We start from the raw sequence: 62,788 nt of genomic DNA, 5'->3' as shown, positions 1-62,788 counted from the left end.
AGTACTTTTTTCTCTATGAACATTTTTATCAACTGATCCACAAAATGATCAATTCAACATAGACTTTGCTTTCTGTCCTCCTTTTAAACTTTCTTCCACCTATCTTGCTTTCAGGTTTGACTATGAATGTTTCCTATTTCGTCCTTTTTTGTAAAGTAAACTCTTGTCTGCATCACATTCCACTTCCCCTTGAACACAGATGTCAGTAGTCAGATGACATTGCTTACCTACTCATGCCAAATATATCTGGGTAATATAATGCTAGTCCATTCAGAGTTAAAAAAACAACTACCTCGTCTGGATCCCAAAAATGCTATTTACCCATTGCACCAGTTAACTGGGGAATGATACAGGACTCCTTAAAACATATCTCTACCATATGAGGTTAAAAATCCAGGTCCTGCATCTATTTTGTTAAATGGTTCAAATTAAAGTATGAAGACCCCAGCTATCAGAAGGCCGAAATAGCTCAGTTGGGAGAGTGTTAGACTGAAGATCTAAAGGTCCCTGGTTCAATCCCGGGTTTCGGCACAGTTGAGAGGTTTCTTGCTTCTAACAAAATAGGTCTTGGAATCAGCTGTAGTACTTTTTCTCTATTCATCAAATTTTTTCCAACTGATCTACAACACAATCAATTTAACATAGACTTTGCTTTATATCCTCCTTCTAAACTTGCTTCCACCTCTCTTACCTTCAGGTTTGACAATGAATATTTCCCATTTCATGCTTTTTTGTACAGTAAACTCTTGTCTGCATTACCTTCCACTTCCCCTTGAACACAGATGTCAGTAGTCAGATGACATTGCTTACCTACTCATGCCAAATATATCTGGGTAATATAGTGCTAGTCCATTCAGAGTTAAAAAAACAACTACCTAACCTGGATCCCAAAAATGCTATTTACCCATTGCACCAGTTAATTGCGGAATGATACAGGACTCCTTAAAACATATCTCACCATATGAGGTTAAAAATCCAGGTCCTGCATCTATTTTGTTAAATGGTTTAAATTAAAGTGTGAAGACCACAGCTATAAGCATGCCGAAATAGCTAAGTTGGGAGAACGTTAGACTGAAGATCTAAAGGTCCCTGGTTCAATCCCGAGTTTCGGCACAGTTGAGAGGTTCCTTGCTTCTAACAAAATAGGTCTTGGAATCAGCTGTAGTACTTTTTCTCTATTCATCAAATTTTTTCCAACTGATCTACAACACAATCAATTTAACATAGACTTTGCTTTATGTCCTCCTTCTAAACTTGCTTCCACCTCTCTTACCTTCAGGTTTGACAATGAATATTTCCCATTTCATGCTTTTTTGTAAAGTAAACTCTTGTCTGCATTACCTTCCACTTCCCCTTGAACACAGATGTCAGTAGTCAGATGACATTGCTTACCTACTCATGCCAAATATATCTGGGTAATATAGTGCTAGTCCATTCAGAGTTAAAAAAACAACTACCTAACCTGGATCCCAAAAATGCTATTTGCCCATTGCACCAGTTAATTGCGGAATGATACAGGACTCCTTAAAACATATCTCTACCATATGAGGTTAAAAATCCAGGTCCTGCATCTATTTTGTTAAATGGTTTAAATTAAAGTATGAAGACCACAGCTATAAGCAGGCCGAAAAAGTTAAGTTGGGAGAGCGTTAGACTGAAGATCTAAAGGTCCCTGTTTCAATCCCGGGTTTCGGCACAGTTGAGAGGTTCCTTGCTTCTAACAAAATAGGTCTTGGAATCAGCTGTAGTACTTTTTTGTCTATCAACATTTTTATCAACTGATCTACAAAATGATCAATTCAACATAGACTTTGCTTTCTGTCCTCCTTTTAAACTTTCTTCCACCTATCTTGCCTTCAGGTTTGACTATGAATGTTTCCCATTTCGTCCTTTTTTGTAAAGTAAACTCTTGTCTGCATCACATTCCACTTCCCCTTGAACACAGATGTCAGTAGTCAGATGACATTGCTTACCTACTTATGCCAAATATATCTGGGTAATATGGTGCTAGTCCATTCAGAGTTAAAAAAACAACTACCTAACCTGGATCCCAAAAATGCTATTTACCCATTGCACCAGTTAACTGCGGAATGATACAGCACTCCTTAAAACATATCTCTACCATATGAGGTTAAAAATCCATGTCCTGCATCAATTTTGTTAAATGGTTCAAATTAAAGTATGAAGACCCCAGCTATCAGAAGGCCGTAATAGCTCAGTTGGGAGAGCGTTAGACTGAAGATCTAAAGGTCCCTGGTTCAATCCTGGGTTTGGGCACAGTTGAGAGGTTCCTTGCTTCTAACAAAATAGTTCTTGGAATCAGCTGTAGTACTTTTTCTCTATTCATCAAATTTTTTCCAACTGATCTACAACACAATCAATTTAACATAGACTTTGCTTTATGTCCTCCTTCTAAACTTGCTTCCACCTCTCTTACCTTCAGGTTTGACAATGAATATTTCCCATTTCATGCTTTTTTGTAAAGTAAACTCTTGTCTGCATTACCTTCCACTTCCCCTTGAACACAGATGTCAGTAGTCAGATGACATTGCTTACCTACTCATGCCAAATATATCTGGGTAATATAGTGCTAGTCCAGTCAGAGTTAAAAAAACAACTACCTAACCTGGATCCCCAAAATGCTATTTACCCATTGCACCAGTTAATTGCGGAATGATACAGGACTCCTTAAAACATATCTCTACCATATGAGGTTAAAAATCCAGGTCCTGCATCTATTTTGTTAAATGGTTTAAATTAAAGTATGAAGACCACAGCTATAAGCAGGCCGAAATAGCTCAGTTGGGAGAGCGTTAGACTGAAGATCTAAAGGTCCCTGTTTCAATCCCGGGTTTCGGCAGAGTTGAGAGGTTCCTTGCTTCTAACAAAATAGGTCTTGGAATCAGCTGTAGTACTTTTTTCTCTATCAACATTTTTATCAACTGATCTACAAAATGATCAATTCAAGATAGACTTTGCTTTCTGTCCTCCTTTTAAACTTTCTTCCACCTATCTTGCCTTCAGGTTTGACTATGAATGTTTCCCATTTCGTCCTTTTTTGTAAAGTAAACTCTTGTCTGCATCACATTCCACTTCCGCTTGAACACAGATGTCAGTAGTCAGATGACATTGCTTACCTACTCATGCCAAATATATCTGGGTCATATAGTTCTAGTCCATTCAGAGTTAAAAAAACAACTACCTAACCTGGATCCCAAAAATGCTATTTACCCATTGCACCAGTTAACTGGGGAATGATACAGGACTCCTTAAAACATATCTCTACCATATGAGGTTAAAAATCCAGGTCCTGCATCTATTTTGTTAAATGGTTCAAATTAAAGTATGAAGACCCCAGATATCAGAAGGCAGAAATAGCTCAGTTGGGAGAGCCTTAGACTGAAGATCTAAAGGTCCCTGGTTCAATCCCGGGTTTCAGCACAGTTGAGAGGTTCCTTGCTTCTAACAAAATAGGTCTTGGAATCAGCTGTAGTACTTTTTCTCTATTCATCAAATTGTTTCCAACTGATCTACAACATAATCAATTTAACATAGACTTTGCTTTATGTCCTCCTTCTAAACTTGCTTCCACCTCTCTTACCTTCAGGTTTGACAATGAATATTTCCCATTTCATGCTTTTTTGTAAAGTAAACTCTTGTCTGCATTACCTTCCACTTCCCCTTGAACACAGATGTCAGTAGTCAGATGACATTGCTTACCTACTCATGCCAAATATATCTGGGTAATATAGTGCTAGCCCATTCAGAGTTAAAAAAACAACTACCTAACCTGGATCCCAAAAATGCTATTTACCCATTGCACCAGTTAATTGCGGAATGATACAGGACTCGTTAAAACATATCTCTACCATATGAGGTTAAAAATCCAGGTCCTGCATCTATTTTGTTAAATGGTTTAAATTAAAGTATGAAGACCACAGCTATAAGCAGGCCGAAATAGCTCAGTTGGGAGAGCGTTAGACTGAAGATCTAAAGGTCCCTGTTTCAATCCCGGGTTTCGGCACAGTAGAGAGGTTCCTTGCTTCTAACAAAATAGGTCTTGGAATCAGCTGTAGTACTTTTTTCTCTATCAACATTTTTATCGAACTGATCTACAAAATGATCAATTCAACATTGACTTTGCTTTCTGTCCTCCTTTTAAACTTTCTTCCACCTATCTTGCCTTCAGGTTTGACTATGAATGTTTCCCATTTCGTCCTTTTTTGTAAAGTAAACTCTTGTCTGCATCACATTCCACTTCCCCTTGAACACAGATGTCAGTAGTCAGATGAGATTGCTTACCTACTCATGCCAAATATATCTGGGTAATATAGTGCTAGTCCATTCAGAGTTAAAAAAACAACTACCTAACCTGGATCCCAAAAATGCTATTTACCCATTGCACCAGTTAACTGGGGAATGATACAGGACTCCTTAAAACATATCACTACCATATGAGGTTAAAAATCCAGGTCATGCATCTATTTTGTTAAATGGTTCAAATTAAAGTATGAAGACCACAGATATCAGCAGGCTGAAAAAGCTCAGTTGGGAGAGTGTTAGACTGAAGATCTAAAGGTCCCTGGTTCAATCCCGGGTTTCGGCACTGTTGAGAGGTTCTTTGCTTCTAACAAAATAGGTCTTAGAATCAGCTGTTGTCCTTTTTCTGTATTCATCAATTTTTTTCTAACTGATCTACAACAGAATGAATTTAACATAGACTTTGCTTTCTGTCCTCCTTCTAGACTTGCTTCCAACTCTCTTGCCTTCAGGTTTGACTATGAATGTTTCCCATGTCATGCTTTTTTGTAAAGTAAACTCTGGTCTGCATTACCTTCCACTTCCCCTTGAACACAGATGTCAGTGGTCAGATGACATTGCTTACCTACTCAGGCAAAATACGTCTGGGTAATATAGTGCTAGTCCATACGGAGGTAAAAATAAAATGACCTAACCTGGATCCCAAAAATAGTATTTACCCATTTCCCCAGTTAACTGCTGAATGATACAGGACTCCTTAAAACATATCTCTAACCTATAAGGTCAAATATCCAGGTCATGCATCTATTTTGTTAAATGGTTCAAATCAAAGTATGTAGACTACAGCTAGCAGGAGGCAGAAATAGCTCAGTTGGGAGACCGTTAGACTGAAGATCTAAAGGTCCCTGGTTTAATCCCGGGTTTCGGCACTGTTGAGAGGTTCCTTGCTTCTCACAAAATAAGTCTTGGAATCAGCTGTAGTACTTTTTTCTCTATCAACATTTTTATCAACTGATCCACAAAATGATCAATTCAACATAGACTTTGCTTTCTGTCCTCCTTTTAAACTTTCTTCCACCTATCTTGCCTTCAGGTTTGACTATGAATGTTTCCCATTTCGTCCTTTTTTGTAAAGTAAACTCTTGTCTGCATCACATTCCACTTCCCCTTGAACACAGATGTCAGTAGTCAGATGACATTGCTTACCTACTCATGCCAAATATATCTGGGTGTATGCTAGTCCATTCAGAGTTAAAAAAACAACTACCTAACCTGGATCCCAAAAATGCTATTTACCCATTGCACCAGTTAACTGGGGAATGATACAGGACTCCTTAAAACATATCTCTACCATATGAGGTTAAAAATCCAGGTCCTGCATCTATTTTGTTAAATGGTTCAAATTGAAGTATGAAGACCCCAGCTATCAGAAGGCCGAAATAACTCAGTTGGGAGAGCGTTAGACTGAAGATCTAAAGGTTCTTGGTTCAATCCCGGGTTTCGGCACAGTTGAGAGGTTCCTTGCTTCTAGCAAAATAGGTCTTGGAATCAGCTATAGTACTTTTTCTCTATTCATCAAATTTTTTCCAACTGATTTACAAGACAATCAATTTAACATAGACTTTGCTTTATGTCCTCCTTCTAAACTTGCTTCCACCTCTCTTACCTTCAGGTTTGACAATGAATATTTCCCATTTCATGCTTTTTTGTAAAGTAAACTCTTGTCTGCATTACCTTCCACTTCCCCTTGAACACAGATGTCAGTAGTCAGATGATATTGCTTACCTACTCATGCCAAATATATCTGGGTAATGTAGTGCTAGTCCATTCACAGTTAAAAAAACAACTACCTAACCTGGATCCAAAAAATGCTATTTACCCATTGCACCAGTTAATTGCGGAATGATACAGGACTCCTTAAAACATATCTCTATCATATGAGGTTAAAAATCCAGGTCCTGCATCTATTTTGTTAAATGGTTTAAATTAAAGTATGAAGACCACAGCTATAAGCAGGCTGAAATAGCTCAGTTGGGAGAGCGTCAGACTGAAGATCTAAAGGTCCCTGGTGCAATCCTGGGTTTCGGCACAGTTGAGAGGTTCCTTGCTTCTAACAAAATAGGTCTTGGAATCAGCTGTAGTACTTTTTCTCTATTCATCAAATTTTTTCCAACTGATCTACAACACAATCAATTTAACATAGACTTTGCTTTATGCCCTCCTTCTAAACTTGCTTCCACCTCTCTTACCTTCAGGTTTGACAATGAATATTTCCCATTTCATGCTTTATTGTAAAGTAAACTCTTGTCTGCATTACCTTCCACTTCCCCTTGAACACAGATGTCAGTAGTCAGATGACATTGCTTACCTACTCATGCCAAATATATCTGGGTAATATAGTGCTAGTCCATTCACAGTTAAAAAAACAACTACCTAACCTGGATCCAAAAAATGCTATTTACCCATTGCACCAGTTAATTGCGGAATGATACAGGACTCCTTAAAACATATCTCTACCATATGAGGTTAAAAATCCAGGTCCTGCATCTATTTTGTTAAATGGTTTAAATTAAAGTATGAAGACCACAGATATCAGCAGGCCGAAAAAGCTCAGTTGGGAGAGTGTTAGACTGAAGATCTAAAGGTCCCTGGTTCAATCCTGGGTTTCGGCACTGTTGAGAGGTTCTTTGCTTCTAACAAAATAGGTCTTAGAATCAGCTGTTGTCCTTTTTCTGTATTCATCAATTTTTTTCTAACTGATCTACAACACAATGAATTTAACATAGACTTTGCTTTCTGTCCTCCTTCTAGACTTGCTTCCAACTCTCTTGCCTTCAGGTTTGACTATGAATGTTTCCCATGTCATGCTTTTTTGTAAAGTAAACTCTGGTCTGCATTACCTTCCACTTCCCCTTGAACACAGATGTCAGTGGTCAGATGACATTGCTTACCTACTCAGGCAAAATACGTCTGGGTAATATAGTGCTAGTCCATACGGAGGTAAAAATAAAATGACCTAACCTGGATCCCAAAAATAGTATTTACCCATTGCCCCAGTTAACTGCTGAATGATACAGGACTCCTTAAAACATATCTCTAACCTATAAGGTCAAATATCCAGGTCATGCATCTATTTTGTTAAATGGTTCAAATCAAAGTATGTAGACTACAGCTAGCAGGAGGCAGAAATAGCTCAGTTGGGAGACCGTTAGACTGAAGATCTAAAGGTCCCTGGTTTAATCCCGGGTTTCGGCACTGTTGAGAGGTTCCTTGCTTCTCACAAAATAAGTCTTGGAATCAGCTGTAGTACTTTTTTCTCTATCAACATTTTTATCAACTGATCCACAAAATGATCAATTCAACATAGACTTTGCTTTCTGTCCTCCTTTTAAACTTTCTTCCACCTATCTTGCCTTCAGGTTTGACTATGAATGTTTCCCATTTCGTCCTTTTTTGTAAAGTAAACTCTTGTCTGCATCACATTCCACTTCCCCTTGAACACAGATGTCAGTAGTCAGATGACATTGCTTACCTACTCATGCCAAATATATCTGGGTGTATGCTAGTCCATTCAGAGTTAAAAAAACAACTACCTAACCTGGATCCCAAAAATGCTATTTACCCATTGCACCAGTTAACTGGGGAATGATACAGGACTCCTTAAAACATATCTCTACCATATGAGGTTAAAAATCCAGGTCCTGCATCTGTTTTGTTAAATGGTTCAAATTGAAGTATGAAGACCCCAGCTATCAGAAGGCCGAAATAACTCAGTTGGGAGAGCGTTAGACTGAAGATCTAAAGGTCCTTGGTTCAATCCCGGGTTTCGGCACAGTTGAGAGGTTCCTTGCTTCTAACAAAATAGGTCTTGGAATCAGCTATAGTACTTTTTCTCTATTCATCAAATTTTTTCCAACTGATTTACAAGACAATCAATTTAACATAGACTTTGCTTTATGTCCTCCTTCTAAACTTGCTTCCACCTCTCTTACCTTCAGGTTTGACAATGAATATTTCCCATTTCATGCTTTTTTGTAAAGTAAACTCTTGTCTGCATTACCTTCCACTTCCCCTTGAACACAGATGTCAGTAGTCAGATGATATTGCTTACCTACTCATGCCAAATATATCTGGGTAATATAGTGCTAGTCCATTCACAGTTAAAAAAACAACTACCTAACCTGGATCCAAAAAATGCTATTTACCCATTGCACCAGTTAATTGCGGAATGATACAGGACTCCTTAAAACATATCTCTACCATATGAGGTTAAAAATCCAGGTCCTGCATCTATTTTGTTAAATGGTTTAAATTAAAGTATGAAGACCACAGCTATAAGCAGGCTGAAATAGCTCAGTTGGGAGAGCGTCAGACTGAAGATCTAAAGGTCCCTGGTTCAATCCTGGGTTTCGGCACAGTTGAGAGGTTCCTTGCTTCTAACAAAATAGGTCTTGGAATCAGCTGTAGTACTTTTTCTCTATTCATCAAATTTTTTCCAACTGATCTACAACACAATCAATTTAACATAGACTTTGCTTTATGTCCTCCTTCTAAACTTGCTTCCACCTCTCTTACCTTCAGGTTTGACAATGAATATTTCCCAATTAATGCTTTATTGTAAAGTAAACTCTTGTCTGCATTACCTTCCACTTCCCCTTGAACACAGATGTCAGTAGTCAGATGACATTGCTTACCTACTCATGCCAAATATATCTGGGTTATATAGTGCTAGTCCATTCACAGTTAAAAAAACAACTACCTAACCTGGATCCAAAAAATGCTATTTACCCATTGCACCAGTTAATTGCGGAATGATACAGGACTCCTTAAAACATATCTCTACCATATGAGGTTAAAAATCCAGGTCCTGCATCTATTTTGTTAAATGGTTTAAATTAAAGTATGAAGACCACAGCTATAAGCAGGCCGCAATAGCTCAGTTGGGAGAGCGTTAGACTGAAGATCTAAAGGTCCCTGGTTCAATCCCGGGTTTCGGCACAGTTGAGAGGTTCCTTGCTTCTAACAAAATAGGTCTTGGAATCAGCTGTAGTACTTTTTTCTCTATCAACATTTTTATCAACTGATCTACAAAATGATCAATTCAACATAGACTTTGCTTTCTGTCCTCCTTTTAAACTTTCTTCCACCTATCTTGCCTTCAGGTTTGACAATGAATGTTTCCCATTTCGTCCTTTTTTGTAAAGTAAACTCTTGTCTGCATCACATTCCACTTCCCCTTGAACACAGATGTCAGTAGTCAGATGACATTGCTTACCTACTCATGCCAAATATATCTAGGTAATATAGTGCTAGTCCATTCAGAGTTAAAAAAACAACTACCTAACCTGGATCCCAAAAATGCTATTTACCCATTGCACCAGTTAACTGGGGAATGATACAGGACTCCTTAAAACATATCTCTACCATATGAGGTTAAAAATCCAGGTCCTGCATCTATTTTGTTAAATGGTTTAAATTAAAGTATGAAGACCACAGCTATAAGCAGGCCGCAATAGCTCAGTTGGGAGAGCGTTAGACTGAAGATCTAAAGGTCCCTGGTTCAATCCCGGGTTTCCGCACAGTTGAGAGGTTCCTTGCTTCTAACAAAATAGGTCTTGGAATCAGCTGTAGGACTTTTTTCTCTATTAACATTTTTATGGACTGATCTACAAAATGATCAATTCAACATAGACTTTGCTTTCTGTCCTCCTTTTAAACTTTCTTCCACCTATCTTGCCTTCAGGTTTGACAATGAATGTTTCCCATTTCGTCCTTTTTTGTAAAGTAAACTCTTGTCTGCATCACATTCCACTTCCCCTTGAACACAGATGTCAGTAGTCAGATGACATTGCTTACCTACTCATGCCAAATATATCTAGGTAATATAGTGCTAGTCCATTCAGAGTTAAAAAAACAACTACCTAACCTGGATCCCAAAAATACTATTTACCCATTGCACCAGTTAACTGGGGAATGATACAGGACTCCTTAAAACATATCTCTACCATATGAGGTTAAAAATCCAGGTCCTGCATCTATTTTGTTAAATGGTTCAAATTAAAGTATGAAGACCCCAGCTATCAGAAGGCCGAAATAGCTCAGTTGGGAGAGCGTTAGACTGAATATCTAAAGGTCCCTGGTTCAATCCCGGGTTTCGGCACAGTTGAGAGGTTCCTTGCTTCTAACAAAATAGGTCTTGGAATCAGCTGTAGTACTTTTTCTCTATTCATCAAATTTTTTCCAACTGATCTACAACACAATCAATTTAACATAGACTTTGCTTTATGTCCTCCTTCTAAACTTGCTTCCACCTCTCTTACCTTCAGGTTTGACAATTAATATTTCCCATTTCATGCTTTTTTGTAAAGTAAACTCTTGTCTGCATTACCTTCCACTTCCCCTTGAACACAGATGTCAGTAGTCAGATGACATTGCTTACCTACTCATGCCAAATATATCTGGGTAATATAGTGCTAGTCCATTCAGAGTTAAAAAAACAACTACCTAACCTGGATCCCAAGAATGCTATTTGCCCATTGCACCAGTTAATTGCGGAATGATACAGGACTCCTTAAAACATATCTCTACCATATGAGGTTAAAAATCCAGGTCCTGCATCTATTTTGTTAAATGGTTTAAATTAAAGTATGAAGACCACAGCTATAAGCAGGCTGCAATAGCTCAGTTGGGAGAGCGTTAGACTGAAGATCTAAAGGTCCCTGGTTCAATCCCGGGTTTCGGCACAGTTGAGAGGTTCCTTGCTTCTAACAAAATAGGTCTTGGAATCAGCTGTAGTACTTTTTTCTCTATCAACATTTTTATCAACTGATCTACAAAATGATCAATTCAACATAGACTTTGCTTTCTGTCCTCCTTTTAAACTTTATTCCACCTATCTTGCCTTCAGGTTTGACAATGAATGTTTCCCATTTCGTCCTTTTTTGTAAAGTAAACTCTTGTCTGCATTACCTTCCAATTCCCCTTGAACACAGATGTCAGTAGTCAGATGACATTGCTTACCTACTCATGCCAAATATATCTGGGTAATATAGTGCTAGTCCATTCAGAGTTAAAAAAACAACTACCTAACCTGGATCTCAAAAATGCTATTTACCCATTGCACCAGTTAATTGCGGAATGATACAGGACTCCTTAAAACATATCTCTACCATATGAGGTTAAAAATCCAGGTCCTGCATCTATTTTGTTAAATGGTTCAAATTAAAGTATGAAGACCACAGATATCAGCAGGCTGAAATAGCTCATTTGGGAGAGTGTTAGACTGAAGATCTAAAGGTCCCTGGTTCAATCCTGGGTTTCAGCACTGTTGAGAGTTTCTTTGCTTCTAACAAAATAGGGCTTGGAATCAGCTGTAGTCCTTTTTCTGTATTCATCAATTTTTTTCCAACTGATCTACAACACAATCAATTTAACATAGACTTTGCTTTCTGTCCTTCTTCTAGACTTGCTTCCACCTCTCTTGCCTTCAGGTTTTACTATGAATGTTTCCCATGTCATGCTTTTTTGTAAAGTAATCTCTTGTCTGCATTACCTTCCACTTCCCCTTGAACACAGATGTCAGTAGTCAGATGACATTGCTTACCTACTCATGCCAAATATATCTGGGTAATATAGTGCTAGTACATTCAGAGTTAAAAAAACAACTACCTAACCTGGATCCCAAAAATGCTATTTACCCATTGCACCAGTTAATTGCGGAATGATACAGGATTCCTTAAAACATATCTCACCATATGAGGTTAAAAATCCAGGTCCTGCATCTATTTTGTTAAATGGTTTAAATTAAAGTATGAAGACCACAGCTATAAGCAGGCTGAAATAGCTAAGTTGGGAGAGCGTTAGACTGAAGATCTAAAGGTCCCTGGTTCAATCCCGGTTGTCGGCACAGTTGAGAGGTTCCTTGCTTCTAACAAAATAGGTCTTGGAATCAGCTGTAGTACTTTTTTCTCTATCAACATTTTTATCAACTGATCTACAAAATGATCAATTCAACATAGACTTTGCTTTCTGTCCTCCTTTTAAACTTTCTTCCACCTATCTTGCCTTCAGGTTTGACTATGAATGTTTTCCATTTCGTCCTTTTTTGTAAAGTAAACTCTTGTCTGCATCACATTCCACTTCCCCTTGAACACAGATGTCAGTAGTCAGATGACATTGCTTACCTACTCATGCCAAATATATCTGGGTAATATAGTGCTAGTCCATTCAGAGTTAAAAAAACAACTACCTAACCTGGATCCCAAAAATGCTATTTACCCATTGCACCAGTTAACTGGGGAATGATACAGGACTCCTTAAAACATATCTCTACCATATGAGGTTAAAAATCCAGGTCCTGCATCTATTTTGTTAAATGGTTCAAATTAAAGTATGAAGACCCCAGCTGTCAGAAGGCCGAAATAGCTCAGTTGGGAGAGCGTTAGACTGAAGATCTAAAGGTCCCTGGTTCAATCCTGGGTTTCGCCACAGTTGAGAGGTTCCTTGCTTCTAACAAAATAGGTCTTGGAATCAGCTGTAGTTCTTTTTCTCTATTCATCAAATTTTTTCCAACTGATCTACAACACAATCAATTTAACATAGACTTTGCTTTATGTCCTCCTTCTAAACTTGCTTCCACCTCTCTTACCTTCAGGTTTGACAATGAATATTTCCCATTTCATGCTTTTTTGTAAAGTAAACTCTTGTCTGCATTACCTTCCACTTCCCCTTGAACACAGATGTCAGTAGTCAGATGACATTGCTTACCTACTCATGCCAAATATATCTGGGTAATATAGTGCTAGTACATTCAGAGTTAAAAAAACAACTACCTAACCTGGATCCCAAAAATGCTATTTACCCATTGCACCAGTTAATTGCGGAATGATACAGGACTCCTTAAAACATATCTCTACCATATGAGGTTAAAAATCCAGGTCCTGCATCTATTTTGTTAAATGGTTTAAATTAAAGTATGAAGATAACAGCTATAAGCAGGCCGAAATAGCTCAGTTGGGAGTGCGTTAGACTGAAGATCTAAAGGTCCCTGGTTCAATCCTGGGTTTCGGCACAGTTGGGAGGTTCCTTGCTTCTAACAAAATAGGTCTTGGAATCAGCTGTAGTACTTTTTTCTCTATTAACATTTTTATCAACTGATCTACAAAATGATCAATTCAACATAGACTTTGCTTTCTGTCCTCCTTTTAAACTTTCTTCCACCTATCTTGCCTTCAGGTTTGACAATGAATGTTTCCCATTTCGTCCTTTTTTGTAAAGTAAACTCTTGTCTGCATCACATTCCACTTCCCCTTGAACAAAGATGTCAGTAGTCAGATGACCTTGCTTACCTACTCATGCCAAATATATCTAGGTAATATAGTGCTAGTCCATTCAGAGTTAAAAAAACAACTACCTAACCTGGATCCCAAAAATGCTATTTACCGATTGCACCAGTTAACTGGGGAATGATACAGGACTCCTCCAAACATATCTATACCATATGAGGTTAAAAATCCAGGTCCTGCATCTATTTTGTTAAATGGTTCAAATTAAAGTATGAAGACCCCAGCTATCAGAAGGCCGAAATAGCTCAGTTGGGAAGGCCGAAATAGCTCAGTTGGGAGAGCGTTAGACTGAAGATCTAAAGGTCCCTGGTTCAATCCCGGGTTTCGTCACAGTTGAGAGGTTCCGTGCTTCTAACAAAATAGGTTTTGGAATCAGCTGTAGTACTTTTTCTCTATTCATCAAATTTTTTCCAACTGATCTACAACACAATCAATTTAACATAGACTTTGCTTTATATCCTCCTTCTAAACTTGCTTCCACCTCTCTTACCTTCAGGTTTGACAATGAATATTTCCCATTTCATGCTTTTTTGTAAAGTAAACTCTTGTCTGCATTACCTTCCACTTCCCCTTGAACACAGATGTCAGTAGTCAGATGACATTGCTTACCTACTCATGCCAAATATATCTGGGTAATATAGTGCTAGTCCATTCAGAGTTAAAAAAAACAACTACCTAACCTGGATCCCAAAAATGCTATTTACCCATTGCACCAGTTAATTGCGGAATGATACAGGACTCCTTAAAACATATCTCTACCATATGAGGTTAAAAATCCAGGTCCTCCATCTATTTTGTTAAATGGTTTAAATTAAAGTATGAAGACCACAGCTATAAGCAGGCTGAAAAAGCTAAGTTGGGAGAGCGTTAGACTGAAGATCTAAAGGTCCCTGGTTCAATCCCGGGTTTTGGCACAGTTGAGAGGTTCCTTGCTTCTAACAAAATAGGTCTTGGAATCAGCTGTAGTACTTTTTTCTCTATTAACATTTTTATCAACTGATCTACAAAATGATCAATTCAACATAGACTTTGCTTTCTGTCCTCCTTTTAAACTTTCTTCCACCTATCTTGCCTTCAGGTTTGACTATGAATGTTTCCCATTTCGTCCTTTTTTGTAAAGTAAACTCTTGTCTGCATCACATTCCACTTCCCCTTGAACACAGATGTCAGTAGTCAGATGACATTGCTTACCTACTCATGCCAAATATATCTGGGTAATATAGTGCTAGTCCATTCAGAGTTAAAAAAACAACTACCTAACCTGGATCCCAAAAATGCTATTTACCCATTGCACCAGTTAACTGGGGAATGATACGGGACTCCTTAAAACATATCTCTACCATATGAGGTTACAAATCCAGGTCCTGCATCTATTTTGTTAAATGGTTCAAATTAAAGTATGAAGACCCCAGCAATAAGAAGACCGAAATAGCTCAGTTGGGAGAACGTTAGACTGAAGATCTAAAGGTCCCTGGTTCAATCCCGGGTTTCGGCACAGTCGAGAGGTTCCTTGCTTCTAACAAAATAGGTCTTGGAATCAGCTGTAGTACTTTTTCTCTATTCATCAAATTTTTTCCAACTGATCTACAACACAATCAATTTAACATAGACTTTGCTTTATGTCCTCCTTCTAAACTTGCTTCCACCTCTCTTACCTTCAGGTTTGACAATGAATATTTCCCATTTCATGCTTTTTTGTAAAGTAAACTCTTGTCTGCATTACCTTCCACTTCCCCTTGAACACAGATGTCAGTAGTCAGCTGACATTGCTTACCTACTCATGCATAATATATCTGGATAATATAGTGCTAGCCCATTCAGAGTTAAAAAAACAACTACCTAACCTGGATCCCAAAAATGCTGTTTACCCATTGCACCAGTTAACTGGGGAATGATACAGGACTCCTTAAAACATATCTCTACCATATGAGGTTAAAAATCCAGGTCCTGCATCTATTTTGTTAAATGGTTCAAATTAAAGTTTGAAGACACACAGACATCAGCAGGCCGAAATAGCTCATTTGGGAGAGTGTTAGACTGAAGATCTAAAGGTCCCTGGTTCAATCCAGGGTTTCGGCACTGTAGAGAGGTTCTTTGCTTCTAACAAAATAGGTCTTGGAATCAGCTGTATTCCTTTTTCTGTATTCATCAAATTTTTTCCAACTGATCTACAACACAATCAATTTAACATAGACTTTGCTTTCTGTCCTCCTTCTAGACTTGCTTCCACCTCTCTTGCCTTCAGGTTTTACTATGAATGTTTCCCATGTCATGCTTTTTTGTAAAGTAAACTCTTGTCTGCATTACCTTCCACTTCCCCTTGAACACAGATGTCAGTAGTCAGATGACATTGCTTACCTACTCATGCCAAATATATCTGGGTAATATAGTGCTAGTACATTCAGAGTTAAAAAAACAACTACCTAACCTGGATCCCAAAAATGCTATTTGCCCATTGCACCAGTTAATTGCGGAATGATACAGGACTCCTTAAAACATATCTCTACCATATGAGGTTAAAAATCCAGGTCCTGCATCTATTTTGTTAAATGGTTTAAATTAAAGTATGAAGACCACAGCTATAAGCAGGCCGCAATATCTCAGTTGGGAGGTTACAAATCCAGGTCCTGCATCTATTTTGTTAAATGGTTCAAATTAAAGTATGAAGACCCCAGCTATCAGAAGGCCGAAATAGCTCAGTTGGGAGAACGTTAGACTGAAGATCTAAAGGTCCCTGGTTCAATCCCGGGTTTCGGCACAGTCGAGAGGTTCCTTGCTTCTAACAAAATAGGTCTTGGAATCAGCTGTAGTACTTTTTCTCTATTCATCAAATTTTTTCCAACTGATCTACAACACAATCAATTTAACATAGACTTTGCTTTATGTCCTCCTTCTAAACTTGCTTCCACCTCTCTTACCTTCAGGTTTGACAATGAATATTTCCCATTTCATGCTTTTTTGTAAAGTAAACTCTTGTCTGCATTACCTTCCACTTCCCCTTGAACACAGATGTCAGTAGTCAGCTGACATTGCTTACCTACTCATGCATAATATATCTGGATAATATAGTGCTAGCCCATATAAGGAGTCCCGTATCATTCCCCAGTTAACTGGTGCAATGGGTAAATAGCATTTTTGGGATCCAGGTTAGGTAGTTGTTTTTTTAACTCTGAATGGACTAGCACTATATTACCCAGATATATTTGGCATGAGTAGGTAAGCAATGTCATCTGACTACTGACATCTGTGTTCAAGGGGAAGTGGAATGTGATGCAGACAAGAGTTTACTTTACAAAAAAGGACGAAATGGGAAACATTCATAGTCAAACCTGAAGGCAAGATAGATGGAAGAAAGTTTAAAAGGAGGACAGAAAGCAAAGTCTATGTTGAATTGATCATTTTGTAGATCAGTTGATAAAAATGTTAATAGAGAAAAAAGTACTACAGCTGATTCCAAGACCTATTTTGTTAGAAGCAAGGAACCTCTCAACTGTGCCGAAACCCGGGATTGAACCAGGGACCTTTAGATCTTCAGTCTAACGCTCTCCCAACTTAGCTTTTTCAGCCTGCTTATAGCTGTGGTCTTCATACTTTAATTTAAACCATTTAACAAAATAGATGCAGGACCTGGATTTTTAACCTCATATGGTAGAGATATGTTTTAAGGAGTCCTGTATCAGTCTTATTTGATGCTTTTAAAATTGGAGGACGATGAACTTATATTTAGGACAAGTTGTTTTTTAAAAGTCATTTTTAATGTACGTAGAAGTATGGAAAACCCTTGAATTATTAATGATTATTGTTCCTCTCTTGCACTTTTGAAATGCGTGACTTAGTAAATGCCCTAATAATGTATTTTATAGTGTCTATTGTACCTTTGTAGTTGTAATTGTAAATGTCAAATTGTTTTTTAAAGTGTGCTTTTATGGATTTTTGAAATCCGAATAAAGATTTTTGAAATTGAAAAAATTGAAAATTGAGTAGGTAAGCAATGTCATCTGACTACTGACATCTGTGTTCAAGGGGAAGTGGATGGTAATGCAGACAAGAGTTTACTTGCCATTTTTTTTTCCCCTTTTCCCCCCCCCCTCTTTTTTTTACACCTTTAAACTGTTTTAACTCCTGAGAACATTCAATAACACAACACAATCTCAAACCTTTGAAATTTATGCTTTGCCCTTAGCCGCACATATTAGCACTGTTATACCACCCTAGAACTAGTCTGATTTAGAAGTGCTAATTGAGCATAAGCTCAATCTATACTGAGTTTAAGAAGTCCCGAGCTTTGATTTCTGAGGGAAAATAGAAAGTCTTTCCCTGATGAATAACTTTAAGTTGAGCTGGGTTAATGAGATACACCTGTATTTTTTTGTCCTGAAATGGCTTGATTAACTGTCTTAATCTCCATCGCCGTTCCACCATAGTGTGGCAAAAATCCGGCCTTACAAAGAAAGAGCCACGCTCAAAAGCCCTCTTAGAATCTGGTCTGGCTTTTTCTGCAATAGATTGGCGCAGAAAGAAGTTTCCTATATATATCAGGATTGCTCTGGGCTTATCATCTGCTCTAGCATTCTGCCTCATCCTGAATGGTATGCGATGTGCTCTCTGGATTTCAGTAGTCCAGTTCCACCCTGCGACATCTGGGAATGCTTTCTCGAATATTTTAACAATAAAAGCCTTAGCGTCCTGTCCTTCACAACCTTCCGGAATCCCTAAAACTCGAAGGTTGTTTCTTCTTAGTCTGTTTTCCAAATCCTCCAGCTTCCACTGGACGTCCTGTGCCTGTGTATCTAGGGATTCCACTTTTCTTGTTGCGGTTGCCACCTCAGCTTCAGTAGAGACGATTCTCTCTTCCAGATTTAAAACCCTATCTCCCATGTTCTCGCAAGCTTTTGAAAGCTTCCTGACCACCCCTTTCATTTTCCTCATGGTAGCCTGGGCCTTGAGGCTGTCGGATCTGGTCTCCTCACGATGTGCTGTGATACCCTGATGGATCGATTCCATCATTAACATCATTGAGTTCATTGAGGGTTGTGTGATGTCCTGTGATGTTGATAAGGGCACCTGATCCTGCAAGGGATCTGCCGCCTGGTTTAGGTTACCCTGTAGCAGAATCGTAGGGGAATGGTCCCATGTTAAGTCATCTTGACCTTTTTGAGAGTGCAATGTTTTAACTGTCTGTGGTGGCTCCCCTTCTGGGTCGCTTTCTGATTCTAAATTGCTACCATCGATGTCCGAGCTATTGAGCTCCTCTTCCTCATCATCAGCTGACCAGTCGGCCTCCTCAGTCACTGAGAAGAAACACTCGCTGGGGGTTTTCTCTTTCTCTTTTTCTTTCTCTTTCCCTCCATCCGTTAGGCCATTCCGGGTGACAGATTCGGCTCTCTGATCTTGATCTTGACCTGAGGTTTGGCCTAGAGTATAACCCTCCATGGGGCTAGCCGCTGCATTCTCTGCTAGTACACCACCTGTATCACCTGTGCCCTGAGAGTGATGTTGGCCTAGGTCTGAATCCGCCTGACAGACACTCACAATAATGTCGGCAGTTTGAGAGGGAATTTCATGATTAGGCACAGGCTCGATTAGACAGTCCGTTTCCTCTACTGAGGATGCTATTGCCATCTCCGTGACTGCGATAGAATTGTTGACGGGCTCTTTGCCTGCCAACTCACAGGTCCCAGATCTTTCGCCTCCAGGAGCCCTACTATCAGCATCAAAGTCCACTGTGGCCACGACAGCTGCATCTTGCCCTGATTCTTGCTCCAACCCGATGTTCCCATCAGTAAGTAGTGGTAATGGTGTTAACCCTGCCACAGACACCATCTCCGTATTTTTATTTTTCAATTTTTTCTTCTCTTTCTCTCTCTCCTTACGATTCATGAGCTCCACTACGCTCACTGATGCTGTAGCGGCAGCTGTGGCAGCAGCTTGTCTTGTCCTAGCTGCTGGGGGCCTCATATCCTTAGGAGTAAGCAGTACTGATACCAGTTGATTCTCTGTAGCCCTAGAGAATATCCCTGCTTTGCTTATTTCAGAGTCTATAGTTCCCTCTGCGGCAACAACTATTGGGCAACTAGCAGCCTCTGTATCCCTTGATTCCTTTGGAGTTGGTCTGATTTCGGCGTTTCGCCTGCTAGATACCGGCTTACCTCCTGGATTCAGCCTTGTGGTCATACACGTTGAAGGCTGCCACTCCGCTTGTTTCGTTCGTGCCTGCTGGTATCTCCGCTGCCTACCTCTGCACCTCACGGGCTCCGCGTTACACTTCCCGCCACCGCCGCTGTTGCTGTAGCTGGAGCCGCTCACCTGGTCAGTGTGGACCCGCCCCCTGCGTCCGTGAGCTCTGCGGGCTCTGCCGGCGTCCCTGCCGGCGTCCCTGCCGGCGAGCCTGATCCTGAAGAGAAGTGCCGCGGCAGCTCTCAGCACCTCGCAAGACAGCGCTTTCCGGTAAGAAGAAAAGAGCGGCATCGGGTTTCTAAATGTTTGCTCAAGAAAATCCTGATCGCTTTTCCTCTCCTCGCATTTTATCCGTACATGTTTTTTAGTTAGCGCTCAGTGGTATTCGCTTTTTCAAAGTAACCGCCACGTAAAGGAAAAGAGAATCCCTCTCTCAACCCAGAGCAGAGTGGAGCGCCTAATTTGTCGGGGTGTTTTCCTAGGATTCGTCCCGGCGGAGCCATCACTGCTTACACGCTGCAACTCAGCCGTGGGTCACGGCCGCCATCTTGCTCCCAACCGGATATAAAGCAAAGTCTATGTTAAATTGATTGTGTTGTAGATCAGTTGGAAAAAATGTGATGAATAGAGAAAAAGTACTACAGCTGATTCCAAAACCTATTTTGTTAGAAGCAAGGAACCTCTCAACTGTGACGAAACCCGGGATTGAACCAGGGACCTTTAGATCTTCAGTCTAACGCTCTCCCAACTGAGCTATTTTGGCCTTCCCAACTGAGCTATTTCGGCCTTCTGATAGCTGGGGTCTTCATACTTTAATTTGAACCATTTAACAAAATAGATGCAGGACCTGGATTTTTAACCTCATATGGTAGAGATATGTTTGGAGGAGTCCTGTATCATTCCCCAGTTAACTGGTGCAATCGGTAAATAGCATTTTTGGGATCCAGGTTAGGTAGTTGTTTTTTTAACTCTGAATGGACTAGCACTATATTACCTAGATATATTTGGCATGAGTAGGTAAGCAATGTCATCTGACTACTGACATCTGTGTTCAAGGGGAAGTGGAATGTGATGCAGACAAGAGTTTACTTTACAAAAAAGGACGAAATGGGAAACATTCATTGTCAAACCTGAAGGCAAGATAGGTGGAAGAAAGTTTAAAAGGAGGACAGAAAGCAAAGTCTATGTTGAATTGATCATTTTGTAGATCAGTTGATAAAATGTTAATAGAGAAAAAAGTACTACAGCTGATTCCAAGACCTATTTTGTTAGAAGCAAGGAACCTCTCAACTGTGCCGAAACCCAGGATTGAACCAGGGACCTTTAGATCTTCAGTCTAACACTCTCCCAACTGAGATATTGCGGCCTGCTTATAGCTGTGGTCTTCATACTTTAATTTAAACCATTTAACAAAATAGATGCAGGACCTGGATTTCTAACCTCATATCTCTACCATATGAGGTTAAAAATCCAGGTCAGGTAGTTGTTTTTTTAACTCTGAATGTACTAGCACTATATTACCCAGATATATTTGGCATGAGTAGGTAAGCAATGTCATCTGACTACTGACATCTGTGTTCAAGGGGAAGTGGAAGGTAATGCAGACAAGAGTTTACTTTACAAAAAAGCATGACATGGGAAACATTCATAGTAAAACCTGAAGGCAAGAGAGGTGGAAGCAAGTCTAGAAGGAGGACAGAAAGCAAAGTCTATGTTAAATTGATTGTGTTGTAGATCAGTTGGAAAAAATTTGATGAATACAGAAAAAGGACTACAGCTGATTCCAAGACCTATTTTGTTAGAAGCAAAGAACCTCTCAACAGTGCCGAAACCCTGGATTGAACCAGGGACCTTTAGATCTTCAGTCTAACACTCTCCCAAATGAGCTATTTCGGCCTGCTGATGTCTGTGTGTCTTCATACTTTAATTTGAACCATTTAACAAAATAGATGCAGGACCTGGATTTTTAACCTCATATGGTAGAGATATGTTTTAAGGAGTCCTGTATCATTCCCCAGTTAACTGGTGCAATGAGTAAACAGCATTTTTGGGATCCAGGTTAGGTAGTGAAGTTCTAAAGGTCCCTGGTTCAATCCTGGGTTTCGGCACAGTTGAGAGGTTCCTTGCTTCTAACAAAATAGGTCTTGGAATCAGCTGTAGTTCTTTTTCTCTATTCATCAAATTTTTTCCAACTGATCTACAACACAATCAATTTAACATAGACTTTGCTTTATGTCCTCCTTCTAAACTTGCTTCCACCTCTCTTACCTTCAGGTTTGACAATGAATATTTCCCATTTCATGCTTTTTTGTAAAGTAAACTCTTGTCTGCATTACCTTCCACTTCCCCTTGAACACAGATGTCAGTAGTCAGATGACATTGCTTACCTACTCATGCCAAATATATCTGGGTAATATAGTGCTAGTACATTCAGAGTTAAAAAAACAACTACCTAACCTGGATCCCAAAAATGCTATTTACCCATTGCACCAGTTAATTGCGGAATGATACAGGACTCCTTAAAACATATCTCTACCATATGAGGTTAAAAATCCAGGTCCTGCATCTATTTTGTTAAATGGTTTAAATTAAAGTATGAAGACCACAGCTATAAGCAGGCCGCAATATCTCAGTTGGGAGAGTGTTAGACTGAAGATCTAAAGGTCCCTGGTTCAATCCAGGGTTTCGGCACAGTTGAGAGGTTCCTTGCTTCTAACAAAATAGGTCTTGGAATCAGCTGTAGTACTTTTTTCTCTATTAACATTTTTATCAACTGATCTACAAAATGATCAATTCAACATAGACTTTGCTTTCTGTCCTCCTTTTAAACTTTCTTCCACCTATCTTGCCTTCAGGTTTGACAATGAATGTTTCCCATTTTGTCCTTTTTTGTAAAGTAAACTCTTGTCTGCATCACATTCCACTTCCCCTTGAACACAGATGTCAGTAGTCAGATGACATTGCTTACCTACTCATGCCAAATATATCTAGGTAATATAGTGCTAGTCCATTCAGAGTTAAAAAAACAACTACCTAACCTGGATCCCAAAAATGCTATTTACCGATTGCACCAGTTAACTGGGGAATGATACAGGACTCCTCCAAACATATCTCTACCATATGAGGTTAAAAATCCAGGTCCTGCATCTATTTTGTTAAATGGTTCAAATTAAAGTATGAAGACCCCAACTATCAGAAGGCCGAAATAGCTCAGTTGGGAAGGCCAAAATAGCTCAGTTGGGAGAGCGTTAGACTGAAAATCTAAAGGTCCCTGGTTCAAACCCGGGTTTCGTCACAGTTGAGAGGTTCCTTGCTTCTAACAAAATAGGTTTTGGAATCAGCTGTAGTACTTTTTCTCTATTCATCAAATTTTTTCCAACTGATCTACAACACAATCAATTTAACATAGACTTTGCTTTATGTCCTCCTTCTAAACTTGCTTCCACCTCTCTTACCTTCAGGTTTGACAATGAATATTTCCCATTTCATGCTTTTTTGTAAAGTAAACTCTTGTCTGCATTACCTTCCACTTCCCCTTGAACACAGATGTCAGTAGTCAGCTGACATTGCTTACCTACTCATGCATAATATATCTGGATAATATAGTGCTAGCCCATTCAGAGTTAAAAAAACAACTACCTAACCTGGATCCCAAAAATGCTGTTTACCCATTGCACCAGTTAACTGGGGAATGATACAGGACTCCTTAAAACATATCTCTACCATATGAGGTTAAAAATCCAGGTCCTGCATCTATTTTGTTAAATGGTTCAAATTAAAGTATGAAGACCACAGATATCAGCAGGCCGAAATAGCTCATTTGGGAGAGTGTTAGACTGAAGATCTAAAGGTCCCTGGTTCAATCCAGGGTTTCGGCACTGTTGAGAGGTTCTTTGCTTCTAACAAAATAGGTCTTGGAATCAGCTGTAGTCCTTTTTCTGTATTCATCAAATTTTTTCCAACTGATCTACAACACAATCAATTTAACATAGACTTTGCTTTCTGTCCTCCTTCTAGACTTGCTTCCACCTCTCTTGCCTTCAGGTTTTACTATGAATGTTTCCCATGTCATGCTTTTTTGTAAAGTAAACTCTTGTCTGCATTACCTTCCACTTCCCCTTGAACACAGATGTCAGTAGTCAGATGACATTGCTTACCTACTCATGCCAAATATATCTGGGTAATATAGTGCTAGTACATTCAGAGTTAAAAAAACAACTACCTAGAAGCTCTGATTTGCTTAATACCTAAACCAGATAAAGATCACACCCTTTGTAAGAACTACCGCCCCATATCACTAGTAAACACTGATTATAAAATTTTCGCCAAAATTATAGCTCTCCGACTAGATCCCTTATTACCTGAACTTATAGGTCCTGAACAATCCGGTTTCGTCAAGGGTCGCCTATCATCAGACAATTCTCGTGTCTTCTTTAATATCCTGAGTAAAGCTCCATCCCTTTCCTCCCCCCTTGCTGCTATCTCCCTTGACGCTGAAAAAGCATTCGACAGAATAGGTTGGGACTTTATGTTCCAAGCTCTCCATTGGTTTGGCTTCCCCCCTAAATTCATTTCTCTAATTTCTCTACTATACTCTAGCCCCCATGCTTCAATCTTTGCAAATGGTATGATTTCCGATTACTTTCCTCTCCAAAGAGGGGTTCGTCAAGGATGCCCACTGTCTCCTTTATTATTTATTATAGCCCTAGAACCCTTTCTAACTAAGATCAGACTTGATGACACGATTACTGGTTTCCATTATGGTACTCGGAAACAAGCTAAACTTTCTGTATATGCTGATGACATTTTATTTTATTGCTCAAATCCTCAAACAACTCTACCTTCCTTCCTTAGTCAAGTTTCTTCTTTCTCTACCGTCTCAGGTTACCGTCTTAACATTGATAAATGTGAAATTTTGCCTTTAAATCCCCTTTGCCAAAAACATCTCTTTGACTCTTCTGGTTTTTCCTGGCAACCCACAAAGATTAAATACTTAGGTATCTGGTTTGCCCCCCGTATTCCAGACACTCTTAAATTTAATTTCGAATCTCTTTCTCACAAAATCAATACATCAATAACACGTTGGAATCCTCTATTCCTTTCTTGGTGGGGCCGACTAGATTCCATCAAAATGATGTTAGCACCCCTAATCCTCTATTCTGTTTCCATGATTCCCATTCGTATTCCAGATCAGTACTTCAAATCGATAGACTCCCTTCTATTAAAATTTTTATGGAAAGGCAAAAAATCTCGGATTTCGCTCTCCTCCCTGAAAAAAGACAAATCCCTTGGTGGTGTCAAATTCCCCCATTTTAAGTCATATCATAACGCATTTTCATTAAAACAATCCATGAAATGGCTCTCTTCAGATCTCCCTCTCATCCCTCCACTATGGCTCACATTGGAATCTTCTCTTCTGCATCCTTACGATTTTCGAGAAGTTCTATCCTTTACCTCTAGGGTGTCATCCATATGTTCCCCCATCATCTCTCACTCTTGCTCTCTTCTTCGTCCATATTTATTATCCACTTACCCATCTGCCTCCTCCACCCATGCTCAACCTATCTGGCATAATAAATGCCTCAAAATTCGCAACCGTTCCTTATATTGGAAATCCTGGCATTCCCTTGGTTTAAAATGGATCTCGCAACTTCTCTCGGACAATCAGCCTCTCTCTTTCCAAGATCTACAAACCCAATTCTCGCTACCTGCCTCTTCCCGTAAACAATATTTATCGATTCTTCCATCCCTTACTCAATATCTTTCTTCACTCCCAACCTCTAACTCTATCCCTACCACTTATCTATCGATTTCTAATGCTATTGATCAATCTCTTTCTGCATCTTTTATTTATAAATCTCTACAATCCTCTGTTGATCGTTCAAAATCTAAAGTTGAGTTGGCTTGGGAAGAAGATCTCTCTCACACATGGTCCACCATTTTATGGAACAAAATCTGGTCCAAGATCCATAGCACATCCAGAGCTGCAAATACCACACAAACCTTATTCTTTATTTATAATCGTTTACTATTCACTCCGTTGCTCCTGTCTTCCTTTTCCCCAGACATTCCAGCTACTTGTTGGTCTTGCACATCCATTTCAGCTGATTTGAAACACATGCTATTTGAATGTCCCCCTATATTACGTTTCTGGCACTTAGTTTGGTCCCAGTTACAAAAATTTTTCAAATTTACGGTTTCATTCTCCATTTCACACATTTTCTTAGGTTCCCTATCTCCCACCTTTGTTGAGTCCAGCTCCAACCATAAATTACTTGACTTATGCATAGCCATTGCCTTCCACCATATTACATCGCATTGGAAGCAAGCTAAGGATGTTTCTTTTACTGCATGGTGGAATGCAGTGTGCTTTAATCACCGACTTGACACTAACTTTGTCTCTCCTATCTCCTTAGCAATCAAACGTGATCTCTTATGGCTTCCCCTCACTGATTATCTATCCTCAGTTGCTAAACCTCCTCCTCCACTTCCAATTCGTACGGTTGAAGTTTGTAAACCTCCATAAATGCATTACCTTAAGTTATTCAATTTTCATATTGTTATTTACAGCAAATGTTTTATCATATTTTTAATCTATTTTCATATTTTAAGATGTCTCCTCACCCTCCTATGTTCCTCATTCTCATTGCTTATTTATTCATATTTTATACTTCAGTTTTCTAAATGTAATTCGATAATATGTAAGATTACTCTCATTTTCTCATAACTTTTGATTGTTTCTTCATTTTCTGTCTTTGTTTCTTTATATTTCAATAAACTTCAAACTTAAAAAAAAAAAAACAACTACCTAACCTGGATCCCAAAAATGCTATTTGCCCATTGCACCAGTTAATTGCGGAATGATACAGGACTCCTTAAAACATATCTCTACCATATGAGGTTAAAAATCCAGGTCCTGCATCTATTTTGTTAAATGGTTTAAATTAAAGTATGAAGACCACAGCTATAAGCAGGCCGCAATAGCTCAGTTGGGAGAGCGTTAGACTGAAGATCTAAAGGTCCCTGGTTCAATCCTGGGTTTCGGCACAGTTGAGAGGTTCCTTGCTTCTAACAAAATAGGTCTTGGAATCAGCTGTAGTACTTTTTTCTCTATCAACATTTTTATCAACTGATCTACAAAATGATCAATTCAACATAGACTTTGCTTTCTGTCCTCCTTTTAAACTTTCTTCCACCTATCTTGCCTTCAGGTTTGACAATGAATGTTTCCCATTTCGTCCTTTTTTGTAAAGTAAACTCTTGTCTGCATCACATTCCACTTCCCCTTGAACACAGATGTCAGTAGTCAGATGACATTGCTTACCTACTCATGCCAAATATATCTAGGTAATATAGTGCTAGTCCATTCAGAGTTAAAAAAACAACTACCTAACCTGGATCCCAAAAATGTTATTTACCCATTGCACCAGTTAACTGGGGAATGATACAGGACTCCTTAAAACATATCTCTACCATATGAGGTTAAAAATCCAGGTCCTGCATCTATTTTGTTAAATGGTTTAAATTAAAGTATGAAGACCCCAGCTATCAGAAGGCCGAAATAGCTCAGTTGGGAGAGCGTTAGACTGAAGATCTAAAGGTCCCTGGTTCAATCCCGGGTTTCGGCACAGTTGAGAGGTTCCTTGCTTCTAACAAAATAGGTCTTGGAATCAGCTGTAGTACTTTTTCTCTATTCATCAAATTTTTTCCAACTGATCTTCAACACAATCAATTTAACATAGACTTTGCTTTATGTCCTCCTTCTAAACTTGCTTCCACCTCTCTTACCTTCAGGTTTAACAATGAATATTTCCCATTTCATGCTTTTTTGTAAAGTAAACTCTTGTCTGCATTACCTTCCACTTCCCCTTGAACACAGATGTCAGTAGTCAGATGACATTGCTTACCTACTCATGCCAAATATATCTGGGTAATATAGTGCTAGTCCATTCAGAGTTAAAAAAACAACTACCTAACCTGGATCCCAAAAATGCTATTTACCCATTGCACCAGTTAACTGAGGAATGATACAGGACTCCTTAAAACATATCTCTACCATATGAGGTTAAAAATCCAGGTCCTGTATCTATTTTGTTAAATGGTTTAAATTAAAGTATGAAGACCACAGCTATAAGCAGGCCGCAATAGCTCAGTTGGGAGAGCGTTAGACTGAAGATCTAAAGGTCCCGGGTTTCGGCACAGTTGAGAGGTTCCTTGCTTCTAACAAAATAGGTCTTGGAATCAGCTGTAGTACTTTTTCTCTATTCATCAAATTTTTTCCAACTGATCTACAACACAATCAATTTAACATAGACTTTGCTTTATGTCCTCCTTCTAAACTTGCTTCCACCTCTCTTACCTTCAGGTTTGACAATGAATATTTCCCATTTCATGCTTTTTTGTAAAGTAAACTCTTGTCTGCATTACCTTCCACTTCCCCTTGAACACAGATGTCAGTAGTCAGATGACATTGCTTACCTACTCATGCCAAATATATCTGGGTAATATAGTGCTAGTCCATTCAGAGTTAAAAAAACAACTACCTAACCTGGATCCCAAAAATGCTATTTGCCCATTGCACCAGTTAATTGCGGAATGATACAGGACTCCTTAAAACATATCTCTACCATATGAGGTTAAAAATCCAGGTCCTGCATCTATTTTGTTAAATGGTTCAAATTAAAGTATGAAGACCACAGCTGTAAGCAGGCCGCAATATCTCAGTTGGGAGAGTGTTAGACTGAAGATCTAAAGGTCCCTGGTTCAATCCTGGGTTTCGGCACAGTTGAGAGGTTCCTTGCTTCTAAAAAAATAGGTCTTGGAATCAGCTGTAGTTCTTTTTTCTCTATTAACATTTTTATCAACTGATCTACAAAATGATCAATTCAACATACACTTTGCTTTCTGTCCTCCTTTTAAACTTTCTTCCACCTATCTTGCCTTCAGGTTTGACAATGAATGTTTCCCATTTCGTCCTTTTTTGTAAAGTAAACTCTTGTCTGCATCACATTCCACTTCCCCTTGAACACAGATGTCAGTAGTCAGATGACATTGCTTACCTACTCATGCCAAATATATCTAGGTAATATAGTGCTAGTCCATTCAGAGTTAAAAAAACAACTACCTAACCTGGATCCCAAAAATGCTATTTACCGATTGCACCAGTTAACTGGGGAATGATACAGGACTCCTCCAAACATATCTCTACCATATGAGGTTAAAAATCCAGGTCCTGCATCTATTTTGTTAAATGGTTCAAATTAAAGTATGAAGACCCCAGCTATCAGAAGGCCGAAATAGCTCAGTTGGGAGAGCGTTAGACTGAAGATCTAAAGGTCCCTGGTTCAATCCCGGTTTTCGGCACAGTTGAGAGGTTCCTTGCTTCTAACAAAATAGGTTTTGGAATCAGCTGTAGTACTTTTTCTCTATTCATCAATTTTTTTCCAACTGATCTACAACACAATCAATTTAACATAGACTTTGCTTTATATCCTCCTTCTAAACTTGCTTCCACCTCTCTTACCTTCAGGTTTGACAATGAATATTTCCCATTTCATGCTTTTTTGTAAAGTAAACTCTTGTCTGCATTACCTTCCACTTCCCCTTGAACACAGATGTCAGTAGTCAGATGACATTGCTTACCTACTCATGCATAATATATCTGGGTAATATAGTGCTAGCCCATTCAGAGTTAAAAAAACAACTACCTAACCTGGATCCCAAAAACGCTGTTTACCCATTGCACCAGTTAACTGGGGAATGATACAGGACTCCTTAAAACATATCTCTACCATATGAGGTTAAAAATCCAGGTCCTGCATCTATTTTGTTAAATGGTTCAAATTAAAGTATGAAGACCTCAGATATCAGCAGGCCGAAATTGCTCATTTGGGAGAGTGTTAGACTGAAGATCTAAAGGTCCCTGGTTCAATCCCGGGTTTCGGCACTGTTGAGAGGTTCTTTGCTTCTAACAAAATAGGTCTTGGAATCAGCTGTAGTACTTTTTCTGTATTCATCAAATTTTTTCCAACTGATCTACAACAAAATCAATTTAACATAGACTTTGCTTTCTGTCCTCCTTCTAGACTTGCTTCCACCTCTCTTGCCTTCAGGTTTTACTATGAATGTTTACCATGTCATGCTTTTTTGTAAAGTAAACTCTTGTCTGCATTACCTTCCACTTCCCCTTGAACACAGATGTCAGTAGTCAGATGACATTGCTTACCTACTCATGCCAAATATATCTGGGTAATATAGTGCTAGTACATTCAGAGTTAAAAAAACAACTACCTAACCTGGATCCCAAAAATGCTATTTACCCATTGCACCAGTTAATTGCGGAATGATACAGGACTCCTTAAAACATATCTCACCATATGAGGTTAAAAATCCAGGTCCTGCATCTATTTTGTTAAATGGTTTAAATTAAAGTATGAAGACCACAGCTATAAGCAGGCCGAAATAGCTAAGTTGGGAGAGCGTTAGACTGAAGGTCTAAAGGTCCCTGGTTCAATCCCCGTTGTCGGCACAGTTGAGAGGTTCCTTGCTTCTAACAAAATAGGTCTTGGAATCAGCTGTAGTACTTTTTTCTCTATCAACATTTTTATCAACTGATCTACAAAATGATCAATTCAACATAGACTTTGCTTTCTGTCCTCCTTTTAAACTTTCTTCCACCTATCTTGCCTTCAGGTTTGACTATGAATGTTTTCCATTTCGTCCTTTTTTGTAAAGTAAACTCTTGTCTGCATCACATTCCACTTCCCCTTGAACACAGATGTCAGTAGTCAGATGACATTGCTTACCTACTCATGCCAAATATATCTGGGTAATATAGTGCTAGTCCATTCAGAGTTAAAAAAACAACTACCTAACCTGGATCCCAAAAATGCTATTTACCCATTGCACCAGTTAACTGGGGAATGATACAGGACTGCTTAATACATGTCTCTACCATATGAGGTTAAAAATCCAGGTCCTGCATCTATTTTGTTAAATGGTTCAAATTAAAGTATGAAGACCCCAGCTATCAGAAGGCCGAAATAGCTCAGTTGGGAGAGCGTTAGACTGAAGATCTAAAGGTCCCTGGTTCAATCCTGGGTTTCGGCACAGTCGAGAGGTTCCTTGCCTCTAACAAAATAGGTCTTGGAATCAGCTGTAGTACTTTTTCTCTATTCATCAAATTTTTTCCAACTGATCTACAACACAATCAATTTAACATAGACTTTGCTTTATGTCCTCCTTCTAAACTTGCTTCCACCTCTCTTACCTTCAGGTTTGACAATGAATGTTTCCCATTTCATGCTTTTTTGTAAAGGAAAACTCTTGTCTGCATTACCTTCCACTTCCCCTTGAACACAGATGTCAGTAGTCAGCTGACATTGCTTACCTACTCATGCCAAATATATCTGGGTAATATAGTGCTAGTCCATTCAGAGTTAAAAAAACAACTACCTAACCTGGATCCCAAAAATGCTATTTACCCATTGCACCAGTTAATTGCGGAATGATACAGGACTCCTTAAAACATATATCTACCATATGAGGTTAAAAATCCAGGTCCTGTATCTATTTTGTTAAATGGTTTAAATTAAAGTATGAAGACCACAGCTATAAGCAGGCCGAAATAGCTCAGTTGGGAGAGCGTTAGACTGAAGATCTAAAGGTCCCTGTTTCAATCCCGGGTTTCGGCACAGTTGAGATGTTCCTTGCTTCTAACAAAATAGGTCTTGGAATCAGCTGTAGTACTTTTTTCTCTATCAACATTTTTATCAACTGATCTACAAAATGATCAATTCAACATAGACTTTGCTTTATGTCCTCCTTCTAAACTTGCTTCCACCTCTCTTACCATCAGGTTTGACAATGAATATTTCCCATTTCATGCTTTTTTGTAAAGTAAACTCTTGTCTGCATTACCTTCCACTTCCCCTTGAACACAGATGTCAGTAGTCAGATGACATTGCTTACCTACTCATGCCAAATATATCTAGGTAATATAGTGCTAGTCCATTCAGAGTTAAAAAAACAACTACCTAACCTGGATCCCAAAAATGCTATTTACCAATTGCACCAGTTAACTGGGGAATGATACAGGACTCCTTAAAACATATCTCTACCATATGAGGTTAAAAATCCAGTTCCTGCATCTATTTTGTTAAATGGTTCAAATTAAAGTATGAAGACCCCAGATATCAGAAGGCCGAAATAGCTCAGTTGGGAGAGCGTTAGACTGAAGATCTAAAGGTCCCTGGTTCAATCCCGGGTTTCGGCACAGTTGAGAGGTTCCTTGCTTCTAACAAAATAGTTCTTGGAATCAGCTGTAGTACTTTTTCTCTATTCATCAATTTTTTTCCAACTGATCTACAACACAATCAATTTAACATAGACTTTGCTTTATGTCCTCCTTCTAAACTTGCTTCCACCTCTCTTACCTTCAGGTTTGACAATGAATATTTCCCATTTCATGCTTTTTTGTAAAGTAAACTCTTGTCTGCATTACCTTCCACTTCCCCTTGAACACAGATGTCAGTAGTCAGATGACATTGCTTACCTACTCATGCCAAATATATCTGGGTAATATAGTGCTAGTCCATTCAGAGTTAAAAAAACAACTACCTAACCTGGATCCCAAAAATGCTATTTACCCATTGCACCAGTTAACTGGGGAATGATACAGGACTCCTTAAAACATATCTCTACCATATGAGGTTAAAAATCCAGGTCCTGCATCTATTTTGTTAAATGGTTCAAATTAAAGTATGAAGACCCCAGCTATCAGAAGGCCGAAATATCTCAGTTGGGAGAGCGTCAGACTGAAGATCTAAAGGTCCCTGGTTCAATCCCGGGTTTCGTCACAGTTGAGAGGTTCCTTGCTTCTAACAAAATAGGTCTTGGAATCAGCTGTAGTACTTTTTCTCTATTCATCAAATTTTTTCCAACTGATCTACAACACAATCAATTTAACATAGACTTTGCTTTATGTCCTCCTTCTAAACTTGCTTCCACCTCTCTTACCTTCAGGTTTGACAATGAATATTTCCCATTTCATGCTTTTTTGTAAAGTAAACTCTTGTCTGCATTACCTTCCACTTCCCCTTGAACACAGATGTCAGTAGTCAGATGACATTGCTTACCTACTCATGCCAAATATATCTGGGTAATATAGTGCTAGTCCATTCAGAGTTAAAAAAACAACTACCTAACCTGGATCCCAAAAATGCTATTTACCCATTGCACCAGTTAATTGCGGAATGATACAGGACTCCTTAAAACATATCTCTACCATATGAGGTTAAAAATCCAGGTCCTGCATCTATTTTGTTAAATGGTTTAAATTAAAGTATGAAGACCACAGCTATAAGCAGGCCGCAATAGCTCAGTTGGGAGAGCGTTAGACTGAAGATCTAAAGGTCCCTGGTTCAATCCCGGGTTTCAGCACAGTTGAGAGGTTCCTTGCTTCTAACAAAATAGGTCTTGGAATCAGCTGTAGTACTTTTTTCTCTATCAACATTTTATCAACTGATCTACAAAATGATCAATTCAACATAGAATTTGCTTTCTGTCCTCCTTTTAAACTTTCTTCCACCTATCTTGCCTTCAGGTTTGACAATGAATGTTTCCCATTTCGTCCTTTTTTGTGAAGTAAACTCTTGTCTGCATCACATTCCACTTCCCCTTGAACACAGATGTCAGTAGTCAGATGACATTGCTTACCTACTCATGCCAAATATATCTAGGTAATATAGTGCTAGTCCATTCAGAGTTAAAAAAACAACTACCTAACCTGGATCCCAAAAATGCTATTTACCCATTGCACCAGTTAACTGGGGAATGATACAGGACTCCTTAAAACATATCTCTACCATATGAGGTTAAAAATCCAGGTCCTGCATCTATTTTGTTAAATGGTTCAAATTAAAGTATGAAGACCCCAGCTATCAGAAGGCTGAAATAGCTCAGTTGGGAGAGCGTTAGACTGAAGATCTAAAGGTCCCTGGTTCAATCCCGGGTTTCGGCACAGTTGAGAGGTTCCTTGCTTCTAACAAAATAGGTCTTGGAATCAGCTGTAGTACTTTTTCTCTATTCATCAATTTTTTTCCAACTGATCTACAACAAAATCAATTTAACATAGACTTTGCTTTATGTCCTCCTTCTAAACTTGTTTCCACCTCTCTTACCTTCAGGTTTGACAATGAATATTTCCCATTTCATGCTTTTTTGTAAAGTAAACTCTTGTCTGCATTACCTTCCACTTCCCCTTGAACACAGATGTCAGTAGTCAGATGACATTGCTTACCTACTCATGCCAAATATATCTGGGTAATATAGTGCTAGTCCATTCAGAGTTAAAAAAACAACTACCTAACCTGGATCCAAAAAATGCTATTTACCCATTGTACCATTAATTGCGGAATGATACAGGACTCCTTAAAACATATCTCTACCATATGAGGTTAAAAATCCAGGTCCTGCATCTATTTTGTTAAATGGTTTAAATTAAAGTATGAAGACCACAGCTATAAGCAGGCCGAAATAGCTCAGTTGGGAGAGCTTTAGACTGAAGATCTAAAGGTCCCTGGTTCAATCCCGGGTGTCGGCACAGTTGAGAGGTTCCTTGCTTCTAACAAAATAGGTCTTGGAATCAGCTGTAGTACTTTTTCTCTATTCATCAAATTTTTTCCAACTGATCTACAACACAATCAATTTAACATAGACTTTGCTTTATGTCCTCCTTCTAAACTTGCTTCCACCTCTCTTACCTTCAGGTTTGACAATTAATATTTCCCATTTCATGCTTTTTTGTAAAGTAAACTCTTGTCTGCATTACCTTCCACTTCCCCTTGAACACAGATGTCAGTAGTCAGATGACATTGCTTACCTACTCATGCCAAATATATCTGGGTAATATAGTGCTAGTCCATTCAGAGTTAAAAAAACAACTACCTAACCTGGATCCCAAGAATGCTATTTGCCCATTGCACCAGTTAATTCCGGAATGATACAGGACTCCTTAAAACATATCTCTACCATATGAGGTTAAAAATCCAGGTCCTGCATCTATTTTGTTAAATGGTTTAAATTAAAGTATGAAGACCACAGCTATAAGCAGGCTGCAATAGCTCAGTTGGGAGAGCGTTAGACTGAAGATCTAAAGGTCCCTGTTTCAATCCCGGGTTTCGGCACAGTTGAGAGGTTCCTTGCTTCTAACAAAATAGGTCTTGGAATCAGCTGTAGTACTTTTTTCTCTATCACCATTTTTATCAACTGATCTACAAAATGATCAATTCAACATAGACTTTGCTTTCTGTCCTCCTTTTAAACTTTCTTCCACCTATCTTGCCTTCAGGTTTGACAATGAATGTTTCCCATTTCGTCCTTTTTTGTAAAGTAAACTCTTGTCTGCATCACATTCCACTTCCCCTTGAACACAGATGTCAGTAGTCAGATGACATTGCTTACCTACTCATGCCAAATATATCTAGGTAATATAGTGCTAGTCCATTCAGAGTTAAAAAAACAACTACCTAACCTGGATCCCAAAAATGCTATTTGCCCATTGCACCAGTTAAATGCGGAATGATACAGGACTCCTTAAAACATATCTCTACCATATGAGGTTAAAAATCCAGGTCCTGCATCTATTTTGTTAAATGGTTTAAATTAAAGTATGAAGACCACAGCTATAAGCAGGCTGCAATAGCTCAGTTGGGAGAGCGTTAGACTGAAGATCTAAAGGTCCCTGGTTCAATCCCGGGTTTCGGCACAGTCGAGAGGTTCCTTGCTTCTAACAAAATAGGTCTTGGAATCAGCTGTAGTACTTTTTCTCTATTCATCAAATTTTTTCCAACTGATTTACAACACAATCAATGTAACATAGACTTTGCTTTATGTCCTCCTTCTAAACTTGCTTCCACCTCTCTTACCTTCAGGTTTGACAATGAATATTTCCCATTTCATGCTTTTTTGTAAAGTAAACTCTTGTCTGCATTACCTTCCACTTCCCCTTGAACACAGATGTCAGTAGTCAGCTGACATTGCTTACCTACTCATGCCAAATATATCTGGGTAATATAGTGCTAGTCCATTCAGAGTTAAAAAAACAACTACCTAACCTGGATCCCAAAAATGCTATTTACCCATTGCACCAGTTAATTGCGGAATGATACAGGACTCCTTAAAAACATATATCTACCATATGAGGTTAAAAATCCAGGTCCTGCATCTATTTTGTTAAATGGTTTAAATTAAAGTATGAAGACCACAGCTATAAGCAGGCCGAAATAGCTCAGTTGGGAGAGCGTTAGACTGAAGATCTAAAGGTCCCTGGTTCAATCCCGGGTTTCGGAACAGGTGAGAGGTTCCTTGCTTCTAACAAAATAGGTCTTGGAATCAGCTGTAGTACTTTTTTCTCTATTAACATTTTTATCAACTGATCTACAAAAATGATCAATTCAACATAGACTTTGCTTTCTGTCCTCCTTTTAAACTTTCTTCCACCTATCTTGCCTTCAGGTTTGACAATGAATGTTTCCCATTTCGTCCTTTTTTGTAAAGTAAACTCTTGTCTGCATCACATTCCACTTCCCCTTGAACACAGATGTCAGTAGTCAGATGACATTGCTTACCTACTCATGCCAAATATATCTAGGTAATATGGTGCTAGTCCATTCTGAGTTAAAAAAACAACTACCTAACCTGGATCCCAAAAATGCTATTTACCGATTGCACCAGTTAACTGGGGAATGATACAGGACTCCTCCAAACATATCTCTGCCATATGAGGTTAAAAATCCAGGTCCTGCATCTATTTTGTTAAATGGTTCAAATTAAAGTATGAAGACCCCAGCTATCAGAAGGCCGAAATAGCTCAGTTGGGAGAGCGTTAGACTGAAGATCTAAAGGTCCCTGGTTCAATCCCGGGTTTCGGCACAGTTGAGAGGTTCCTTGCTTCTAACAAAATAGGTTTTGGAATCAGCTGTAGTACTTTTTCTCTATTCATCAATTTTTTTCCAACTGATCTACAACACAATCAATTGAACATAGACTTTGCTTTATATCCTCCTTCTAAACTTGCTTCCACCTCTCTTACCTTCAGGTTTGACAATGAATATTTCCCATTTCATGCTTTTTTGTAAAGTAAACTCTTGTCTGCATTACCTTCCACTTCCCCTTGAACACAGATGTCAGTAGTCAGATGACATTGCTTACCTACTCATGCATAATATATCTGGGTAATATAGTGCTAGCCCATTCAGAGTTAAAAAAACAACTACCTAACCTGGATCCCAAAAATGATGTTTACCCATTGCACCAGTTAACTGGGGAATGATACAGGACTCCTTAAAACATATCTCTACCATATGAGGTTAAAAATCCAGGTCCTGCATCTATTTTGTTAAATGGTTCAAATTAAAGTATGAAGACCTCAGATATCAGCAGGCCGAAATAGCTCATTCGGGAGAGTGTTAGACTGAAGATCTAAAGGTCCCTGGTTCAATCCCGGGTTTCGGCACTGTTGAGAGGTTCTTTGCTTCTAACAAAATAGGTCTTGGAATCAGCTGTAGTACGTTTTCTGTATTCATCAAATTTTTTCCAACTGATCTACAACACAATCAATTTAACATAGACTTTGCTTTCTGTCCTCCTTCTAGACTTGCTTCCACCTCTCTTGCCTTCAGGTTTTACTATGAATGTTTCCCATGTCATGCTTTTTTGTAAAGTAAACTCTTGTCTGCATTACCTTCCACTTCCCCTTGAACACAGATGTCAGTAGTCAGATGACATTGCTTACCTACTCATGCCAAATATATCTGGGTAATATAGTGCTAGTACATTCAGAGTTAAAAAAACAACTACCTAACCTGGATCCCAAAAATGCTATTTACCCATTGCACCAGTTAATTGCGGAATGATACAGGACTCCTTAAAACATATCTCACCATATGAGGTTAAAAATCCAGGTCCTGCATCTATTTTGTTAAATGGTTTAAATTAAAGTATGAAGACCAGAGCTATAAGCAGGCCGAAATAGCTAAGTTGGGAGAGCGTTAGACTGAAGGTCTAAAGGTCCCTGGTTCAATCCCCGTTGTCGGCACAGTTGAGAGGTTCCTTGCTTCTAACAAAATAGGTCTTGGAATCAGCTGTAGTACTTTTTTCTCTATCAACATTTTTATCAACTGATCTACAAAATGATCAATTCAACATAGACTTTGCTTTCTGTCCTCCTTTTAAACTTTCTTCCACCTATCTTGCCTTCAGGTTTGACTATGAATGTTTTCCATTTCGTCCTTTTTTGTAAAGTAAACTCTTGTCTGCATCACATTCCACTTCCCCTTGAACACAGATGTCAGTAGTCAGATGACATTGCTTACCTACTCATGCCAAATATATCTGGGTAATATAGTGCTAGTCCATTCAGAGTTAAAAAAACAACTACCTAACCTGGATCCCAAAAATGCTATTTACCCATTGCACCAGTTAACTTGGAATGATACAGGACTGCTTAATACATATCTCTACCATATGAGGTTAAAAATCCAGGTCCTGCATCTATTTTGTTAAATGGTTCAAATTAAAGTATGAAGACCCCAGCTATCAGAAGGCCGAAATAGCTCAGTTGGGAGAGCGTTAGACTGAAGATCTAAAGGTCCCTGGTTCAATCCTGGGTTTCGGCACAGTCGAGAGGTTCCTTGCTTCTAACAAAATAGGTCTTGGAATCAGCTGTAGTACTTTTTCTCTATTCATCAAATTTTTTCCAACTGATCTACAACACAATCAATTTAACATAGACTTTGCTTTATGTCCTCCTTCTAAACTTGCTTCCACCTCTCTTACCTTCAGGTTTGACAATGAATACTTCCCATTTCATGCTTTTTTGTAAAGTAAACTCTTGTCTGCATTACCTTCCACTTCCCCTTGAACACAGATGTCAGTAGTCAGCTGACATTGCTTACCTACTCATGCCAAATATATCTGGGTAATATAGTGCTAGTCCATTCAGAGTTAAAAAAACAACTACCTAACCTGGATCCCAAAAATGCTATTTACCCATTGCACCAGTTAATTGCGGAATGATACAGGACTCCTTAAAACATATATCTACCATATGAGGTTAAAAATCCAGGTCCTGTATCTATTTTGTTAAATGGTTTAAATTAAAGTATGAAGACCACAGCTATAAGCAGGCCGAAATAGCTCAGTTGGGAGAGCGTAGACTGAAGATCTAAAGGTCCCTGGTTCAATCCCGGGTTTCGGCACAGTTGAGATGTTCCTTGCTTCTAACAAAATAGGTCTTGGAATCAGCTGTAGTACTTTTTTCTCTATCAACATTTTTATCAACTGATCTACAAAATGATCAATTCAACATAGACTTTGCTTTATGTCCTCCTTCTAAACTTGCTTCCACCTCTCTTACCATCAGGTTTGACAATGAATATTTCCCATTTCATGCTTTTTTGTAAAGTAAACTCTTGTCTGCATTACCTTCCACTTCCCCTTGAACACAGATGTCAGTAGTCAGATGACATTGCTTACCTACTCATGCCAAATATATCTAGGTAATATAGTGCTAGTCCATTCAGAGTTAAAAAAAACAACTACCTAACCTGGATCCCAAAAATGCTATTTACCAATTGCACCAGTTAACTGGGGAATGATACAGGACTCCTTAAAACATATCTCTACCATATGAGGTTAAAAATCCAGTTCCTGCATCTATTTTGTTAAATGGTTCAAATTAAAGTATGAAGACCCCAGATATCAGAAGGCCGAAATAGCTCAGTTGGGAGAGCGTTAGACTGAAGATCTAAAGGTCCCTGGTTCAATCCCGGGTTTCGGCACAGTTGAGAGGTTCCTTGCTTCTAACAAAATAGTTCTTGGAATCAGCTGTAGTACTTTTTCTCTATTCATCAAATTTTTTCCAACTGATCTACAACACAATCAATTTACCATAGACTTTGCTTTATGTCCTCCTTCTAAACTTGCTTCCACCTCTCTTACCTTCAGGTTTGACAATGAATATTTCCCATTTCATGCTTTTTTGTAAAGTAAACTCTTGTCTGCATTACCTTCCACTTCCCCTTGAACACAGATGTCAGTAGTCAGATGACATTGCTTACCTACTCATGCCAAATATATCTGGGTAATATAGTGCTAGTCCATTCAGAGTTAAAAAAACAACTACCTAACCTGGATCCCAAAAATGCTATTTACCCATTGCACCAGTTAACTGGGGAATGATACAGGACTCCTTAAAACATATCTCTACCATATGAGGTTAAAAATCCAGGTCCTGCATCTATTTTGTTAAATGGTTCAAATTAAAGTATGAAGACCCCAGCTATCAGAAGGCCGAAATATCTCAGTTGGGAGAGCGTCAGACTGAAGATCTAAAGGTCCCTGGTTCAATCCCGGGTTTCGTCACAGTTGAGAGGTTCCTTGCTTCTAACAAAATAGGTCTTGGAATCAGCTGTAGTACTTTTTCTCTATTCATCAAATTTTTTCCAACTGATCTACAACACAATCAATTTAACATAGACTTTGCTTTATGTCCTCCTTCTAAACTTGCTTCCACCTCTCTTTCCTTCAGGTTTGACAATGAATATTTCCCATTTCATGCTTTTTTGTAAAGTAAACTCTTGTCTGCATTACCTTCCACTTCCCCTTGAACACAGATGTCAGTAGTCAGATGACATTGCTTACCTACTCATGCCAAATATATCTGGGTAATATAGTGCTAGTCCATTCAGAGTTAAAAAAACAACTACCTAACCTGGATCCCAAAAATGCTATTTACCCATTGCACCAGTTAATTGCGGAATGATACAGGACTCCTTAAAACATATCTCTACCATATGAGGTTAAAAATCCAGGTCCTGCATCTATTTTGTTAAATGGTTTAAATTAAAGTATGAAGACCACAGCTATAAGCAGGCCGCAATAGCTCAGTTGGGAGAGCGTTAGACTGAAGATCTAAAGGTCCCTGGTTCAATCCCGGGTTTCGGCACAGTTGAGAGGTTCCTTGCTTCTAACAAAATAGGTCTTGGAATCAGCTGTAGTACTTTTTTCTCTATCAACATTTTATCAACTGATCTACAAAATGATCAATTCAACATAGACTTTGCTTTCTGTCCTCCTTTTAAACTTTCTTCCACCTATCTTGCCTTCAGGTTTGACAATGAATGTTTCCCATTTCGTCCTTTTTTGTGAAGTAAACTCTTGTCTGCATTACCATCCACTTCCCCTTGAACACAGATGTCAGTAGTCAGATGACATTGCTTACCTACTCATGCCAAATATATCTGGGTAATATAGTGCTAGTCCATTCAGAGTTAAAAAAACAACTACCTAACCTGGATCCCAAAAATGCTATTTACCCATTGCACCAGTTAACTGGGGGATGATACAGGACTCCTTAAAACATATCTCTACCATATGAGGTTAAAAATCCAGGTCCTGCATCTATTTTGTTAAATGGTTCAAATTAAAGTATGAAGACCCCAGCTATCAGAAGGCCGAAATATCTCAGTTGGGAGAGCGTCAGACTGAAAATCTAAAGGTCCCTGGTTCAATCCCGGGTTTCATCACAGTTGAGAGGTTCCTTGCTTCTAACAAAATAGGTCTTGGAATCAGCTGTAGTACTTTTTCTCTATTCATCAAATTTTTTCCAACTGATCTACAACACAATCAATTTAACATAGACTTTGCTTTATGTCCTCCTTCTAAACTTGCTTCCACCTCTCTTTCCTTCAGGTTTGACAATGAATATTTCCCATTTCATGCTTTTTTGTAAAGTAAACTCTTGTCTGCATTACCTTCCACTTCCCCTTTAACACAGATGTCAGTAGTCAGATGACATTGCTTACCTACTCATGCCAAATATATCTGGGTAATATAGTGCTAGTCCATTCAGAGTTACAAAAACAACTACCTAACCTGGATCCCAAAAATGCTATTTACCCATTGCACCAGTTAATTGCGGAATGATACAGGACTCCTTAAAACATATCTCTACCATATGAGGTTAAAAATACAGGTCCTGCATCTATTTTGTTAAATGGTTTAAATTAAAGTATGAAGACCACAGCTATAAGCAGGCCGCAATAGCTCAGTTGGGAGAGCGTTAGACTGAAGATCTAAAGGTCCCTGGTTCAATCCCGGGTTTCGGCACAGTTGAGAGGTTCCTTGCTTCTAACAAAATAGGTCTTGGAATCAGCTGTAGTACTTTTTTCTCTATCAACATTTTATCAACTGATCTACAAAATGATCAATTCAACATAGACTTTGCTTTCTGTCCTCCTTTTAAACTTTCTTCCACCTATCTTGCCTTCAGGTTTGACAATGAATGTTTCCCATTTCGTCCTTTTTTGTGAAGTAAACTCTTGTCTGCATCACATTCCACTTCCCCTTGAACACAGATGTCAGTAGTCAGATGACATTGCTTACCTACTCATGCCAAATATATCTAGGTAATATAGTGCTAGTCCATTCAGAGTTAAAAAAACAACTACCTAACCTGGATCCCAAAAATGCTATTTACCCATTGCACCAGTTAACTGGGGAATGATACAGGACTCCTTAAAACATATCTCTACCATATGAGGTTAAAAATCCAGGTCCTGCATCTATTTTGTTAAATGGTTTAAATTAAAGTATGAAGACCACAGCTATAAGCAGGCCGAAATAGCTCAGTTGGGAGAGCTTTAGACTGAAGATCTAAAGGTCCCTGGTTCAATCCCGGGTGTCGGCACAGTTGAGAGGTTCCTTGCTTCTAACAAAATAGGTCTTGGAATCAGCTGTAGTACTTTTTCTCTATTCATCAAATTTTTTCCAACTGATCTACAACACAATCAATTTAACATAGACTTTGCTTTATGTCCTCCTTCTAAACTTGCTTCCACCTCTCTTACCTTCAGGTTTGACAATTAATATTTCCCATTTCATGCTTTTTTGTAAAGTAAACTCTTGTCTGCATTACCTTCCACTTCCCCTTGAACACAGATGTCAGTAGTCAGATGACATTGCTTACCTACTCATGCCAAATATATCTGGGTAATATAGTGCTAGTCCATTCAGAGTTAAAAAAACAACTACCTAACCTGGATCCCAAGAATGCTATTTGCCCATTGCACCAGTTAATTCCGGAATGATACAGGACTCCTTAAAACATATCTCTACCATATGAGGTTAAAAATCCAGGTCCTGCATCTATTTTGTTAAATGGTTTAAATTAAAGTATGAAGACCACAGCTATAAGCAGGCTGCAATAGCTCAGTTGGGAGAGCGTTAGACTGAAGATCTAAAGGTCCCTGGTTCAATCCCGGGTTTCGGCACAGTTGAGAGGTTCCTTGCTTCTAACAAAATAGGTCTTGGAATCAGCTGTAGTACTTTTTTCTCTATCAACATTTTTATCAACTGATCTACAAAATGATCAATTCAACATAGACTTTGCTTTCTGTCCTCCTTTTAAACTTTCTTCCACCTATCTTGCCTTCAGGTTTGACAATGAATGTTTCCCATTTCGTCCTTTTTTGTAAAGTAAACTCTTGTCTGCATCACATTCCACTTCCCCTTGAACACAGATGTCAGTAGTCAGATGACATTGCTTACCTACTCATGCCAAATATATCTAGGTAATATAGTGCTAGTCCATTCAGAGTTAAAAAAACAACTACCTAACCTGGATCCCAAAAATGCTATTTGCCCATTGCACCAGTTAAATGCGGAATGATACAGGACTCCTTAAAACATATCTCTACCATATGAGGTTAAAAATCCAGGTCCTGCATCTATTTTGTTAAATGGTTCAAATTAAAGTATGAAGACCCCAGCTATCAGAAGGCCGAAATAGCTCAGTTGGGAGAGCGTTAGACTGAAGATCTAAAGGTCCCAGGTTCAATCCCGGGTTTCGGCACAGTCGAGAGGTTCCTTGCTTCTAACAAAATAGGTCTTGGAATCAGCTGTAGTACTTTTTCTCTATTCATCAAATTTTTTCCAACTGATCTACAACACAATCAATTTAACATAGACTTTGCTTTATGTCCTCCTTCTAAACTTGCTTCCACCTCTCTTACCTTCAGGTTTGACAATGAATATTTCCCATTTCATGCTTTTTTGTAAAGTAAACTCTTGTCTGCATTACCTTCCACTTCCCCTTGAACACAGATGTCAGTAGTCAGATGACATTGCTTACCTACTCATGCCAAATATATCTGGGTAATATAGTGCTAGTACATTCAGAGTTAAAAAAACAACTACCTAACCTGGATCCCAAAAATGCTATTTACCCATTGCACCAGTTAATTGCGGAATGATACAGGACTCCTTAAAACATATCTCACCATATGAGGTTAAAAATCCAGGTCCTGCATCTATTTTGTTAAATAGTTTAAATTAAAGTATGAAGACCACAGCTATAAGTAGGCCGAAATAGCTAAGTTGGGAGAGCGTTAGACTGAAGATCTAAAGGTCCCTGGTTCAATCCCCGTTGTCGGCACAGTTGAGAGGTTCCTTGCTTCTAACAAAATAGGTCTTGGAATCAGCTGTAGTACTTTTTTCTCTATCAACATTTTTATCAACTGATCTACAAAATGATCAATTCAACATAGACTTTGCTTTCTGTCCTCCTTTTAAACTTTCTTCCACCTATCTTGCCTTCAGGTTTGACTATGAATGTTTTCCATTTCGTCCTTTTTTGTAAAGTAAACTTGTCTGCATCACATTCCACTTCCCCTTGAACACAGATGTCAGTAGTCAGATGACATTGCTTACCTACTCATGCCAAATATATCTGGGTAATATAGTGCTAGTCCATTCAGAGTTAAAAAAACAACTACCTAACCTGGATCCCAAAAATGCTATTTACCCATTGCACCAGTTAACTGGGGAATGATACAGGACTCCTTAAAACATATCTCTACCATATGAGGTTAAAAACCCAGGTCCTGCATCTATTTTGTTAAATGGTTCAAATTAAAGTATGAAGACCCCAGCTATCAGAAGGCCGAAATAGCTCAGTTGGGAGAGCGTTAGACTGAAGATCTAAAGGTCCCTGGTTCAATCCTGGGTTTCGGCACAGTTGAGAGGTTCCTTGCTTCTAACAAAATAGGTCTTGGAATCAGCTGTAGTTCTTTTTCTCTATTCATCAAATTTTTTCCAACTGATCTACAACACAATCAATTTAACATAGACTTTGCTTTATGTCCTCCTTCTAAACTTGCTTCCACCTCTCTTACCTTCAGGTTTGACAATGAATATTTCCCATTTCATGCTTTTTTGTAAAGTAAACTCTTATCTGCATTACCTTCCACTTCCTCTTGAACACAGATGTCAGTAGTCAGATGACATTGCTTACCTACTCATGCCAAATATATCTGGGTAATATAGTGCTAGTCCATTCAGAGTTAAAAAAACAACTACCTAACCTGGATCCCAAAAATGCTATTTACCCATTGCACCAGTTAATTGCGGAATGATGCAGGACTCCTTAAAACATATCTCTACCATATGAGGTTAAAAATCCAGGTCCTGCATCTATTTTGTTAAATGGTTCAAATTAAAGTATGAAGACCACAGATATCAGCAGGCCGAAGTAGCTCAGTTGGCAGAGTTTTAGACTGAAGATCTAAAGGTCCCTGGTTCAATCCCGGGTTTCGGCACAGTTGAGAGGTTCTTTGCTTCTAACAAAATAGGTCTTGGAATCAGCTGTAGTCCTTTTTCTGTATTCATCCAATTTTTTTTAACTGATCTACAACACAATCAATTTAACATAGACTTTGCTTGCTGTCCTCCTTCTAGACTTGCTTCCACCTCTCTTACCTTCAGGTTTGACAATGAATATTTCCCATTTAATGCTTTTTGTAAAGTAAACTCTTGTCTGCATTACCTTCCACTTCCCCTTGAACACAGATGACAGTAGTCAGATGACATTGCTTACCTACTCATGCCAAATATATCTGGGTAATATAGTGCTAGTACATTCAGAGTTAAAAAAACAACTACCTAACCTGGATCCCAAAAATGCTATTTGCCCATTGCACCAGTTAATTGCGGAATGATACAGGACTCCTTAAAACATATCTCTACCATATGAGGTTAAAAATCCAGGTCCTGCATCTATTTTGTTAAATGGTTTAAATTAAAGTATGAAGACCACAGCTGTAAGCAGGCCGCAATATCTCAGTTGGGAGAGTGTTAGACTGAAGATCTAAAGGTCCCTGGTTCAATCCTGGGTTTTGGCACAGTTGAGAGGTTCCTTGCTTCTAACAAAATAGGTCTTGGAATCAGCTGTAGTACTTTTTTCTCTATTAACATTTTTATCAACTGATCTACAAAATGATCAATTCAACATAGACTTTGCTTTCTGTCCTCCTTTTAAACTTTCTTCCACCTATCTTGCCTTCAGGTTTGACTATGAATGTTTTCCATTTCGTCCTTTTTTGTAAAGTAAACTCTTGTCTGCATCACATTCCACTTCCCCTTGAACACAGATGTCAGTAGTCAGATGACATTGCTTACCTACTCACGCCAAATATATCTGGGTAATATAGTGCTAGTCCATTCAGAGTTAAAAAAACAACTACCTAACCTGGATCCCAAAAATGCTATTTACCCATTGCACCAGTTAACTGGGGAATGATACAGGACTCCTTAAAACATATCTCTACCATATGAGGTTAAAAATCCAGGTCCTGCATCTATTTTGTTAAATGGTTCAAATTAAAGTATGAAGACCCCAGCTATCAGAAGGCTGAAATAGCTCAGTTGGGAGAGCGTTAGACTGAAGATCTAAAGGTCCCTGGTTCAATCCTGGGTTTCGGCACAGTTGAGAGGTTCCTTTCTTCTAACAAAATAGGTCTTGGAATCAGCTGTAGTTCTTTTTCTCTATTCATCAAATTTTTTCCAACTGATCTACAACACAATCAATTTAACATAGACTTTGCTTTATGTCCTCCTTCTAAACTTGCTTCCACCTCTCTTACCTTCAGGTTTGACAATGATTATTTCCCATTTCATGTTTTTTTGTAAAGTAAACTCTTGTCTGCATTACCTTCCACTTCCCCTTGAACACAGATGTCAGTAGTCAGATGACATTGCTTACCTACTCATGCCAAATATATCTGGGTAATATAGTGCTAGTCCATTCAGAGTTAAAAAAACAACTACCGAACCTGGATCCCAAAAATGCTATTTACCCATTGCACCAGTTAATTGCGGAATGATACAGGACTCCTTAAAACATATCTCTACCATATGAGGTTAAAAATCCAGGTCCTGCATCTATTTTGTTAAATGGTTTAAATTAAAGTATGAAGACCACAGCTATAAGCAGGCCGAAATAGCTCAGTTGGGAGAGCGTTAGACTGAAGATCTAAAGGTCCCTTGTTCAATCCCGGGTTTCGGCACAGTTGAGAGGTTCCTTGCTTCTAACAAAATAGGTCTTGGAATCAGCTGTAGTACTTTTTCTCTATTCATCAAATTTTTTCCAACTGATCTACAACACAATCAATTTAACATAGACTTTGCTTTATGTCCTCCTTCTAAACTTGCTTCCACCTCTCTTACCTTCAGGTTTGACAATGAATATTTCCCATTTAATGCTTTTTTGTAAAGTAAACTCTTGTCTGCATTACCTTCCACTTCCCCTTGAACACAGATGTCAGTAGTCAGATGACATTGCTTACCTACTCATGCCAAATATATCTGGGTAATATAGTGCTAGTCCATTCAGAGTTAAAAAAACAACTACCTAACCTGGATCCCAAAAATGCTATTTGCCCATTGCACCAGTTAATTGCGGAATGATACAGGACTCCTTAAAACATATCTCTACCATATGAGGTTAAAAATCCAGGTCCTGCATCTATTTTGTTAAATGGTTTAAATTAAAGTATGAAGACCACAGCTGTAAGCAGGCTGCAATATCTCAGTTGGGAGAGGGTTAGACTGAAGATCTAAAGGTACCTGGTTCAATCCTGGGTTTCGGCACAGTTGAGAGGTTCCTTGCTTCTAACAAAATAGGTCTTGGAATCAGCTGTAGTACTTTTTTCTCTATCAACATTTTTATCAACTGATCTACAAAATGATCAATTCAACATAGACTTTGCTTTCTGTCCTCCTTTTAAACTTTCTTCCACCTATCTTGCCTTCAGGTTTGACAATGAATGTTTCCCATTTCGTCCTTTTTTGTAAAGTAAACTCTTGTCTGCATCACATTCCACTTCCCCTTGAACACAGATGTCAGTAGTCAGATGACATTGCTTACCTACTCATGCCAAATATATCTAGGTAATATAGTGCTAGTCCATTCAGAGTTAAAAAAACAACTACCTAACCTGGATCCCAAAAATGCTATTTACCCATTGCACCAGTTAACTGGGGAATGATACAGGACTCCTTAAAACATATCTCTACCATATGAGGTTAAAAATCCAGGTCCTGCATCTATTTTGTTAAATGGTTCAAATTAAAGTATGAAGACACCAGCTATCAGAAGGCCGAAATAGCTCAGTTGGGAGAGCGTTAGACTGAAGATCTAAAGGTCCCTGGTTCAATCCCGGGTTTCGGCACAGTTGTGAGGTTCCTTGCTTCTAACAAAATAGGTCTTGGAATCAGCTGTAGTACTTTTTCTCTATTCATCAAATTTTTTCCAACTGATCTACAACACAATCAATTTAACATAGACTTTGCTTTATGTCCTCCTTCTAAACTTGCTTCCACCTCTCTTACCTTCAGGTTTGACAATGAATATTTCCCATTTCATGCTTTTTTGTAAAGTAAACTCTTGTCTGCATTACCTTCCACTTCCCCTTGAACACAGATGTCAGTAGTCAGCTGACATTGCTTACCTACTCATGCCAAATATATCTGGGTAATATAGTGCTAGTCCATTCAGAGTTAAAAAAACAACTACCTAACCTGGATCCCATTAATGCTATTTACCCATTGCACCAGTTAATTGCGGAATGATACAGGACTCCTTAAAACATATATCTACCATATGAGGTTAAAAATCCAGGTCCTGCATCTATTTTGTTAAATGGTTTAAATTAAAGTATGAAGACCACAGCTATAAGCAGGCTGAAATAGCTCAGTTGGGAGAGCGTTAGACTGAAGATCTAAAGGTCCCTGGTTCAATCCCGGGTTTTGGCACAGTTGAGAGGTTCCTTGCTTCTAACAAAATAGGTCTTGGAATCAGCTGTAGTACTTTTTCTCTATTCATCAAATTTTTTCCAACTGATCTACAACACAATCAATTTAACATAGACTTTGCTTTATGTCCTCCTTCTAAACTTGCTTCCACCTCTATTACCTTCAGGTTTGACAATGAATATTTCCCATTTCATGCTTTTTTGTAAAGTAAACTCTTGTCTGCATTACCTTCCACTTCCCCTTGAACACAGATGTCAGTAGTCAGATGACATTGCTTACCTACTCATGCCAAATATATCTGGGTAATATAGTGCTAGTCCATTCAGAGTTAAAAAAACAACTACCTAACCTGGATCCCAAAAATGCTATTTGCCCATTGCACCAGTTAATTGCGGAATGATACAGGACTCCTTAAAACATATCTCTACCATATGAGGTTAAAAATCCAGGTCCTGCATCTATTTTGTTAAATGGTTTAAATTAAAGTATGAAGACCACAGCTATAAGCAGGCCGCAATACCTCAGTTGGGAGAGCGTTAGACTGAAGATCTAAAGGTCCCTGGTTCAATCCCGGGTTTCGGCACAGTTGAGAGGTTCCTTGCTTCTAACAAAATAGGTCTTGGAATCAGCTGTAGTACTTTTTTCTCTATCAACATTTTTATCAACTGATCTACAAAATGATCAATTCAACATAGACTTCGCTTTCTGTCCTCCTTTTAAACTTTCTTCCACCTATCTTGCCTTCAGGTTTGACAATGAATGTTTCCCATTTCGTCCTTTTTTGTAAAGTAAACTCTTGTCTGCATCACATTCCACTTCCCCTTGAACACAGATGTCAGTAGTCAGATGACATTGCTTACCTACTCATGCCAAATATATCTAGGTAATATAGTGCTAGTCCATTCAGAGTTAAAAAAACAACTACCTAACCTGGATCCCAAAAATGCTATTTACCCATTGCACCAGTTAACTGGGGAATGATACAGGACTCCTTAAAACATATCTCTACCATATGAGGTTAAAAATCCAGGTCCTGCATCTATTTTGTTAAATGGTTCAAATTAAAGTATGAAGACACCAGCTATCAGAAGGCCGAAATAGCTCAGTTGGGAGAGCGTTAGACTGAAGAACTAAAGGTCCCTGGTTCAATCCCGGGTTTCGGCACAGTTGAGAGGTTCCTTGCTTCTAACAAAATAGGTCTTGTAGTACTTTTTCTCTATTCATCAAATTTTTTCCAACTGATCTACAACACAATCAATTTAACATAGACTTTGCTTTATGTCCTCCTTCTAAACTTGCTTCCACCTCTCTTACCTTCAGGTTTGACAATGAATATTTCCCATTTCATGCTTTTTTGTAAAGTAAACTCTTGTCTGCATTACCTTCCACTTCCCCTTGAACACAGATGTCAGTAGTCAGATGACATTACTTACCTACTCATGCCAAATATATCTGGGTAATATAGTGCTAGTCCATTCAGAGTTAAAAAAACAACTACCTAACCTGGATCCCAAAAATGCTATTTACCCATTGCACCAGTTAACTGGGGAATGATACAGGACTCCTTAAAACATCTCTACCATATGAGGTTAAAAATCCAGGTCCTGCATCTATTTTGTTAAATGGTTCAAATTAAAGTATGAAGACCCCAGCTATCAGAAGGCCGAAATAGCTCAGTTGGGAGAGCGTCAGACTGAAGATCTAAAGGTCCCTGGTTCAATCCCGGGTTTCGGCACAGTTGAGAGGTTCCTTGCTTCTAACAAAATAGATCTTGGAATCAGCTGTAGTACTTTTTCTCTATTCATCAAATTTTTTCCAACTGATCTACAACACAATCAATTTAACATAGACTTTGCTTTATGTCCTCCTTCTAAACTTGCTTCCACCTCTCTTACCTTCAGGTTTGACAATGAATATTTCCCATTTCATGCTTTTTTGTAAAGTAAACTCTTGTCTGCATTACCTTCCACTTCCCCTTGAACACAGATGTCAGTAGTCAGCTGACATTGCTTACCTACTCATGCCAAATATATCTGGGTAATATAGTGCTAGTCCATTCAGAGTTAAAAAAACAACTACCTAACCTGGATCCCATTAATGCTATTTACCCATTGCACCAGTTAATTGTGGAATGATACAGGACTCCTTAAAACATATATCTACCATATGAGGTTAAAAATCCAGGTCCTGCATCTATTTTGTTAAATGGTTTAAATTAAAGTATGAAGACCACAGCTATAAGCAGGCTGAAATAGCTCAGTTGGGAGAGCGTTAGACTGAAGATCTAAAGGTCCCTGGTTCAATCCCGGGTTTTGGCACAGTTGAGAGGTTCCTTGCTTCTAACAAAATAGGTCTTGGAATCAGCTGTAGTACTTTTTCTCTATTCATCAAATTTTTTCCAACTGATCTACAACACAATCAATTTAACATAGACTTTGCTTTATGTCCTCCTTCTAAACTTGCTTCCACCTCTATTACCTTCAGGTTTGACAATGAATATTTCCCATTTCATGCTTTTTTGTAAAGTAAACTCTTGTCTGCATTACCTTCCACTTCCCCTTGAACACAGATGTCAGTAGTCAGATGACATTGCTTACCTACTCATGCCAAATATATCTGGGTAATATAGTGCTAGTCCATTCAGAGTTAAAAAAACAACTACCTAACCTGGATCCCAAAAATGCTATTTGCCCATTGCACCAGTTAATTGCGGAATGATACAGGACTCCTTAAAACATATCTCTACCATATGAGGTTAAAAATCCAGGTCCTGCATCTATTTTGTTAAATGGTTTAAATTAAAGTATGAAGACCACAGCTATAAGCAGGCCGCAATAGCTCAGTTGGGAGAGTGTTAGATTGAAGATCTAAAGGTCCCTGGTTCAATCCCGGGTTTCGGCACAGTTGAGAGGTTCCTTGCTTCTAACAAAATAGGTCTTGGAATCAGCTGTAGTACTTTTTTCTCTATCAACATTTTTATCAACTGATCTACAAAATGATCAATTCAACATAGACTTTGCTTTCTGTCCTCCTTTTAAACTTTCTTCCACCTATCTTGCCTTCAGGTTTGACAATGAATGTTTCCCATTTCGTCCTTTTTTGTAAAGTAAACTCTTGTCTGCATCACATTCCACTTCCCCTTGAACACAGATGTCAGTAGTCAGATGACATTGCTTACCTACTCATGCCAAATATATCTAGGTAATATAGTGCTAGTCCATTCAGAGTTAAAAAAACAACTACCTAACCTGGATCCCAAAAATGCTATTTACCCATTGCACCAGTTAACTGGGGAATGATACAGGACTCCTTAAAACATATCTCTACCATATGAGGTTAAAAATCCAGGTCCTGCATCTATTTTGTTAAATGGTTCAAATTAAAGTATGAAGACACCAGCTATCAGAAGGCCGAAATAGCTCAGTTGGGAGAGCGTTAGACTGAAGATATAAAGGTCCCTGGTTCAATCCCGGGTTTCGGCACAGTTGAGAGGTTCCTTGCTTCTAACAAAATAGGTCTTGGAATCAGCTGTAGTACTTTTTCTCTATTCATCAAATTTTTTCCAACTGATCTACAACACAATCAATTTAACATAGACTTTGCTTTATGTCCTCCTTCTAAACTTGCTTCCACCTCTATTACCTTCAGGTTTGACAATGAATATTTCCCATTTCATGCTTTTTTGTAAAGTAAACTCTTGTCTGCATTACCTTCCACTTCCCCTTGAACACAGATGTCAGTAGTCAGATGACATTGCTTACCTACTCATGCCAAATATATCTGGGTAATATAGTGCTAGTCCATTCAGAGTTAAAAAAACAACTACCTAACCTGGATCCCAAAAATGCTATTTGCCCATTGCACCAGTTAATTGCGGAATGATACAGGACTCCTTAAAACATATCTCTACCATATGAGGTTAAAAATCCAGGTCCTGCATCTATTTTGTTAAATGGTTTAAATTAAAGTATGAAGACCACAGCTATAAGCAGGCCGCAATAGCTCAGTTGGGAGAGCGTTAGATTGAAGATCTAAAGGTCCCTGGTTCAATCCCGGGTTTCGGCACAGTTGAGAGGTTCCTTGCTTCTAACAAAATAGGTCTTGGAATCAGCTGTAGTACTTTTTTCTCTATCAACATTTTTATCAACTGATCTACAAAATGATCAATTCAACATAGACTTTGCTTTCTGTCCTCCTTTTAAACTTTCTTCCACCTATCTTGCCTTCAGGTTTGACAATGAATGTTTCCCATTTCGTCCTTTTTTGTAAAGTAAACTCTTGTCTGCATCACATTCCACTTCCCCTTGAACACAGATGTCAGTAGTCAGATGACATTGCTTACCTACTCATGCCAAATATATCTAGGTAATATAGTGCTAGTCCATTCAGAGTTAAAAAAACAACTACCTAACCTGGATCCCAAAAATGCTATTTACCCATTGCACCAGTTAACTGGGGAATGATACAGGACTCCTTAAAACATATCTCTACCATATGAGGTTAAAAATCCAGGTCCTGCATCTATTTTGTTAAATGGTTCAAATTAAAGTATGAAGACACCAGCTATCAGAAGGCCGAAATAGCTCAGTTGGGAGAGCGTTAGACTGAAGATATAAAGGTCCCTGGTTCAATCCCGGGTTTCGGCACAGTTGAGAGGTTCCTTGCTTCTAACAAAATAGGTCTTGTAGTACTTTTTCTCTATTCATCAAATTTTTTCCAACTGATCTACAACACAATCAATTTAACATAGACTTTGCTTTATGTCCTCCTTCTAAACTTGCTTCCACCTCTCTTACCTTCAGGTTTGACAATGAATATTTCCCATTTCATGCTTTTTTGTAAAGTAAACTCTTGTCTGCATTACCTTCCACTTCCCCTTGAACACAGATGTCAGTAGTCAGATGACATTGCTTACCTACTCATGCCAAATATATCTGGGTAATATAGTGCTAGTCCATTCAGAGTTAAAAAAACAACTACCTAACCTGGATCCCAAAAATGCTATTTACCCATTGCACCAGTTAACTGGGGAATGATACAGGACTCCTTAAAACATATCTCTACCATATGAGGTTAAAAATCCAGGTCCTGCATCTATTTTGTTAAATGGTTCAAATTAAAGTATGAAGACCCCAGCTATCAGAAGGCCGAAATAGCTCAGTTGGGAGAGCGTCAGACTGAAGATCTAAAGGTCCCTGGTTCAATCCCGGGTTTCGGCACAGTTGAGAGGTTCCTTGCTTCTAACAAAATAGGTCTTGGAATCAGCTGTAGTACTTTTTCTCTATTCATCAAATTTTTTCCAACTGATCTACAACACAATCAATTTAACATAGACTTTGCTTTATGTCCTCCTTCTAAACTTGCTTCCACCTCTCTTACCTTCAGGTTTGACAATGAATATTTCCCATTTCATGCTTTTTTGTAAAGTAAACTCTTGTCTGCATTACCTTCCACTTCCCCTTGAACACAGATGTCAGTAGTCAGATGACATTGCTTACCTACTCATGCCAAATATATCTGGGTAATATAGTGCTAGTCCATTCAGAGTTAAAAAAACAACTACCTAACCTGGATCCCAAAAATGCTATTTGCCCATTGCACCAGTTAATTGCGGAATGATACAGGACTCCTTAAAACATATCTCTACCATATGAGGTTAAAAATCCAGGTCCTGCATCTATTTCGTTAAATGGTTTAAATTAAAGTATGAAGACCACAGCTATAAGCAGGCCGCAATAGCTCAGTTGGGAGAGCGTTAGACTGAAGATCTAAAGGTCCCTGGTTCAATCCCGGGTTTCGGCACAGTTGAGAGGTTCCTTGCTTCTAACAAAATAGGTCTTGGAATCAGCTGTAGTACTTTTTTCTCTATCAACATTTTTATCAACTGATCTACAAAATGATCAATTCAACATAGACTTTGCTTTCTGTCCTCCTTTTAAACTTTCTTCCACCTATCTTGCCTTCAGGTTTGACAATGAATGTTTCCCATTTCGTCCTTTTTTGTAAAGTAAACTCTTGTCTGCATCACATTCCACTTCCCCTTGAACACAGATGTCAGTAGTCAGATGACATTGCTTACCTACTCATGCCAAATATATCTAGGTAATATAGTGCTAGTCCATTCAGAGTAAAAAAAACAACTACCTAACCTGGATCCCAAAAATGCTATTTACCCATTGCACCAGTTAACTGGGGAATGATACAGGACTCCTTAAAACATATCTCTACCATATGAGGTTAAAAATCCAGGTCCTGCATCTATTTTGTTAAATGGTTCAAATTAAAGTATGAAGACCCCAGCTATCAGAAGGCCGAAATAGCTCAGTTGGGAGAGCGTTAGACTGAAGATCTAAAGGTCCCTGGTTCAATCCCGGGTTTCGGCACATTTGAGAGGTTCCTTGCTTCTAACAAAATAGGTCTTGGAATCAGCTGTAGTACTTTTTCTCTATTCATCAATTTTTTTCCAACTGATCTACAACACAATCAATTTAACATAGACTTTGCCTTATGTCCTCCTTCTAAACTTGCTTCCACCTCTCTTACCTTCAGGTTTGACAATGAATATTTCCCATTTCATGCTTTTTTGTAAAGTAAACTCTTGTCTGCATTACCTTCCACTTCCCCTTGAACACAGATGTCAGTAGTCAGCTGACATTGCTTACCTACTCATGCCAAATATATCTGGGTAATATAGTGCTAGTCCATTCAGAGTTAAAAAAACAACTACCTAACCTGGATCCCAAAAATGCTATTTACCCATTGCACCAGTTAACTGGGGAATGATACAGGACTCCTTAAAACATATCTCTACCATATGAGGTTAAAAATCCAGGTCCTGCATCTATTTTGTTAAATGGTTCAAATTAAAGTATGAAGACACCAGCTATCAGAAGGCCGAAATAGCTCAGTTGGGAGAGCGTTAGACTGAAGATATAAAGGTCCCTGGTTCAATCCCGGGTTTCGGCACAGTTGAGAGGTTCCTTGCTTCTAACAAAATAGGTCTTGGAATCAGCTGTAGTACTTTTTCTCTATTCATCAAATTTTTTCCAACTGATCTACAACACAATCAATTTAACATAGACTTTGCTTTATGTCCTCCTTCTAAACTTGCTTCCACCTCTATTACCTTCAGGTTTGACAATGAATATTTCCCATTTCATGCTTTTTTGTAAAGTAAACTCTTGTCTGCATTACCTTCCACTTCCCCTTGAACACAGATGTCAGTAGTCAGATGACATTGCTTACCTACTCATGCCAAATATATCTGGGTAATATAGTGCTAGTCCATTCAGAGTTAAAAAAACAACTACCTAACCTGGATCCCAAAAATGCTATTTGCCCATTGCACCAGTTAATTGCGGAATGATACAGGACTCCTTAAAACATATCTCTACCATATGAGGTTAAAAATCCAGGTCCTGCATCTATTTCGTTAAATGGTTTAAATTAAAGTATGAAGACCACAGCTATAAGCAGGCCGCAATAGCTCAGTTGGGAGAGCGTTAGATTGAAGATCTAAAGGTCCCTGGTTCAATCCCGGGTTTCGGCACAGTTGAGAGGTTCCTTGCTTCTAACAAAATAGGTCTTGGAATCAGCTGTAGTACTTTTTTCTCTATCAACATTTTTATCAACTGATCTACAAAATGATCAATTCAACATAGACTTTGCTTTCTGTCCTCCTTTTAAACTTTCTTCCACCTATCTTGCCTTCAGGTTTGACAATGAATGTTTCCCATTTCGTCCTTTTTTGTAAAGTAAACTCTTGTCTGCATCACATTCCACTTCCCCTTGAACACAGATGTCAGTAGTCAGATGACATTGCTTACCTACTCATGCCAAATATATCTAGGTAATATAGTGCTAGTCCATTCAGAGTTAAAAAAACAACTACCTAACCTGGATCCCAAAAATGCTATTTACCCATTGCACCAGTTAACTGGGGAATGATACAGGACTCCTTAAAACATATCTCTACCATATGAGGTTAAAAATCCAGGTCCTGCATCTATTTTGTTAAATGGTTCAAATTAAAGTATGAAGACACCAGCTATCAGAAGGCCGAAATAGCTCAGTTGGGAGAGCGTTAGACTGAAGATATAAAGGTCCCTGGTTCAATCCCGGGTTTCGGCACAGTTGAGAGGTTCCTTGCTTCTAACAAAATAGGTCTTGTAGTACTTTTTCTCTATTCATCAAATTTTTTCCAACTGATCTACAACACAATCAATTTAACATAGACTTTGCCTTATGTCCTCCTTCTAAACTTGCTTCCACCTCTCTTACCTTCAGGTTTGACAATGAATATTTCCCATTTCATGCTTTTTTGTAAAGTAAACTCTTGTCTGCATTACCTTCCACTTCCCCTTGAACACAGATGTCAGTAGTCAGATGACATTGCTTACCTACTCATGCCAAATATATCTGGGTAATATAGTGCTAGTCCATTCAGAGTTAAAAAAACAACTACCTAACCTGGATCCCAAAAATGCTATTTACCCATTGCACCAGTTAACTGGGGAATGATACAGGACTCCTTAAAACATATCTCTACCATATGAGGTTAAAAATCCAGGTCCTGCATCTATTTTGTTAAATGGTTCAAATTAAAGTATGAAGACCCCAGCTATCAGAAGGCCGAAATAGCTCAGTTGGGAGAGCGTCAGACTGAAGATCTAAAGGTCCCTGGTTCAATCCCGGGTTTCGGCACAGTTGAGAGGTTCCTTGCTTCTAACAAAATAGGTCTTGGAATCAGCTGTAGTACTTTTTCTCTATTCATCAAATTTTTTCCAACTGATCTACAACACAATCAATTTAACATAGACTTTGCTTTATGTCCTCCTTCTAAACTTGCTTCCACCTCTCTTACCTTCAGGTTTGACAATGAATATTTCCCATTTCATGCTTTTTTGTAAAGTAAACTCTTGTCTGCATTACCTTCCACTTCCCCTTGAACACAGATGTCAGTAGTCAGATGACATTGCTTACCTACTCATGCCAAATATATCTGGGTAATATAGTGCTAGTCCATTCAGAGTTAAAAAAACAACTACCTAACCTGGATCCCAAAAATGCTATTTGCCCATTGCACCAGTTAATTGCGGAATGATACAGGACTCCTTAAAACATATCTCTACCATATGAGGTTAAAAATCCAGGTCCTGCATCTATTTCGTTAAATGGTTTAAATTAAAGTATGAAGACCACAGCTATAAGCAGGCCGCAATAGCTCAGTTGGGAGAGCGTTAGACTGAAGATCTAAAGGTCCCTGGTTCAATCCCGGGTTTCGGCACAGTTGAGAGGTTCCTTGCTTCTAACAAAATAGGTCTCGGAATCAGCTGTAGTACTTTTTTCTCTATCAACATTTTTATCAACTGATCTACAAAATGATCAATTCAACATAGACTTTGCTTTCTGTCCTCCTTTTAAACTTTCTTCCACCTATCTTGCCTTCAGGTTTGACAATGAATGTTTCCCATTTCGTCCTTTTTTGTAAAGTAAACTCTTGTCTGCATCACATTCCACTTCCCCTTGAACACAGATGTCAGTAGTCAGATGACATTGCTTACCTACTCATGCCAAATATATCTAGGTAATATAGTGCTAGTCCATTCAGAGTAAAAAAAACAACTACCTAACCTGGATCCCAAAAATGCTATTTACCCATTGCACCAGTTAACTGGGGAATGATACAGGACTCCTTAAAACATATCTCTACCATATGAGGTTAAAAATCCAGGTCCTGCATCTATTTTGTTAAATGGTTCAAATTAAAGTATGAAGACCCCAGCTATCAGAAGGCCGAAATAGCTCAGTTGGGAGAGCGTTAGACTGAAGATCTAAAGGTCCCTGGTTCAATCCCGGGTTTCGGCACATTTGAGAGGTTCCTTGCTTCTAACAAAATAGGTCTTGGAATCAGCTGTAGTACTTTTTCTCTATTCATCAAATTTTTTCCAACTGATCTACAACACAATCAATTTAACATAGACTTTGCCTTATGTCCTCCTTCTAAACTTGCTTCCACCTCTCTTACCTTCAGGTTTGACAATGAATATTTCCCATTTCATGCTTTTTTGTAAAGTAAACTCTTGTCTGCATTACCTTCCACTTCCCCTTGAACACAGATGTCAGTAGTCAGCTGACATTGCTTACCTACTCATGCCAAATATATCTGGGTAATATAGTGCTAGTCCATTCAGAGTTAAAAAAACAACTACCTAACCTGGATCCCAAAAATGCTATTTACCCATTGTACCATTAATTGCGGAATGATACAGGACTCCTTAAAACATATCTCTACCATATGAGGTTAAAAATCCAGGTCCTGCATCTATTTTGTTAAATGGTTTAAATTAAAGTATGAAGACCACAGCTATAAGCAGGCCGAAATAGCTCAGTTGGGAGAGCGTTAGACTGAAGATCTAAAGGTCCCTGGTTCAATCCCGGGTTTTGGCACAGTTGAGAGGTTCCTTGCTTCTAACAAAATAGGTCTTGGAATCAGCTGTAGTACTTTTTTCTCTATCAACATTTTTATCAACTGATCTACAAAATGATCAATTCAACATAGACTTTGCTTTCTGTCCTCCTTTTAAACTTTCTTCCACCTATCTTGCCTTCAGGTTTGACAATGAATGTTTCCCATTTCGTCCTTTTTTGTAAAGTAAACTCTTGTCTGCATCACATTCCACTTCCCCTTGAACACAGATGTCAGTAGTCAGATGACATTGCTTACCTACTCATGCCAAATATATCTAGGTAATATAGTGCTAGTCCATTCAGAGTTAAAAAAACATCTACCTAACCTGGATCCCAAAAATGCTATTTGCCCATTGCACCAGTTAATTGCGGAATGATACAGGACTCCTTAAAACATATCTCTACCATATGAGGTTAAAAATCCAGGTCCTGCATCTATTTTGTTAAATGGTTTAAATTAAAGTATGAAGACCACAGCTATAAGCAGGCCGCAATAGCTCAGTTGGGAGAGCGTTAGATTGAAGATCTAAAGGTCCCTGGTTCAATCCCGGGTTTCGGCACAGTTGAGAGGTTCCTTGCTTCTAACAAAATAGGTCTTGGAATCAGCTGTAGTACTTTTTTCTCTATCAACATTTTTATCAACTGATCTACAAAATGATCAATTCAACATAGACTTTGCTTTCTGTCCTCCTTTTAAACTTTCTTCCACCTATCTTGCCTTCAGGTTTGACAATGAATGTTTCCCATTTCGTCCTTTTTTGTAAAGTAAACTCTTGTCTGCATCACATTCCACTTCCCCTTGAACACAGATGTCAGTAGTCAGATGACATTGCTTACCTACTCATGCCAAATATATCTAGGTAATATAGTGCTAGTCCATTCAGAGTTAAAAAAACAACTACCTAACCTGGATCCCAAAAATGCTATTTACCCATTGCACCAGTTAACTGGGGAATGATACAGGACTCCTTAAAACATATCTCTACCATATGAGGTTAAAAATCCAGGTCCTGCATCTATTTTGTTAAATGGTTCAAATTAAAGTATGAAGACACCAGCTATCAGAAGGCCGAAATAGCTCAGTTGGGAGAGCGTTAGACTGAAGATATAAAGGTCCCTGGTTCAATCCCGGGTTTCGGCACAGTTGAGAGGTTCCTTGCTTCTAACAAAATAGGTCTTGTAGTACTTTTTCTCTATTCATCAAATTTTTTCCAACTGATCTACAACACAATCAATTTAACATAGACTTTGCTTTATGTCCTCCTTCTAAACTTGCTTCCACCTCTCTTACCTTCAGGTTTGACAATGAATATTTCCCATTTCATGCTTTTTTGTAAAGTAAACTCTTGTCTGCATTACCTTCCACTTCCCCTTGAACACAGATGTCAGTAGTCAGATGACATTGCTTACCTACTCATGCCAAATATATCTGGGTAATATAGTGCTAGTCCATTCAGAGTTAAAAAAACAACTACCTAACCTGGATCCCAAAAATGCTATTTACCCATTGCACCAGTTAACTGGGGAATGATACAGGACTCCTTAAAACATATCTCTACCATATGAGGTTAAAAATCCAGGTCCTGCATCTATTTTGTTAAATGGTTCAAATTAAAGTATGAAGACCCCAGCTATCAGAAGGCCGAAATAGCTCAGTTGGGAGAGCGTCAGACTGAAGATCTAAAGGTCCCTGGTTCAATCCCGGGTTTCGGCACAGTTGAGAGGTTCCTTGCTTCTAACAAAATAGGTCTTGGAATCAGCTGTAGTACTTTTTCTCTATTCATCAAATTTTTTCCAACTGATCTACAACACAATCAATTTAACATAGACTTTGCTTTATGTCCTCCTTCTAAACTTGCTTCCACCTCTCTTACCTTCAGGTTTGACAATGAATATTTCCCATTTCATGCTTTTTTGTAAAGTAAACTCTTGTCTGCATTACCTTCCACTTCCCCTTGAACACAGATGTCAGTAGTCAGATGACATTGCTTACCTACTCATGCCAAATATATCTGGGTAATATAGTGCTAGTCCATTCAGAGTTAAAAAAACAACTACCTAACCTGGATCCCAAAAATGCTATTTGCCCATTGCACCAGTTAATTGCGGAATGATACAGGACTCCTTAAAACATATCTCTACCATATGAGGTTAAAAATCCAGGTCCTGCATCTATTTCGTTAAATGGTTTAAATTAAAGTATGAAGACCACAGCTATAAGCAGGCCGCAATAGCTCAGTTGGGAGAGCGTTAGACTGAAGATCTAAAGGTCCCTGGTTCAATCCCGGGTTTCGGCACAGTTGAGAGGTTCCTTGCTTCTAACAAAATAGGTCTTGGAATCAGCTGTAGTACTTTTTTCTCTATCAACATTTTTATCAACTGATCTACAAAATGATCAATTCAACATAGACTTTGCTTTCTGTCCTCCTTTTAAACTTTCTTCCACCTATCTTGCCTTCAGGTTTGACAATGAATGTTTCCCATTTCGTCCTTTTTTGTAAAGTAAACTCTTGTCTGCATCACATTCCACTTCCCCTTGAACACAGATGTCAGTAGTCAGATGACATTGCTTACCTACTCATGCCAAATATATCTAGGTAATATAGTGCTAGTCCATTCAGAGTAAAAAAAACAACTACCTAACCTGGATCCCAAAAATGCTATTTACCCATTGCACCAGTTAACTGGGGAATGATACAGGACTCCTTAAAACATATCTCTACCATATGAGGTTAAAAATCCAGGTCCTGCATCTATTTTGTTAAATGGTTCAAATTAAAGTATGAAGACCCCAGCTATCAGAAGGCCGAAATAGCTCAGTTGGGAGAGCGTTAGACTGAAGATCTAAAGGTCCCTGGTTCAATCCCGGGTTTCGGCACATTTGAGAGGTTCCTTGCTTCTAACAAAATAGGTCTTGGAATCAGCTGTAGTACTTTTTCTCTATTCATCAATTTTTTTCCAACTGATCTACAACACAATCAATTTAACATAGACTTTGCCTTATGTCCTCCTTCTAAACTTGCTTCCACCTCTCTTACCTTCAGGTTTGACAATGAATATTTCCCATTTCATGCTTTTTTGTAAAGTAAACTCTTGTCTGCATTACCTTCCACTTCCCCTTGAACACAGATGTCAGTAGTCAGCTGACATTGCTTACCTACTCATGCCAAATATATCTGGGTAATATAGTGCTAGTCCATTCAGAGTTAAAAAAACAACTACCTAACCTGGATCCCAAAAATGCTATTTACCCATTGCACCAGTTAACTGGGGAATGATACAGGACTCCTTAAAACATATCTCTACCATATGAGGTTAAAAATCCAGGTCCTGCATCTATTTTGTTAAATGGTTCAAATTAAAGTATGAAGACACCAGCTATCAGA

At 38.6% G+C, this 62,788-nt stretch overlaps 9 non-coding genes across 9 annotated transcripts; all 9 read left to right on the top strand.

Annotated features, from left to right (window-relative positions):
* The first annotated feature begins 27,336 nt into the window (after positions 1 to 27,336).
* TRNAF-GAA (transfer RNA phenylalanine (anticodon GAA)) lies at positions 27,337 to 27,409 on the top strand. The gene has a single exon. It is a non-coding gene; the product is annotated as a tRNA-Phe (tRNA).
* A 4,573-nt stretch (positions 27,410 to 31,982) lies between these two features.
* On the top strand, positions 31,983 to 32,055 carry TRNAF-GAA (transfer RNA phenylalanine (anticodon GAA)). Its single transcript has one exon. It is a non-coding gene; the product is annotated as a tRNA-Phe (tRNA).
* Positions 32,056 to 36,640: 4,585 nt separating this feature from the next.
* Positions 36,641 to 36,713, top strand: TRNAF-GAA (transfer RNA phenylalanine (anticodon GAA)). Its single transcript has one exon. It is a non-coding gene; the product is annotated as a tRNA-Phe (tRNA).
* Positions 36,714 to 39,549: 2,836 nt separating this feature from the next.
* TRNAF-GAA (transfer RNA phenylalanine (anticodon GAA)) lies at positions 39,550 to 39,622 on the top strand. Its single transcript has one exon. It is a non-coding gene; the product is annotated as a tRNA-Phe (tRNA).
* An 8,654-nt stretch (positions 39,623 to 48,276) lies between these two features.
* On the top strand, positions 48,277 to 48,349 carry TRNAF-GAA (transfer RNA phenylalanine (anticodon GAA)). Its single transcript has one exon. It is a non-coding gene; the product is annotated as a tRNA-Phe (tRNA).
* A 6,893-nt stretch (positions 48,350 to 55,242) lies between these two features.
* TRNAF-GAA (transfer RNA phenylalanine (anticodon GAA)) lies at positions 55,243 to 55,315 on the top strand. The gene has a single exon. It is a non-coding gene; the product is annotated as a tRNA-Phe (tRNA).
* A 3,411-nt stretch (positions 55,316 to 58,726) lies between these two features.
* TRNAF-GAA (transfer RNA phenylalanine (anticodon GAA)) lies at positions 58,727 to 58,799 on the top strand. The gene has a single exon. It is a non-coding gene; the product is annotated as a tRNA-Phe (tRNA).
* A 509-nt stretch (positions 58,800 to 59,308) lies between these two features.
* TRNAF-GAA (transfer RNA phenylalanine (anticodon GAA)) lies at positions 59,309 to 59,381 on the top strand. The gene has a single exon. It is a non-coding gene; the product is annotated as a tRNA-Phe (tRNA).
* A 2,826-nt stretch (positions 59,382 to 62,207) lies between these two features.
* TRNAF-GAA (transfer RNA phenylalanine (anticodon GAA)) lies at positions 62,208 to 62,280 on the top strand. Its single transcript has one exon. It is a non-coding gene; the product is annotated as a tRNA-Phe (tRNA).
* The last annotated feature ends 508 nt before the right edge of the window (positions 62,281 to 62,788 follow it).

The sequence above is a fragment of the Lissotriton vulgaris genome, chromosome 8 (assembly GCF_964263255.1).
Source record: "Lissotriton vulgaris chromosome 8, aLisVul1.2, whole genome shotgun sequence".
NCBI lineage: Eukaryota > Metazoa > Chordata > Amphibia > Caudata > Salamandridae > Lissotriton > Lissotriton vulgaris.
This window is presented reverse-complemented; position numbering and strand designations above follow the sequence as displayed.